Source organism: Callospermophilus lateralis, unplaced genomic scaffold, assembly GCF_048772815.1.
Source record: "Callospermophilus lateralis isolate mCalLat2 unplaced genomic scaffold, mCalLat2.hap1 Scaffold_122, whole genome shotgun sequence".
Taxonomy (NCBI): Eukaryota; Metazoa; Chordata; class Mammalia; order Rodentia; family Sciuridae; genus Callospermophilus; species Callospermophilus lateralis.
This window is the reverse complement of record NW_027512409.1, coordinates 3,837,840-3,894,601: the sequence shown is the minus strand read 5'-3', so window position 1 is coordinate 3,894,601 and position 56,762 is coordinate 3,837,840. Positions and strand designations below refer to the sequence as shown.

Genomic DNA, 56,762 nt, shown 5'->3' with positions numbered 1-56,762 from the left:
AAGCGTTCTGGTCATTGGCCATTACAACAAGCCACCAGAACGCTTCTAGGCCTAGGAGTGGCGACTAATCCCCATAGAAGTGCAAAGGTATTAGATTGGAAGGATCCTGAAGGATGTGAATGAACTGTACAGCCATATGTATTGGATCATCTTCCCATAAATTTATGGGGATGAGAAGTCCTAGATCAATTAGGTTTGACATTAACAAATAACATCAACCAAAATGCATCCACTATTATGACTAGACAAGGTTTTAGGAAAGGAAAAAGATTAGAAAAACAATAACAAGGTATAGCAGCACCAATACAAATAGATCAAGGAACAGACAGACATGGGTTGGATTTTCAGGAAGGGCCACTGAGATAATAAAAATTACTTGGAAATCAGAAAGACCAGTATGGGTTCCTTAATGACCCCTGACTAAAGAAAAGATACAAGCAGCCCATGATCTGGTCAAACAACAATTAGCGGAAAAACATATACAACCTTCTGTATCTCCCCATAATACTCCCATTTTTGTCATCAAAAAGAAATCTGGTAAATGGAGATTATTACAAGATTTAAGAGCCATTAATAAAGAGATGGTTATTATGGGACCTGCTCAATCGGGGATTCCTCAATTTTCTGCTTTGCCAAAAACTTGGTATGTTTTAGTTATAGATATTAAAGATTGCTTTTTTCTTCAATTCCAATTCATCCTGAGGATAGTCCACGTTTTGCATTTACTATTCCTACACTGAATCATGAAGGTCCTGATCAGAGATATGAATGGAAAGTACTCCCTCAAGGGATGGCTAACAGCCCAACTATGTGTCAAATTTATGTTAACAAAGCAATCCAGCCACTTAGAAATCAAAATCCTGAACTACAAATATTTCACTATATGGATGATGTATTATTAGCACACAAATCTAAAAACACATTGCTAGAATGTTATGTCACACTTACAAACTTATTAAAAAATTATAATCTAGAGATAGCAATAGATAAAGTACAATTAAATTTTCCAATTAATTATGTAGGAGTTCTATTATCCTCAACCATGGTCCATCCACTAAAAATTCAAATACGAGTAGATCAACTCAAATCACTTAATGACTTCCAAAAGTTATTAGGAGACATAAATTGGATAAGGCCTTATCTAGGTATACCAATAGGAGAGTTGGGACCTTTATTTGATATCCTAAAAGATCCATCAGATCTAAATTCACCCCGAATGTTAATGCCTGAAGCAAGAAAGGCATTAAAAATCATTGAAACATATATGGAAAATATGCATTTGGATAGAATTGATATAAGTTTGCCTTTATTATTTATTGTACTACCAACAAAAAATATTCCTACAGGAGTATTTTTGCAAGAAGGTCCATTATTATGGATACATTTAACTTATTCTCCTAATACTATTCTTACTAGGTATCCTGAGGCTGTAGGACAATTAATACTCAAATGAATAAAAGCAGCAAAGGGAGTGTTTGGAATTTCTCCCAATAAAATTATTACTCCATATATTATGAATCAAATTGTTGAGTTAGCTAATGAGTTAAATACTTGGGCAATAATCAGGTGCAAATCTAATGTTTCATTTGATAACCACTTACCATCTAATCCTTTGTTGTCTTTTTGGTCATCGCATCCTGTAATTTTTCCAAAAATGACAAGAAAAACACCTATTGGGAATGCTCCAAATATATTCACTGATGGGTCAAATAATGGTACAGCAGCAATAGTTACACCTGACCAAACTTTTACATTTTTATTACCCAAACAATCAGCTCAAAAGGTAGAGCTTAATGCAGTATTACAAGCTTTTGTGATGTTTAAAGATTGTATATTTAATTTATTTTCCGATAGTCAGTATATAGTTAATGCTATAGTATCCCTTGAAGATGCTGGTAGGATTTCCCTTTCCTCTACTGTTTTCTTTTTGCTTTCCACTATACAAAGTCTAATCTGGGACAGAAAAGATCCATTCTTTATAGGACATATCAGGGCACATACAGGATTGCCTGGAGCCCTTAGTTTGGGCAATGATTTAGCAGATAAAACTACACATGACATACATATTTTCTCTATACTAGAAGAAGCTACAAATTTTCATAAAAAGTTCCATGTCAATGCTAATACTTTACAAAAGTGTTTTAAAATAACTAAGGAACAAGCTAGACAAATAATAAAACAATGTCAAAATTGTGTGACCTTTTTACCACAAGTTAATCTTGGAGTCAATCCTTAGAGGACTGATACCTAACCATGTTTGGCAGATGGACGTCACACACTTGCGAAAATTTGGAAAATTGAAATATTTGCATGTTACAGTTGATACTTCTTCTGGATTTTTGATGGGCTCCCTTCAAGCCGGAGAAAAAACTAAAGATGTTATAGCTCATTTTTTACAAAATTTCGCCACTGTGGGTGTTCCAAAACAGTTAAAAACAGATAATGCCCCTGGTTATACTTCTACCTCTTTTAAACAATTTTGCTCATCATTTGGCATTACTCATATAACAGGAATCCCATACAATCCACAGGGACAAGGCATAGTTGAAAGAGCTCATCAAACTATTAAAATGTACTTATTAAAGCAAAAATAAGGAATTGGGAAGGGGTATGAATTCCCCAAAGATAAACTTAAACTAACGCTTTTTACTCTAAACTTTTTAAATTTGGATTCATCAGGGCTTAGTGCTGTGGAAAGGCATATGTGTCCAAAAAATGTACATAAGCCCAAGGTACTTTGGAAGGATATTCTAACAGGACAATGTATTCCCAAAAACTCTGGTAGCTGTTTGAATAAGCCTATCTACAAATTCAGTGTAAGATTCATTAGCTCCTTGTATTATCTTAGATAATTGACCTGACCCAGTAATTGTCTGGAGTCGGGGGTCTGTTTGAGTGTTTCCACAGGGAGAACAGCAGCCGATTTGGATTCCAGAGAGATTAACAAAGGTCCTGACCCAGTGATTGCCTGGAGTTGGGGCTCTGTTTATGTGTTTCCACAGGGAGAACAGCAGCTGATTTGGATTCCAGAGAGATTAACTAAAGCGATTTCTAAAGACCAAATAGAAGATGATTTAGCTCAAATCCATAACAGCTGATATCCAGAATTCCAGTTTGGTTATTCTTACATCTGTGACAGAACCAGAATGCTTTTTTCAATATCTATTTTATTATTGCCCTTTCCCATATCATGAAGTTCTATTTTGTTTTTTGAGCTCATACAGACCTAGGTTAATGTTTTGCTGATCAGTTCTATTTTTTGACTATAGAGTTTTTAAACATTGCAATGGAGATTTCACCTGTAAAAAAGTTATAAGGTCTTTACTATTATGTGATAATGCAGTACCCTCTATGGTGGTCTGAGAACAGCATTCATTAGTCCAATGTCTCCCTCTACGGCATCGTGGGCAAACACCTGGTATTCTATTCCTTTGATACCTAGTTTTGTTAAACCCTCCTCCTATGGGGCAATTCCTTTTAAAATGTCCTGTTTGCTCACAATTGTATCATGTTCTTGGCCTGGCATCTAAAGCCTGTTTTACTGCAGCTGCCACAATTTGCCCTTGTTCATTAATGTCTCTGGCATCTAAAGCCTGTTTTACTGCAGCTGCCATGACTTGCTCTTGTTCATTAATGTCTCTACATAATTTAATATATGTGTTTAAATCTTCATGTTTCCATGGTCTAATGATATCTCTGCACCAACGATTTGCTTGATCATAAGCCAGTTGTTTTATTAATGGCATTGCTTGTTCTGTATTCCCAAAAACTCTGGTAGCTGTTTGAATAAGCCTATCTACAAATTCAGTGTAAGATTCATTAGCTCCTTGTATTATCTTAGATAATTGACCTTGTAAACCTCCATGTCCTTGTAAAGTTTTCCATGCCTTAACTGCATCTACAGCAATTTGCAAATATACACCAGGATCATATGCAATTTGTTGCTGCTGATCCTCATAAGGTCCCTTTCCTAACAACATATCTAGATTTCTCTGAGGATAACCAGCTGCTGCATTTTGCCTAGCCGTCTCCTTGCAAAATTCCTCATTGGCAACCTTTCATAACAGGTATTGTCCTCCATTTAGCACAGCTTTACACATATTAGCCCAATCTGCTGGCATCATGTTTAAGTTGGTAATGGATTTGACCAAGCTTACAGTGAAGGATGCTTGAGGACCATAGGTTGTTACAGCCTCTTTTAGCTGCTTCACTGTTTTGAAATTTAAAGCATGATAAATTCGCTGCCCTCCTACCTCAAATACAGGGCATGTTAATACTTGAGATCCTGTCTCAGGATCCCAACTATCAACTGCGGGGGTTGCGGGCCTCCCAGCATATGGAGGTGGCCTTGTTAGTTGGACACTTACGTCCTCTGATGATAGACAGCTGTTAGTAGCAGTCTCCTGTAAAGGTGGTGCTATTGGTTGGACACTTACACCCTCTGGTGATAGAAAGGTGTTAGTAGCAGTCTCCTGTTGTAACTTTCACCCTGATGGCTTTTTCTGTTTTACACTTCCTTTCTCTGTCTGACTAGCTTGAGAGGCCTTCTCTTTTACTTAAATTTTTTCCTCTGTCTGACTAGTTCGAGAGACTTTCTCTTTTATTTGAATTTTTTCCTCTGTCTGAGTAGCTTGAGAGGCCTTCTCTTTTACATGAATTTTTTCCTATGTCTGACTAGCTCGAGAGACCTTTTTTTCACTTAAAATTTTTTAACTCGAGAGACCTTCTCTTTTACTTGAATTTTTCTACTATAACTATTATACAACCCAAGAAGATAACAAAACTGAACTAGAATGAAACAAAAGTGGAACAACAGAAAATCATTATAATAGCCTTTCTATCCTACTGAAATGTCCATCCATCCTTTCTCCCTATCTGTTCCTCAGATGTGAGCCGTTTTTCTTCCATCTTACTCATCTCCAGGGACAGGAAACTTAAAACAAAAGTGAAGCAAAACAAAAGAAGAATCTTAATATTGCTACCCATCTTCTCACCCTGCACTCAGGGGTGAGCAGTTTACCTTATCACTTACCCTCAGTCGTTCCCCGTGTAGCCCACCAAATGCCACAGTCTGGCTGGGCACAATTCAGGAGCCACTTGTCAAAAGAAACTAACTTTATTTTTAGAACCACACACGCCAAAAAAAACAGCTCCTCCGGAAAAACCCTCAGAGCCCAACTGCCACCACCAGCTTCCCACAAGCCACTCTACCTCTCACAATCCTCCTGCTCTTGAGGCCGATTGGCTGGGTCGCATGGGCGGAGCCAAAAATGTCCCCCAAAGAGCAGCTCCGTGGTCTGTAAGGGCAGGGAAACAGCCCAATGAGCATCACCGCAGAGGAGCCAATAAGCTAGATGTTGTTGGGGCCGCTGTGAGCCAATCATCAGCCGGCAGTCTGGAAGTTTGCTGGCAGCTGGAAGTTTGCTGGGGCCCCTTCGGCTGTGGCTCTCAACACCTCACTACCACATACAAACAAAGATATTGTGTCTGCCAAAAACTAAAAATAAATATTTTTTTTAAAAAGCCAACAAACAAACTACTAATGATACTGTGTCCATCTAAAACAAAAAATATTCAAGAAAAAAAAGACTATGTATTGGACTTGCGCACCCTCACTACAGAACTCATAAACACTTTTTATAAATAATATATACATATATGTCTTCAGACAGTGTATAAAATGCTCCTGTGATGTCTTTTCAAATAACTTATATTACAGGCTTAACAACCCTGAAATTCTCCCCACCTCACTTATTATTATTATTATTATTATTATTATTAGCCTGTTAATTGCATTAAATGCCTCTGTATGGGGTTATTTTAAGGTAAAGTTTTCTTCCAATAACAGTACCTAGCCTTGAGAGAAATGTATTGACACTTATAACTGTCTATAAGGTGAAAGCAATTTGTGAATAAATATGTATATATACTTTTATGAAAATGATATCACAATCACTTTAATATATATTTTTTAATTTTCTATTCTTTGTCTCATTAAAAAAACAGTTTGAGCTTTAAACTCATTAGCAATGTCCTTATATCCCTTTCCCCAAAAAAGTGACTCACGAGTATAATTCAAATTATTGAAAATCATAAATTTTTGATCCTTTATTTTAACTAGTGAAGTCTAAAGATTTTCTTTTTATTTTCACCTTTAAATGAACCCCACTTTTTATTGCTTTCTTGTTGTGTAACTGACCTTTAATATTCTGCAAATTTTATCCCCATTCTGATCACTTTGGACTATTGATGTTTTGATGGAGGGGATCTCAAAGTGGTCATGCACAAGGTAGGAAATGGATATAGTAAGATATAAGACTGGTGATTGCTGAGTATGTAGTTTTTGCTATACAAAATAAGTATTGGTGGATGATATGGGGGTAGGGAGAAAAAGATCAATGAAAAAAAAGAAGAAAAACTTGAACAGTAGAGGGGTTCACATGCTACAAGTCTACAATGATAGGTAATTTTTTGCACAGTTCTCAAGTGAGAGAGCCAGGTGAATGGGATCTGTGTTCAATTCTTTCCACCTGGGAGTTGAATTTATAGTTCATAGGGTATGTCTTACTAAGTAGTAAAATACTATGTCTATGTACCTTTACACTTTTTAATGGCTACAAGCTAACTTTGACAATTCCAGTCACATTACAACTTTGCACTTGTTAGCTATTCATTAATTAATTCATTCATTACATTATTTATTTGTTTTTTATTAATTCACTTTTTCTTTAGTTTTCATTGTTTTTACATTACTGGTGATTACATAATTGCATAAATATTCTGAATGTTGACTTTTGTTTAAATATTGTTTTATGTGTTTATTCATACATTTACTTTTCATTGAAATGCTTTTCCTTTGCCAAGTGTGATTTATATTAGACCTCAATCTTCATTTATGAAGACTAGATAAAATCACATTATTCCAAATTACTCAAGGATTTATCATCTTTGCAGAACCCTAATCACCCACTAAAGTTGACCCAGTGTGGGTCAACTGAAAGCTGTGTCAAAAGTCCTCTTTTTTCTTTTTTCTATATATATATATAGCGTGAATATAGAGGGTGGTGTTCATTTGACTCTTTCTCTTGGGGACTGTGCCAGAGTTACCTTCTTTTTATACTTCTACCTTATTTCTATCTCCAAAGAAACTACTCTTTACCCTCATACTACCATTGATCCACCATTAGACTTTTTAAATCTTAACTCTTGAACTGGTTATTCTTTCCCTCTTTCCTTTACAGCACTTTTTTCTCTTCCCATACCTATTCCACCAATGCTTTTTCATGAATACTCACTACGACATACTCAGTATCCACCAATCTCACATCCTGACCCATCCCTGTTCTACTTTTTCCATGGATCACTTTGAGACTCCCTCCACCCATATATCAATAGTCCAGAGTAAGGTCAGGTAAGGGTATTACATATGCAGGTTTTTTAAAGTCATTTACATAACAATAAGCCTATTAAAATTGGGATGTATTTTGTCTTAGGTTAAAAAAGAAAATCTACAGACTGCACTGATATACTAAATTGTTTAAAATTCATTAATCTCAATAATTTGGAAAAAGAAATTCTATAAAAAGGAGAAAAAAAACCCATAATACATAAAAGTTAAAATTTGAAGACACATCAAGTGTACATATCAAAGAGTGTCATATATCGGTGCTTTCTTTTGAAAAATTAATTTGAAATAAATGCACTTAATGTGAGATGTAGTAATCATTTATTAATTATATATAATGGTAGTATACATGTATATGTACAAAATGCATCTCATATAATTATGAGTATACATTGCAAAAAATGAACTCTACAGTATTTTTTAAAATTTTGCCAAAAACACTATAAATACCTTCATCTAGGTTTATGTATTACCAAATGTTCAAGATACATTTTGTACTTTATAAAGTTTACAACTTACCAACAGACCTTTTTTTCAATTTTTAAAAGAAGTAGTACTTATTTTCAGTTAGAACATAATGCCATCTTTTATCTTTAATTTTTAAATATTTTTTAATTATATATGACAACAGAATGCATTACATTTCTTGTTAAACAAATAGAGCACAATTTTTCAGATTTTCTGGTTTTATACAAATTATATTTACATGAATTCACTTCTTTATACATGTACTTTATATAACAATATACATCATATTTCACCATCATTTCTAACCCCATGATTGCTCTCCTCACCTCACAACCCCCAAAAGTTTATTTTGATACACACTGATTTATGCTATGAAGTTATAGAAAAGACTATATACCTTATAATAATATGAACAGATAAAGTTTTGTAACTAATACATAACATAATCATCATCATCATCATCATCATCATCATCATCTTGCCATTTAGACATTAATAAATTATACATCTAGCACTACTGACATCTTTTCCAAAAGAAATGACATCTTTTCCAAAAAGGGGGGGGTTATTTGTGGGGAAAAAATGGTATTCTATGCTTTCTTAATATCAAGAATAAATTATTTTCAGAAGTAATGTATATTTCAATATAAAAATAAAATAGAACTAGGTTCCATGGCACACACCTCTAATCCCATTGGACTGTGAGGCTAAGGCAAGATAATTCTAAATTTAAAGCCAGCCTCAGAAACTTAGCAAGGCCCTAAGCAACTATGTGTGACCAAGACTTTGTGTGCCCCTGATTTAAATTTTAAGTAAGAAACAACAACAACAAAAAGAATACAGAGTATTGATAAGGGCACAAAACAAATTCTCATGAACTAAAGTTGGAGTAGAAATTGCTGTTATTTCATCATAAAAAACTGTATATATATATAAATACTCCTCACCAAGCTTAGATCTGTAGAAATTATAGTATGTGTGTACCATTTCAGTGTACAAGTATGTCATAGCCTAAGGCTAGAGCTATATTTGTCAATACAGTGGAAATCTGCAGCCTAGGAGGAAATAGGAGGTGATTCAGAAAAATAAAAATAATAAAGTTTGAGAAAAATTGGTTTCTGGAGCCCAGAAAGATTTTTCATTTAATTAGAGTAAAAAATAACACATAAGTATTATACTGAAGTTACTTCTGTTAAATACATGAAATGTATAATGGATTTCATGGAAAATATGTGGAACTTTTCAGAAACTAAATAAAAATTTACAAAAGCACATAAATAGCATGTGTGTAAATAAAACTAATCATTACAAATACAAATATTTTAATTCAATTTAATATATAATATTTTCCTATCAATATTTTAGCATGTTTTTCTATAAATACAAGAAGAGAGCTGGACCTGTTGGTGCACAATTGTAATCCCAGTACCTTGGGAGGCTGAGACAGGTGTATTGTGAGCTCAAAGGCAGCATCAGCAAAAGTGAGGCCCAAAGCAACTCAGAGAGACACCATCTCTAAATGTCATACAAAATAGGTTTGGGGATGTGGCTCAATTCCCCTGAGTTTAATTCCAAGTACCAAATAAAAGAAAAGAAAAGAGGGGACCAAAAAAAATCTTAGAAATAAAATATATATAAAATACCCCAAAATCTTTAATAAAATCAAATAATATAGTTATTGTTATGAGACACATTTAATGTATATTATGAAACTTTATTGCAATAATACAGACCAATATATCATAATGTGAATCAAACCTGAAACAATATGTAGATCAATACTATTCTTAAGAGCAATAGAAAGGCATATGTAAAACCGACCATATGAAAAATAACGTTAGACGTGAATGAATAAATCTATTCTACCTAAAGTTAGATTTGGGACATAGTGGCAAAGTTCACCATTAGAGTGTGTGTGCAGGAAGTGCGAGATAGTCAGTTCCAACCTTAGCAACACTATAAAAAGCAAATATTAAGAGGGAATGATGTTGAAAATAAAGCAGAATATTAAATGAGACACTCTCCCTTCATCTATAGATACATTTAAGGAAAAAACTACTATGAGTGTCTCTTTGGCAAAATCATGAATAAGTACAGAGATTTAGATACACTGGATATTAGTCTGCTTGTAAGAAATATACCAATTTGGGACAAAATCTCCAATTACCATCATCATCTCTAGTGAAGAGAAATGTGAGAGAGGGGCTGAGAATGTAGCTCACTTTTTAGAGTTCTTGCCTTGTATGCACAAGGCCCTGGGTTCAATCTCTAGCACCACAAAAAAAAAGAAAGAACAAAAGAAGGAAATATGAAAGAAATTATACAAAAAATGGTGATATCTAGGAGCATTAAAATCCTTCACAAGTGTTTCATCAGCTGTGACCAAGAAACAAAAATACCCAAATATCAAAGCTGTCAATTTATCTCAAAAAAAAAAAACTGCCAGCATATTTTCCCAATTGCTGTTGCTGACAGATGAAGTTTACTCTAGCTTGAATTATAGGTGAAATAGGGAGGAATCCAGTAAACTACTCTTTGCTTGAGTGAGATTTTAGCACTTTTTGAATCCTTCCCCAACCCTGATTCACTAGTAATAAGGCAATAACTACCAATTCCTCCTAGAAATCATTTTTGGGTTTTTTTCTGGGTGTGTGTATGTGTGTATTGAATGTTTCAAAATTAACATATTTTGTTCATGTTACTATGTCCCTGATACACTAGTAATAATGCCAGAACTACCAATTGGTCCTAGAAGGTTTTGTTGTTGTTGTTGTTTGTTTGTTTGTTTGTTTTTGTGTGTGTGTGGATGTGTGTGTTGATGTGTGTACTGAATATCTCAACTTTAACATATTTTATTTATGTTACTAAGTCCTGAAGTTCCAAACTCTAAAACAAAAGGTGATTGAGCTTATGTAAATTTCTGTAGATTTCAAACAAATGAATTTACATTCTTTTCCCAGCACTTTTATGAACTATGATACCAAACATCAGTTCAGAAAGGTTAAAACAATGATCCCTGTTTATTCCAACAAATCTTTACAGAATAGTCCTACATTGGCTACTTCATATAAACTTTCCACAGGGATAAAATTCATCAGTCAAAGATATTTTCTGTAGCCTGGTCAGTGTTGTTGAATAGGTTATTATAATAATCTGAAAGAGCTAGGTGTGGTGGCAAATATACTAGAGGCTGGAGAGGCAAGTCAGGCAGATTGTGATTTGAAAGACAGCCTTAACAACTTAGCAAGGCTATAAGCAACTTATTGAGATATTAGTGGTATATCACCTGTCTCAAAAAAAAAAAAACTGGGTACATAACTCAGTGGTAAGCACCCTCAGGAGTTCAATTCCTAGCACCAAACCACACCAAACTAAACAAATATCTGAAAGATAGTAGGGACTCCAGAGTATATGTGTATATGTATAGATAAAAATTTTGGTTAGAATATAAAGTTAATAAAGACACTTTTGAAAAAAAATTCAGTTATTTTTTTAAGAGAGAGAGAGAGAGAGAGAATTTTAATATTTATTTATTCATTTTAGTTTTTGGCAGACACAATATTTTTATTTATACGTGGTGCTGAGGATAAAACCCAGCGCCGCACGCATGCCAGGCAAGCGCACTATCACTTGAGCCACATTTCCAGCCCCTATCATGGTTCTTAAGAGCTCAAAATAAAAATGCCATATAATCCACTAATAATAATTTTTTGAAGCAAAGTATTATTGTGAATGTCTGTACTCTCAGTGGCTTGGGAAGATGAAACAGGAGAAACTTAAATGCAAGACCAGACTCAGAAACTTGGCAATGGCTTAAGTGACTCGGTAATATCCTGTCTTATTAAAAAAAAAATAGGGATGTAACACAGCGGTAAAGTGCCTAAATAAATAAAAATAAATAGCAATTATTGGTTTAAAAATGCTCTATAACCCAGTAATTATAATTCTGGATAAATATCTAAAGAAATTGGAAAACTTTTGTGAAAGAAATTTCTTCACTTCCATTTTCATTGTAGGTTTATTCACAGTATCTAATAAAAGGAATCAAATTTAGTGTCTTTTAGATGCAAGGTATTGATGAAAAGGTTCCTTCCAGCTGCAGATCATCCATCTAATTCCTATATGCTGCATACTTATAATTCAAACTGCTCCATAAAAGGCAAGACTCAGATATGGATTTTTCTGAGTACTCCAAGAGATTTTGGTACCTCTGGACAAATTGTGTATAACTTTTCTAAAACTAATGAATAGGTAAATTTTGGTGTTTGGAATGTGGAAAACATACAGTAAATTCCTCAAGGGGAAATCTTAATTCAGACACTGTGATGAGGTGTCTGAGTCTGGGGAAGAAAGAGGAAGTAAAATCAGAGTTTGATATAAAATTAGACTTTGCTTCACTGAATTCTAGTTTATTGATTTAATCCAAACAGATATTGGAAAACAGTTAAAGCTACTAATTAAAATTTATGTAAAACAGGTATTTAAAAAGTACCAGGAAAGAGCTGAAGGTGTTGCTCAGTGGTACAGTTCTTGCCTAGCATATATGAGGCCCTGAGCTTAATTCTAAGCACCAAATATAAATAAATAAAATATAAATAAATATTAAACAAAATACCAGATAAGGGTTTAGGGTTGTTGTTCAGTAATAGAGTGCTTGGCTAGTATGCATGAGGCAACTTGTTTGATCCTGGACCCACATTAATAATAATAATAATAATAATAATAATAATAATAATAATAATAATAAAGATACTTTGTTAATCTACAACTAAGAAAAAAATTATTTTAAAAAAGTACAACAGTGCTAAGGCCTGTAACCTTCTAATTATCTGTGTTCTAATTAAGCCCTTGCAATTGAACTTATTTGTTATTTAAATTAAAGTCCAGTTCCACTTTTATTTCCTGCCACACCAGGACAAAGGAGTTTGCTTGAATATTTGGAATGCTTCTAAATGTAATTTTAATAAAGTTGTTTTACATATTTAAAAACTCAGTTGAAAGCAAACTTGGTGGCACAGTCCATAACCCCTGTGGCTCACAAGAATTATACATGGGTATCATGAGTTCAAAGCTACCCTCAGCAAAAAGAAGGCACTAAGCAACTAAGTGAGACCCTCTCTATGAATAAATACAAAAAATGACTAGGGATGTGTCACAGTTCCCTTGAGTTAAATACTTGGTACAAAAAAAAAGAAAGAAAAAAAAGAAAAAAATTCAATTGAGGACAAATACATTAAAGAAACACACAACAACCACAAAAAACCAACATTAATTTTGGAAAATTAACTGTACTATAGTGAGGATGGCCTTAGGCCTGGGCTAAAAATCTCCATTTTAAAAACTTCAGTTTAAAACAAGCAGTCTCACCAGGCATGCCTAAATAAGCCCTGAAGTATTGCCCTCAGATATAAACAAATCACTTCCCCTCACTTTGATAAACAGAGTGAGGCCTCTGGCAGGTTGTCCTCACCTAATAAGAGGGAAGGGTGAGAAGACCAATGTGCAGACCACCAGACCAGATGTTTCTGACCCTAGAGTAACTGATGTCATGGAAAAATCTGGTAGTAACTAACAAGGATTGATAAAAGGGTAAAAATGCTGCAAAATTTAGTATAAATAGTAGGAGCAAATAAACAGATGTACAGCCAGCTCATTAAAAAATGCACTTGAGCTGGGGAGGCTGATGAGGACTTGGAATGAAATCTCATCACTTCTCATCATTTGTATTATCCTCACCACTTTTAAACTCTACAGCCACACCTTAGTGAGAGGGAGAAAGGTAAAAGATTATGTGATGTTCTTCTCATGTGATGAAAACTTAATTTCAGTGGGGAGAAACCCAATGGGGAAAATATAACCAAGAGGCAAGATTTCCCACACACCCAAAATATATAATTTTATGAATAAAAAAATTATCAAAATTACTTTAAATTTTATTTCACTTTTGTGCTGTCAGGTCTTATGAGAAAGCAAATTTTATTTTAAATTTCTAACCAATGTCCTAAGGCATTAATATTTTCCCAGAGGGCAAAACAATATAATGCACAAGTATAATTTTAAAAATTTCTAGTATTCATAATAAAAGTTAAGAAGGACAGCTTAAATCAATTTAATAACATAAACCACTAAATCAAAAATATTATTATTTTTTAAAATATAAATTGCCTAATAAATAAATGTATTTTTCAAGCTTGATCCTAAAATTTATTCTTGACTTCTCAGGATTATCTATGTTCACCACAGCTATATTCCATGTTTGAGATCTATAAATACCCTGACCTCAGCAAGGTGAAAAAAAAATGGACAACTCAGTTCTGTATCATAGGTTATGGAATAAACATACCAAACAACATTCTCTCAGGGCCAAAGAACAGGAGAGACTTTGCACTTTGAGAGAGCAGCCATCTACATCTCAGAAGTGTGCAAAAGTGGACACTGTTTTTCACAGGATTCTGGGCACAGATCTGTTTTTATTTTAGGTATCATACTTTAACCAAAAGAGATTGGTATCACTGGAGAGAAGACTCTAGGTCATCAGATCATCAGTAACCCAGAAACTAGAGTCTAAACATTTTCTTAAAAAATTTATTTTGCAGTTTTGTCTTTAGCCTAATGCAGGGTTTTGATTTCAATTTTCTTCTTTATTATGGGATACCCTGAGAATATTATCAAACATTAAAGGCATAAAAGTCTACACATATTTCAAAATAATTCAATAAAACCTGTCAAGAGATTAATGTTTAAATTTGAATTAATAAAAATATAACCAGTACCTATAAGGCACAATATGTTTTTCACATAACTTATGTTCCACATGTGATTGAATCCTGGCATTCAGCCTATTTAATGAATTAAATATCTGTCACTGAATTAGAAGAAACTATATAAAATTATTGTCTCGAGTGTGGGCTTATCATCAATTAAGGCTGGGTTCATATGGGATCTGTTTACTGCATTAGGTGATAGTTGTTAAGGTTACTGAACTTGAGAGTGAGATATGGTTGCCACAAAAAGCACCCTTCTTCTCAGAATCAAATAAATTAAGGTGGGCTCATTCTCATGGAGGTGACAGTGTTATGAAACCAAAAACAAAGTATCAAAATGTTTCCTGACTAATACACTTTCATAGTCACAGATTTACATAAGTCACACACTAAAAATAAGAGCTCAGATCCAAAATTTGGGAAATATACTCTGCACTTTGGCTACAAGGGGAGTAAAAACACATTGTCAACTTTATCTGTACATATAGGACTAAATAATTGCTAATATGTTGACACTTGGTATCATTCTGATTTTTGCAATGAATGAGGTTTACATAGCTGTTCAGTGTGAAAAAATATTTGAAATGTCTCATGAATATTAAGCAACTTTACTGAAATTCAGGAACAATTCTATGTGACCCAAGAGCCACAACTCACACCCTTTAGACTACATGAATTACAATTCTTTCATTATTGTCTTAGAAGTTAGATAGTGGCACAAAAAGCAGAATATTTCTTTTTGTACCAAGGACTGGACTCAGAACACTTTATCACAAATCAATCTCTAGCCCATTTGTTTTTAAAGACAAGCCAAGTTCTCACTAAGATGTTTAAGGCCCCACTGAGTTGCTGAGTCTAGCCTTGAACTTAAAATCCTTCTTCCTCAGCCTCTTGAGTCACTGAAATTACAGACATGCATTACAATATTGGCTCTTGTTTTCTGGTTTATGAACAGGCAAAATTGAAATGCTAAGCAGAGAAACCACTGTTATAATCACCCCTTTGTTAATTCTGCCTTATTTCCTAAGGTTTATATATTGAAACCAGTATTTCAATGTATATTGAAGGTAACATTATCTATTATTGTCAACAGTGTGTTGATCTCCATTCTATCCCGACATTTTTTTACTGCCGAAACTTTGATATAATTTGAAAAGTTTACTCAATATATTTGAACTTCTGGTTTTTCTTCTGGCATTATTAGGATACTAGGTTCAAACCATACAGCCTATGGAAAATTAAGGTGTAGTTAAAGCTAAAGAGAAGACTACAAGATAAATAAAATTTTAAACTCACAAGGATGAGGTATTTTCTTTATTGTTTTTATGTATCCTTGGTGAATAAGATAGAGTACACAGTCAAATCTTAAATCATACAAAGCAGGCTCTATCTCTAGTTAATAAAGAAAAATATCAAATACAAAAAGTTGTGTGGAAAATCACATGGTACTTGGTTTGTTAACAGCAGCACAGGAATGGATTTCTGCCATATTCAGTTGTATGTATATTCTGGATCATCAAAATAATACCAGTATTACTTCAAAACATATTACATCTTTAGTTTCAGCCACACAGCAGTTGATCAATGATAAGTTGAAAGAATCATGAACTTGTTGGGATACCATCTGGAGATCGCTTTTAGTAATCCTAAGCAGGGGGATTGTGTTCTAGTCATATCACAATACAGTGTATTTTTTTTTTTTTGTGGCCTGTGGATGCAGAGCTCTTACTTCCTTGCTAATAGATCATTGCCGAAGAATTCAGGTGTGTAGATTTTTTGATAATGAATCCTAAAAGGGTGGATCATTGGAAAGGCCAAACATGCCTATAGCTACTCTGTTGTTGATGCTTCCAACAGGTTGTTGTTGTTGTTGTTATTAGTAGTAGTAGTAGTAGTAGTGTTTATTGAAGTAATAAATATCCTGATTTAGTGTATTCATTCATTGTCATAAACATTTTCTTTTGAGCATGTGTTCATTATGTAAAATATTGACCATTCACCTTTGTTTTCTGTCCTGTATATAAAAAGACCTATGGAATGATGCAGGAATCTAAGGGCTGAAGGCTCTGGTCTATCTGGGAGCTATTGTGCTTTTTTGCATAAGCATGACTACACTGCCAACTCTGCCTCACGTCTCTCAATTGCTAGAGACCCGAATTTTACATCCTGGGTCTCAACATCCACACAGCAACTGGCAAAGTCTTTAGGATGTTTGCAGGTGAGTGATATCTCAGTCCTGATAGATTAATAGAGGTTGTCAGGGGAGTGGTGGCACCTATGGAAATCAAGAAGCATACAATACTTAGTTGCCTCAGTCCTATTACAGTAGACTCCTATGAAGAGTTGTGATATAATGGGATTAGTTCCTTGTAAGCACAAATAAGGATTCTGACTGCACTGTGGGTAAACATGAATCCTGCAAGTTGAAGTGTCAAAGAACTGTTGAAGCCTAAACCCCAGCCCCTGGCCAAAGAAAAAACTGGCAGCAGTGGCATGTATGATTTGGAGAAGTAGTCAAATGAGTCATGTGCAGCTGCTCTGGCCATGGGATGAATGGTTTCTATAGATCTGAGAGCAAAAACTGATGCAAGTATATGAGAGACTACCAGAATGAGGAATTGCAAGATAATCAAGAGGCCTAGGAATCCAAAATACATCCAGTAGAGTAAGATCTCTATTTTGAAAATACCTATCAACCTTCCCCATTGTGATGTTGAGTCTGTAGAGAAGAAGAAGAATAAAGGCCTTCAAGTCCAGTCATTGGATGATGCATAAAATGAAACATCAGCAGCCAATGGCTCCAGTGAACAACTTGCATGGCCAGCCCAGGTATCCAAGTTTAACCTATTTTACCTGTTAAGCAGAACTGATGGACTTAAAAAATAATTTACCCAGGTGTCAAGAGAGCAAGATTATTATTTTTTGTCTGTAAGAATTAGAGATAAACAGCATTCTGTGTTGCACCCTAAAAATGGTGAGGTTAGGATTGCTCCTTACAGTAGAAGTTGTAAAATGCTCAATTCCAAGAGGCATTTAGGGCCAAAAAAACCCCCAAAGGACCAAGTGTGTTAGTACAGTTTCTGAGAAGTTTCTGTTCAAGTCCTTGGCCCATTTGTTGATTGGGTTATTTGCTTTTTTGTTGTTTAACTTCTTCAGTTCCTGTATACTCTAGAGATTAGAGCTTTATCCGATGTTTTAGGGGTAAAAATTTGTTTCCAGGGTGTAGGCTCCCTATTCACCAGATATGAGAAACTCTGGAACTGCCCAGTGAGAGTTCAGGAATAAAGACTTGCTGTTTGAACCTACAAGGCTTTTGTGGCGGCTTGGTTATTTTTGCCCAGACAGACTGTGGCAGTGTGTCACATTAGATTGAGTAAAAAGAAAGGATGGGAGAGGAGGGCAGGAGTAGGGAGGATAGGAAGGGCAGCAGAATAGAATAGACAATATAATTGATGTATGTACATTACATGTATGTATTATATGTCAAAATACATTCTGCTGTTATGTATGACTAAAAAAATATAACAATAAAACATGGTTAAAAAAAGTTTCTCACATCTTCTTTCAATTGCAACCCATTCTTGGCATACCCCTGCCCTCCCACACAGCCAGCCTCACTGTGCCTGGCTCAGGAGGCTCCTGAGATGGGCAGCAGTCCTCTGGTGGGGTGAGAGGATTGACATGAGGAGGGATGCACAATCTGGCATCACCAAGAGGGCTAGCTGTTATCCAGCAGGTGACAGATTAAAAGTTTGTTGTTGTTTCCTGCCCATTATCTCCAGCGCTGCATTTTGAGCATAGATATAGATGAGAGGGAAGGGAGAGTCTGCAGTGGGTTCCCACCAGAAGAAATAACTAACTCTCCTCTGTATGGCTACTCAACTTACAGCTCTCCCTCACTTAAGATTTCTTTCTATCTTTTGAACTATGGCTTGAGCCCAGGGATGCTTAACCACTGAGCCAAATCCCTAGTCCTTTTATTTTTTTATTCCAACACAGGGTCTTTATGAGTTGCTTAGGACCTCAATAAGTTGCTGAGGCTGGCTTTGATCTTGTGATCCTCCTGCTTCAGCCTCCTGAATCACTGGGATTACAGGTCTACACCACCGTACTCCAGGGAGCCATCCTCACACTTCCCCTGGGAGGGAGGAAAATAAACTAAGACTAGCAGTAACACAGCAAGGGTGTATGGGAGCAGGGTTGGGAGCCCAGACACAACTGCTCAGAATTCCCCCACACTCCAGAAGCTTAGGTGTCTCCAGGCTGTCTCCCAAGTGGGTCCTAGCCTGGGTCAGTAACCACAGCAAGCTCCCCCAGGACATCTTGCCCCTCCCCTAGGCATAGTTCTGCCACAAGGTCACTGTATAACCTTGGACACCTGACTTGCATCTCTCTGGGTAAGTCTGACCATCCATTTGAGAATACTCAGCTGAAGATTCTCCAAGATCCGTTGTTGCTCATGAAAAAGAAAGCCTGAGGCCCCCACCTAAGTGTCAATTAGTGCCAATTTTAAATGAGACCCTGCCTGTAAAGAACACAGGCCAGCACCTGTACCCAAGTGTGCTCTTCTGATGTTAGCTGCCCCTGGTGGTCTTATTTCACCCTTCACGGTCCAAACAAAATGCCATTCCCTATGCTTTGCCTGATTTCCGCTATCCAAAAGAATCTCCCCCAACTTCCCCACCCCCAGCCCTAAGCCTGGACCTCAATACTGGACTGCCCTGTCTGGTCTGGGAATTGAGGCCTCATACTCTTCCAGTCTATGGGCTCCCTGAACACATGGCTTCCTCTTGTTTCTCAAGCATCTTCCTGGGGGTCCAGGCTAAACTGGTGTGATATGATGATTTCTTTCATTGACAAATACAACTTTGTTTATTTACTAGATACATCATGGTATTTTATACTGTATATATAAGGTAAAATGAGTAAATGCAATGAATTAACACAATCATTATTTCATATAATCATCAGTTTTTTCTTACAAGTATTGTATTCCTTCTACTAGTATTTATGAAGAACATAATACACTCACCATGTGGTAAAACAAAAATCTTGACCCTCTTATGCTCAATAAAGTAAAAATATGGAGACTTTGACTATAGTATATACCCTACACAAAACACAGTACCTGGAGAGCAGAATTTTACTCACTAAATATCTGACTGTTACATGTGAATCAAATGCTCCTGCAACTTAATTTCTGCCTGCCACATTTCACTTAATGCAAAGTCCTGCATATATTTTTTATAACACTTTAAGAGACAAAATATTTTATAACTAAATAATAATAGTATAATAAGTACAATATTTTTACACATTTGATCATTGATAGGCAAATACATTGAGTCCCTAGGTTTAAAACTGTGAAGTATGTTGCAATAAAAACAAAAGCAGAGGTATCTCTTCAATTTTCTGATTTAATTGTTCATGGAATCATATTTAGTACTGGCATTTATGAATCTTTAGGTCATCCAACTTTTAATTTTTTATGTGTGGTGCTTGAGATTTGTCCTAAAATTCTACACCAAAAAATAACAAACAAGTCTTTTTAGAATTTTTTGAGTCATGCTATTTGTAAATATCTGTGACTTCCCTAAACATGAAGTACTTTTGCATGGTTTCCCAATTAGCAAATATTTAAAGGATGCAGCAATATTCTTGCCTATTTTTATTTATTTAACAGATTTTATACTTTGTCCCCAAAATGGACTACATAATCTACTGTTGGCTCCTTTAATGAACAAATAAAAAATAGTACAGCAAACATAAACAAAGAAGCATGGCTTAATTCAAGTGACAAAAAAAAAAAAGAAAAGAAAAACATTAAGAATTGAACATCAGGATACTGACAGTTACGGATTAATCAAAGAACACTAAATAACTATTTAAAGAATGTTTGAAGAGTGAAATTGAGACAAAAAATATAAATATAAATAAGCACAAATTGTGTATGTGAATAATTCTTTAAGAAAAAAATGAGAGGCGGCATTCCTGAGCAATGATGCTCCAAAGAACATTTACTTTTGAATAATTTTTGAATCTTTACATAAATGCTTGATGTGTTTTTATATGAGCATCATACTTTAATGGAAATTTTAAAAGTTATGTTTATCAAATAATTAGGTATGTCAGAAAACTAGCAACAACTTGTGATTCAGTAAAAATCTCAAATTGGTTCACTTTCTATTTTAATATTTTATTATTCTCATGCATTTAGCCTTGCTCTAACACTGGGACATAAAATTTTATTTATTTATTTATTTAAATTTCAGCAACAATTTGGTAAACATTATTTTTTATTCTTTAATTTGTTTTTTTTTTTTCTTATTTATAGGGGATGGTAGTAAGCATCACCTTACCACTGTCATTATATATATTGAAATGACAAAATGACACATTACTATGTCACCAAGCCTGTCATTAAACTTGCAATCAAGCAGTATAAGATACCTTTATTGCAAAAAATATTGGCATGCAGCACAACACATGACTTAACACATTTATTGCAATATTTTTATGCAATTACATTTTTTGGTAAAATGATGTGGTTAATGACCAAGTCACTTAGAACTGTGTCCTGAGCCTGGTACATTCTCAGTAAATTTTAACTGAGTTTAGTGGGCAAAAATCAGTGTTTTAAATGATATCAATAATACAATACAGGTACTTTGGTTTGGATAACTGCCTCATAATTGTCCATGTATGAAATGTTTGTTCCTAAGGGTTTTTTTATTTAGTGGAAACTTTACAAGAATAAAGCATATTGGGAATTGTTTAGTTCATTGTAGAGCATGTACTTGAAAGGAATTGATGACACCTAGTGCTTTTTTAAGCCATGTTCTCCTGCCATAATATGCTCAGTCATCTCAAACATAAAGCTGTAATACAAGCACTTACCAAGAAGAATCTTCAAGACTTTGATTAAAAATATATTTTTTTTATTTTTTAGTTAATTATCACTGTTATTTTTCATATTTACAAAACAAACTAAAAAAAACTGGCAAATTGGTGGCCAAAGTCATGAGAACATATCTTATGTGTCTTTGCAACTCATTCATCACAAATGTTTTTTTTTAAAGTAGTGGCTTTTAGTTTTGCTCTGGATGATAATTCTTTTCAAATCTTTCAAAAACACTGATGCCTGGTTTCCTCTCCAAGGATATGGATTACATTGTTTAATACATTTTTTTTAAATTAAAGAGCCCTTCAGGTGACGGTACAGTTTAGAAGAACCAGAAACCATTGGTTCACAGCTGAAAATGCATTAGCTCTGTGTGGTTTCTATTGTGCTGTGTGGATTTGTCCACTTCAGCCTTTAATGTGGGGGTTTATAGAGAACAGATTTGCCATGTTGAAAACAATAAAATAATGATCTTCTGATATCTTTAGGTGTTTAGTCAAACTGCTGGTAGAGGAAGTATTATTTCCAGTAGATCTATCTTGTTCACTTGCTTTCATATCAAGAAAGTGTTTCATGAAAAAAAAATGTCTGGGTTTAGTCTAGGTTAAAAACCATGAACACCAAAGGGAAAAAAAATAAATTAAGTTGCAGATATACTCTGTGTTATGCACATTTTTACTATTATTTTGAAGTGGTAAACCATTTCTCCACAGAAAAGCCCTCTTCACCATGGCTGATTTTGGTAGTGTCAGCAGAAGAGTCTCTGTGAAAGAGTTAAATGTAGATAAACTTCCTATTTTTCTGTCACCCTGTTTATTTGGCCACTGTCCAAGAAGATACCAGCACTCCAGGTGCTGAACACCCCCTTATTAGTTTTTCACAAATGTATCCAGTATAGTACTTTGAGGAAATGTGCAAACAGGACTCTGGCCTTGAGCTGGGATTCACAGAAATGTCTACATTTTTTAAGATAAGTTACAAATGGGTTCCATGGTAACAGCTTGCAATGGGAGGAAAGAAAGGGGAGAAGAAGCTCTCCCCCTCTGAGGTGTTGTCCTTGAAGAGTTAACTTGCCCAGAACAGTGAAAGAAAAAGCTGATTTATGTGACCTTCTGCAGACTGTGAACTTCTGAGCCCCTCCCCTTATATGCTGGGTATAAAACTCTGAAACTCCCTGAACTTGGGGTTCAGGGGATTGAATAATTACAGCAAAAGCTGTGCCTTCTGAACCTGGTTGAAGCTAAATAAAACTGTTTCCTGCTATCTTTGGTGCCTTGCCTCATTTGTCCTTACAAAACCATGAGTATAAAAAAATTCTAAAAAGTATAAAAGGAGCAAAATACCCCCACTTCTTTGGCCACCCTTCCGTGGGATCTCTTCTCTCTTAAGAATTCTATCTCTGTTCTATCCTTTAAATAAAACTAGCTTTTTACACATTCCTCAGCATTTCAGGTGTTCAACCTTCAACATCTGAGAAATGGAACTTGGCCCTCAGCCACAGAGCCATATCCCCAGCTCTATAAATTTAGAGACAGGGTCTCACTGAGTTACTTAGTGCTTCACCATCACTGAGGCTGGCTTTGAATTTGAGATCCTCTTGTCTCAGCCTCTTGAGCTGCTGAGATTACAGTATCTCACCACGTTTGACTTCTAAATCCTTCTGTCTAAACTAGAATACTTTTTATTTTATATTTTGCAAAGGTCAACAATCTTTTATTGCACTTTCCCAGAGGCATGCGGCACAGGGGAGCGCCAAGCTCCCCTCCTTACAGAGAAATTGTGAGAACAGCGGTGGGTAGAGGGAGGGGGCCCACTGCGGCCAGCCCATTGGCAATCGGGTGGGAGACGGTAACAATGGCGATGGCCTTTGCCAAGGGCGAGAGCCAATGGGGGTATGCTGGGAGCTGTTTCAAAAATCTCCCAGGAACAACAGCCTCCGCAGTGAATGGGGGAGGGGAGGGGAGGCCACAGTGCTGCAGGGACAGTCCTCCTCAACTTTGGTCGCCAGCAGGCCGGGTGCTCAATTGCAGCCCTTGGGCACCTTGGGGACACTGGGCTTGGCCGCCTTCTTAACCTTCTTTCTCTCCGCCACCGCCGCTGCCCTTGTCCTTGGCAGCAGCCTTCTGGGCGTGTGCTTGTTGGCTGTGGCACTTTTGGCAGGTAGAGGATCCCCACGATGAGGCCCCCCTGGCTTCTTAGGCATATGCTCAGCAGGTGCAGGGGAGCGTGCACCGCTCGCTGGCCTCCAGCTTCTTGGGGTTGAGTTGAAGGAGCTGTTGGCGCCTGTGCCCTTGACCTGCAGCAGCCATGCGTTCTCCATCAGTGCCCACTGAGCACGTGAGGTAGGTGGGCTGTTCTACTGATCAAACCACACCACTTTCCTGGCTTCCGCATAGATGTGGCCAGCATGCTCGCCCAGCCTGCAGACCATCACCACCAGCTGGCTAGACTTGCCAGGCTGGTTCTTCTTGCCACTGCTCCTGTGCTTTGGGTGGACTTGGACCTTGTCGCCACCTGCTACAGCTGCCACTCACACTCGCTGCCCTCTTGGGCCCCTCAGCCCCTGTGGGTAGCAGAGCCTCTTCCAGCTCCACTGACATGGTGGCCAGCAGGTTGGTGGCTGGCAGCCAGGGGGCCAAGCCAGGAAGATGATGGCAAGGTGGTGGTGGGGGGGCGGCTCGGGATGTGCAGTAGCTCTAGGCGGAGCAACATCAGCGGGGCCTGGGGGCTGGCGGGCCAAGCGAGATGGGGGTCCGGGTTGGGGGTCCCAGGCAGCTTGGGTCTCGGAAAATGCTAGGGGGAACTCAGGCTGACGCATGCTGCTGTTGCCTCTGCTCTGAGACTGCTGTGCCATCTGGGCATCAGCACTGTGCTCCACAAAACCAGAATTCTATATTTAGAAGATTCCTATAGAGATCTTTCTCTTCCTATAAAACAAATGGAAGACCAGTGTTCATAAACATGAGGACAATTTTTTTGTAAAGGGGTTGAGGGAAACAAACTTCTTGGTGCTTTTCCATGGACAGCACATGGCGGGCAGTTTATAATGCATTTGAGGTTAAGTTGTTCAGACAACAGAAGCAGAATTTATGGATATGGATTATTTTTGTTTCTTTGCCCTATTTCTGAAAATTTGTAGGTCCACTTATAATTTTTTTCAAGTGAGACATCCTTAAGTTGAATTTCGATGATTCACAGATGTTATTATTTTTATAAAAATGTGTTTGAAAACATTTTCTGTGTACCCAGTTTATGTAGGAAATTAGATCCATGATATTTCTTGGCTAGAAAGCCTGTATAAGGACTTTTTCCATCTGATACTGAGGACAGATTTCATAGAAAACTCATATGAAGGTTACACACCTTTTTCCCCTAGGAGGACTTCAGCTTTGCTTATCCAAGTGTGATCGTAGGTCCTGGAGCTTGTTTGAAATGCAGACTGTGGGAAGCATCAGACAAGATTTGTGAGAATATCACCAGGTTTGCTGGACTAGTACAAATTTACTTATTTAGTAGTCTGGGTGGGAGCCTCAGAATTCTAATTTTAACAAATTATCACATGATGCTGATGCTGCTGGTACAGGGACCATACTTGGAGAACCATTATACGAAAGTGTCTCATTGTACATTTTTTTTTCTCTTTCCAAATTTCTTACTCATTCAAATAGCTTTTTAAAAACAGAGTATCATATCTTTTAACTTGATTGAAGGGGGGGGAAAGCATATTTTTTTGTGATGATTATACCCAGAATGCTTTTCAGCATCTAATTTCAAAGCAAAATATCTCTTTAAAGCTTGGTTTTAAGTCTTATCTACAGGTTTCCTCTTTCTCTTTTTTTCTGTAAGTATTCTTTTTAATGTTTAAAATTATTTTAATGTATGTAACATGTTCTTATGGTTCAAAAGTTAAAATGACACAGGCATGCCTGGGAAAATCCGATTTCCAACTGCGTTAGCCCCCCCTTCACCCCTCTTTCTTAGATAACCTCCTTTAATTTATTTCCCATAGATGTCAATTGTTTCCTTTTATAGTAGGAGAAATGCCAGTGTACTATATTCTTTGTATAAAAAATGTAGCATACTGTGTGAGTAATTCTGTCCCATGGCTTATTCTTTATATGTTCTTAAGATCTTTTCCTATTAGTATTTATTTAGAAAGAATATAATATTTATTTATAGAAAACACTTTATAAAAACAGCTGTGTTTAAGCAGTGTCTATTCAGTGCCTTGTTTATTTAACCAGCCCCCCCCTTTTGGGTATTTGGGTTGTCTCTATGTTTATCACAAACCTTACTGTGGTGAAACAGCTTTTATACATATCATTTTATACATTTGCAGGTCCATCTGTGGGATACATTCCTAGAAGTGGGATCTCTGGGCCACTGGCAGTGCATTTATAATTTTGTTAAATACTTCCTTTCTTAAGTGTTGCATGATTTTAAACTCCCACAAGTACAGTTGCTCCTCGTTATCCATGAAGGATTGGTTTGAGGACATTTGTTTTTTCGGGATTGGCTAGATTCACTTAGCATAATCTGCTCTAATGCTATCCATTTCTCTGCAAATGCCATGATGTTGTTATTTTTTAGTGGTGAGTAATATTCCATTGTGTATAAGTGCCACATTTTTTTTATCCATTCATCTATTGTAGGGCATCTGGGTTGGTTCCACAGTCTAGCTATTGTGAATTGTGCTGCTATGAACATTGATGTCACTGTGTCCCTGTAGTATGCTCTTTTAAGGTCTTTTGGGTATAGTCTGAGAAGGGGAATAGCCGATCAAATGGTGGTTTCATTCCCAGCTTTCCAAGGAATCTCCATACTGCTTTCAAAATTGGCTGCACCAATTTGCAGTCCTACCAGCAATGTAAAAGTACACCCTTTCCCCCACATCCTCACCAGCACTTGTTCTTGTTTGACTTCATAATGGCTGCCATTCTTACTGGAGTGAGATGGTATCTTAGAGTGGTTTTAATTTGCATTTCTCTGATTGCTATAGATGGTGAGCATTTTTTGTGTATTTTTTTATTGATTGCATATCCTCCTCTGAGAAGTGCATTTTCAGATCCTTGTCCCATTTGTTGATTGGGTTATTTGATTTCTTGTTTTTTAATATTTTGTATTCTTTGTTTCTTTGTATATTCTGGAGATTAGAGTTCTATCTGAAGTGTGAGGGATAAATATTTATAGGAGGATGTAGGCTCTCTATTAACCTCTCTTATTGTTTCTCTTCCTGAGAAAAAAACTTTTTAGTTTGAATACATCCCATTTGTTTCTTCTTGATTTAAACTCTTGTATTATGGTTTTCCTATTAAGGAATTTGGAGCCCAATCCCACGAGATGCAGATTAGGACCAACTTTTTCTTCTATTACATGCAGAGTTTCTGGTTTGATTCCTAGCTCCTTGATCCATTTTGAGTTAACTTTTATGCACAGTGAGAGAAAGGGATTCAATTTCATTTTTTTGCATATGGATTTCCAGTTCTCCCAGCACCATTTGTTAAAGATGCTATCCTTCCTGCATTACATGTTTTCAGCAATTTTGTCTAATATAAGGTAGTTCTATTACATCACCCTGATTCCAAAACCAGACAAAGACACTTCAAAAAGAGAAAACTACAGACCAATATCTCTAATGAACATAGATGCAAAAATCCTCAATAAAATTTGGGCAAATTGGATACAAAAACATATCAAAAAGATCTGGCATCATGATCATTGGATTCATCATTGGGATGCAAGTCTGGTTCAATATACAGAAATCAATAAATGTCATTCACCACATGAATACACTTAAAGATGAGAATCATATGATCATCTCAATATATGCAGAAAAAACATTTGACAAAGTACAGCATCACTTTATGTTCAAAATACTAGAAAGACTAGGGATAAAAGGAATATACCTCAACATTGTAAAAACAACTATGATAAGCCTCAGGCTAGTATCATTCTAAGCAGAGAAAAACTGAAGGCATTTTCACTAAAATCTGGAACAAGACAGGAATGCCCTCTCTCACCACTTCTATTCAACATAGTTCTCAAAACTATGGCTAGAGCAATTAGATGATAGAAATTAAAGGCATAGAGATAGGAAAAGAAGAACTTAAATTAGCACTATTTGCGGATGACATGATCCTATGCCTAGAAGACCCAAAAATGTTCTACCAAGAAACTCCTAGAGCTAGTAAATGAATTCAGCAAAGTGGCAGGATATAAAATCAACATGCATAAATCAAAGACATTTCTGTATATCAGTGACAAATTCTCTGAAATGGAAATGAGTACAACCAACGAATTCACAATATTCACACACACACAAAATAAAATACATGGGAATCAATCTAACAAAAGTTGTGAAAAAACTATACAATGAAAACTACAGAACCCTAAAGAGAGAAATAGAAGAAGGCCTTAGGAGATTGAAATATATACCTTGTTCATGGATAGGCAGAACTAATATCATTAAAATGGCCATATTACCAAAAGTACTCTATAGGTTTAATGCGATACCAATCAAAATCCCAATGACATTCCTCGCCGAAAGAGAAAAAGCAATCATGAAATTCATCTGGAAAAATAAAAGACCTAAAATAGCAAAAGCAATTCTAATCAGGAAGAGTGAAACTTGCTTTATAGTGATATCAGATTTTAAACTATACTACAGAGCAATTGTAACAAAAAGAGCATGGTACTGGTACCAAACAAGAGGGTAGACCAATGGTACAGAATAGAGGACACAAAGACATCGCTTTTCACATGTTTATTTTATAACCCATGACTTTGCAGAAGTTGTTTATTAGCTCTAATAGTCTTTTGATTGATATTTTTGAATATTTTAGGTATAAGATAATATTATCTATAAAGAGTATTGATTTGTCTTCTTTTCCTATTTTTATCCCCTGTAATTTTCTTGACTAGTAATTCTGGCTAATATTTCTAGTACTATATTAATTAGAAGTTGTAAGAGTGGACATTTTTTTTTGTAGATGTTAAAGGAAATATTTTGTTTTCCCTCTATTTATGTTTACTTGGGTCTGTGTTTTAAACATATATTAAATTTGATGTTGAGGTAAGTTTATTTTATACCTAGTTTCTTCAGTATTCTTTTATCATGAATTGGTGCTGAATTTTATCAAAGGCTTTCTGTACATCTATGGAGATGACTAATGGTTTTGTGTGTTTAATTGTATTTATGTAATGAATTACATTTTATTGATATCTCTATGGTAAACCATCCATTGCACATCTAGGGTAAATAAACTTAGTCATGATGCATAAGTATTGTTGAATGAAATTTGCTAGTATTTAAGAACTTAATAATAATGTTTAATATCTAAGTTTTCAGTATTGTTGATCTATAGTTTTCTTTCCTTGATGTGCCTTGGTATGACTGTGATATTGGCTTCATAGAATAAATTTGGAAGTGTTCCATGTTTTCTATTTAATTGATAATTGGTATTTCTTCTTGTATAATAGAATTAATTAAATAATCTCTTTGTGTCTGGACTTTTCTTTGTGGAAATGTTTTATTATTACTGCTTCTAACTCATTGCTAGTTATTGTTGGCTATTTTTCTCTTGATTCAATTTTTGCAGGTCACAGTTGTCTATAAATGTGTTTATTTCTTCTAGGTTTTTCAATTTATTTGAATACAAGTTTCAAAAACACACTATAATGATTCTCCAGATTTCAGTGATGTCATGGTGATTTCTCCCTTTTTCTTTCTGATTTTATTAATTTTAGTCTTTTAAAATCTTTTGATTAGTTTGTCCAATAACTTTCCCAGGTTGTTTATCATTTTAAAGAATCAACTGTTCATTTATTTTTTTCTTTTCAATATATTTGATTTTGGCTGTAATCTTAATTATTTTCTTTTTTCTACTGGTTTGGGGATAAGTTTGTTCCTTTCCAAAGACCTTGAGTTGTATGATTAGGGAAGTAGAAAGAAAGGACATCCTGTTATGTGGTCTCTCTGTGTTGTGTTGGGCAGGCCAACCATGAATTATTTGGCTCAAGTGATCTTTCTACCTCAGCCTCTGAAGTATCTGGGACCTCAGGGATATGGAATTATGAGGGAGATTTCAAGTTGATGGTATATAGAAGGTCACTTTCCTCACTGCTTCATTACATGAAATCATATGGGAAGTTTCTCAACCATGTGGGTGCCCAAAAATGGTGTGTGTGGGGGGGGAATTTTACCAGATTTTTATAGTGATCATTCAAAGTGATTGGGAACTCAGAAAGTTGAATATAATAAACAAGGAAAAATCCCCATATCTACATCAGCTGCCATGCGTGGCATAAGTCACAACCATCCCTTTGTGAGCACAGTGGAGTGATAAAAGAATTAAAGAAACCCACATTTTAGGATGTCTGATATGTATCTGGGTATGGAGAGTTTATGGGCTAAAATGAAAAATGTGCTTCACACTATCCTTGTATTGGAAAGAAGCCAATTCTCTCCCAGTTGCATGTGGAGGACAACAAATACAAAATTTTGCAGCCATGGTGCTTATGCCAGAAGCTGGGGGAGCTGATTTTTTTTTGAAAATCTGAGTTTGGCCCTGAATACAGACGTGGCTAACACATCTGCATGAGATAGAGTGTGCCTAAGTCACCAGAAGAAAATCAAACATGGAGAGGGGTTTACATAGGGGACTACTAGTTGTGAAAACCTACCCAGCTTTTCCACTCCTCATTCAATCTGGCTGCTTGAAGGACCAGATGGGAGATATGCAACTGGCCAGGAATTTGAAAGGACAGAGACAGGAGAGATAGAGTTTGGAGACTGACCCCAAACCAGGAACATGTCCTTTACCACATGAGTAGAATGCAGAGGAGATCCCTGGGGTGCAGTGTTCCAGTGTGGACCAGCAATTGCTGGGCTCTGGTGGAGCACAATTTAAAACTTTCAAACAAATTGGAATTTGGTGGAGAGCATGGAGCCCACCTAATTCTTAACTTACCTCCAAGAGATTTATTTATGTGATTACCTTTCTAACTCTAGCAAAGCCACCTTAGAACATGCAAATCATTAGGCTATTACCTGTACCACATCCTCCCTGGCCTCATCCATCAGGATAAGTGCCTCTGCATTCTTAGATTCAGAAGTAGTGTGCAGTTGGGTCATGGAAAGGCTGTGGAAGGAGGGAATTTTAGCATACTGGTGAGGTTTCTTGTAGCTGCAGAAGAGAGACTTCAGCTCCAACAGTTCTACTTAGCCGACAGAACTGTGTTCCATATGGTATATTGAGGATATTTTCTTCTGACAATGTTTGCTTCTTTAATTTATATCCTCTTAAAATGAGTCGTTTTTTAAATAGGGAATGATGATTAATTTTAGTTTCCCATTTGTACTAAGTTTAATGAGTTCTACTGATACAACTTACATATGGAATGTCATCTAGAGATTTTAAACATTACTTATTTGTATACATATTATAAAAGAAGACATGAGTTTTAACTTGATATTTTATAAGCCTTTATTTTATTTTATTTTATTTTCATGTGATGTTAAGGATCAAACTCAGGACCTCACACATGCTAGGCCAGTGATCCACCACTGAGCCATATCCCCATATATAATTTAGCATTTTTTATTTATAAACTTGCTTCTGTAATATTAATAAAATAGAACTACTATTGATGTGAATTCTATACTTTGAGTAATTATAAGTTTCTAAACTTTTAGAAGGAAATAAGATTCTGTGTTCAAAACTTCATTTCATAGAGGGCAATATCACAATGCCATAAACTACTTATATATCTCATGAAGTCTTTGGATCCAATTTAACTCAAAAACTTAAAAATATACTGACCCTGGACTCTGTCAGTTAGGAGATGACTAATAAGAGGATCATGATATAAGGGTTTGGAAGCACACTGAATATTTTTGAAACTCAAATGAACATGCTAGTAATTTCCCATTCCTGAATTAAAAATACACAGGAATATAATTTAGAAGTTTAGAGGAGGAATATTTTTTTTCATTAGTACTTTATTTAATATGTATATTATATATTATGTATGTATATATATACATAATATATAATACATGTATATATATATATATATATATATATATATATATATATATATATATATATATATACCCTTTCCAATTTGTGTCACAATGAAAATGTCTGAATCTAATTTTTCTTAAAGGAACATTTAGGTCAGTGGAATGTCATCCTACCCTGATCACTGTACTTAAATTTCTGATGTTTTCACAAACTCAGTTGATTTTTAGTTTTTTTGTTTTGTTTTCATAAATAATAAAATAATAAAATTCTAAAAAGCAATTTTCTATGCCTCATTACAAAGAGAGTTACTCAATATAGAAGAAAAATAAAACAAAGGGAGTAGAATTTGTGGACAGAAATAGTGGCTCTAACTACAGTGCTCAAGAAAGTTATGCTGATTCTGCAGTAGACCTTGAAAATAGTTTTGTTAGCATACCTCAGTACTACCTTTAAAATGATGCTTTAAGCTAGTAAGTAGTCAAGTGATTGAATGTAGCAAAAGTTAGAAGATTCTAGTGACCTATTTTTTTCACCACACAAAAAAAATGAATATTAGAAAATACAGGAAAAACAAAGTGATGAAAAAGAAAGTAAAAACACACTAAACACAAATAAAGGAACGTCAAGTTCTGAATATGAAAGACAGTAAAATGTGCACTTTTTGTAACATTTAACGGGATAGAAGAAAGTAGTATTGATTGTTCTTGATGGTAAGAACATCCCTCCATGAGCAGCATTCATGTCCTGATATTGGATGTCAGAAACGCTAATAAATTAGAGAAAGAAATCACTCTTACTTCTGGTGTGTGTTTTGTGATGAAAACTATTTTAAAGTAAAATTTGTGAAAATGCTTACTGGTTTTTAAATTTTAAATTTTCTGTAGACAAAGAATGCAACACATAATTATTTTTAAAAGAGAATATCTAACTGAGGAAGCATGAACACAGGGACTTGTAAGTATAAAAAAATAGAGTAGGGTGTGGTGGCCTGCACAGATGCTGATACTCAGAAATAATAAAGTGTGCAATGTAGATTAAGCAAGAAATCACAGAACACGTACCATTATGATTATGTAAATAATAATCAATAAACACTAAAGCCTTTTAATATTTGACTCATTAGGCCTGAAAAGAAAAAAGTGGGCCCATGATCTAAATTGGTTTTCCTCCTTCTTTCATTGCCATTGGAAAAATATTGTGAACACCTAAAACATTGTGAAGGGTCTTCTATGTATATATTTCAAAATTATGGTCAATATCATGCAACTAGTAGTAGATATGGCTAAATTTAGTTTCCTTTTAGAACTTAACATAGTTGCAGATAGAGTGGAGGCTGCTGATTTAGGTATAAATTTTGGAAATACTGTTTTATAGAGTCCTGGTGATTGAACCCAAAGGTGCATTTTCATTCATATACATTCACAATTCTTTGATATTTTACTTTGATACCTGGTCTCAGTTACCAAGGCTGGCCTTGAAGTTGTGATTATTCTGCCTCAGACTCTATGATATTTGAGAATACAGGTATGTACCACCACATCAGGCCTGGACACTACCTTTTAATTTTTACATGCATCTAATAATCAAAACTTTTTAAAACATTACTTCCTTTTCTTTTATATAAAATATTCAATACTAACTTTCCAAATTGGTCTTCACCCTCACATTATTTTTTTTTCAAAAGGCCAAGCTTCATGTTGAGTAGTTATACTTTTTTTTTAAACCATAACATGATATGCTCTTTAGGTTCTATTCTGAGTTAGCAAGTCAATTTTATATATGTTTTAGAAAAATAAATTGCCACAAATTGTTCTGGTCATGCTCTTAATAGAAGTACCTTTCCCTTAGTCATCATCAAAAGAAAGATAGAAGGAAATTTGTTGAAGTCAAAAACTAAGATCCAACAGTTGGCCAGTTCTTGTTTCTTGTTTATGATTTGGTTGCTTTAAAAAAATCCTTCTTCAGATTGCTCTGATGGCCTTTCCTATGATATTTAATAGTCAGCTCCATTTAAAAGCACTAGTTTAGGTGAAAAGTGGATACTAAGGGAAATAAATATCTGGAACAAATTAATAGTACTAAATGTTTCTCATGATTATATACAGCTTCCACTGACCATTCTGGGATTGCAAATCATAGAGCTTTCAATGACTTTCATTCCTCACTACATTTCACTAATCAGCTAATGCAGAATTAATTTCTCAACAAATTTGTATTAAATAAGTAGCAATTTAGAGAAAACCAAATATAATTTACACCTGTGAAATTAAAACAATATATGTGGCAGTTTGCCAAATACTTGGTATATTCAAATAATAAAATGAAGAAGTTTACTATAATTGTGGCTTTCCTTTATGTGATAGGGGAAAGTTTATTGTCATGTTGTTTCAAAAAGACCTTGACCACTTCCTTATGAAAAAAAAAAGTTGTTATTCTTTAACATGGATTTTCTTGATTTTTTTTAGTTTTTCCCTTTTTTCTTGCACACTGAGAAGGTATTTGCTGGGGTCAAACACAGTGACATAATGATCAATCAATTGAATTTTCAAATAATGTTGTAAAATGCACCTCTGACACATTTGCAATTGTTTTCATGTTATATAGTAGTCTCATGCACATTCAGCATAAGGTTGCTCATTAATTTTGGTATCAATACAGGGTTAGTTATATTGAAAAGATGTTGAGAAAATTCCATTATTACATCTATAATAATGAAATCTACCAATTCACTTTATCGTTAAATCTCCCTGCCCTCACTCAGGACAGTTTCTCTGTAGTATACACACACACACACACACACACACACACACACACACACACACACACATATATATATATATATCTCAGGAGAAATATTGGTAAAAAGTGTATCTTTTACCTGTAGTATAAAAATAAGTGGTCATGTCCTTCATCTTTCTGAACTCAGGACAAGCATAACTCTGAAATATGGTACTGTGAACTGAGATTTTCTGGAGTTAGTCTTGATATAGTTTTGAGGGTGCTGTTCCAAAAATTTCATAATTTCTCTTACACCATTGGTATTGAATTACTAGAGATCTCGCTACATACTCAGAACAGTACATAAGTGAACAAATTCTCTGTTAAGCAAAAATGCCCTGTGAAGCCAGGGATGGCAGAAATACTGATTATACTGAGACTCTGGAAATCTCAGTTCTTTTTTTTTTTTTTACCTCTAACTAGTAAATTTATCTAGCTCAATAAATCACTCTCCATTCCTTTTCTTGCTTTTAAAACCTGAGTAGCAATATTTGTTGTTTTTAAATTTCTGTATTTTTTCCCAATTTGACTGAAATAAAACATGTAGAGATCTGTTGGAATATGTTACAAAGCATACAAATGAAAGTGAATAATCATTGTTAACTTTGTAGGGACTCTTTTTCTTTCAAATGCTGTCCTAGCTCAAAGTTGGTAGCTTATCTTTGTTCAATTACCTTTAACTGATTATATATCCATTTTCCCTCTAGCATTTGGAAGCCACACTTAATACACTATTGGTCTTTTGCTTTCATCTATACAAGATTTTATTTGTATGCTGTTGTGTGTTGACCCCATTGATTTTCCTCTAATTTAGTGTAGTTTCATGTATAATTAAATTGTTATAAATGTCTATATTAGAGAGTGTACAATGTCCCCAGACCTTATTTTTTACCATATGTTGTTGTAAACTAACTTCTTCATGAATTATATTAATATTAATAAATTTTTAAATGATATTCAATATGATTTTTTATGGATTCCATGTATAAGAAGCCTTTATCTTACTGTAACTGGTAAGACAACATTTTAAGATAAGAAACTTAATCTTTACATACAACCTTCTCAGTTTACCTTACTAATTGGTCCATAAAAAATAAGGCTATAAAACATATTTCATTGATTATTCCTGCCTTGATACAATACTACTCATAGAATAACAGTGATGTTAGAATTTACTAATGTACATGAAAACACTGATCATAGAAAAACATTCATTCACAGAAAAATAAAATATCACCAATGATGCTGAAGTCTAGAAGGCCATTATGCACACACAAGAAATATAAAGCTCTTCTCTCCACAAGAGCTACCTTTACATTTGTGGAAATTCAGTCTCTTCAAATTAGTAGGAATTGTTAAAATTTGTAATTCAAGATATGAAAATATGGGGCTTATGTTTTATATCTATGTCCTTCTTATAACACTTAATTTCACTGTAAATACAATCAGAGAAAATTATAAAGATCTGATTTATGCAATTATATTCCATATTAAGTTTTATTTAAATGTGTAAAAGTATTGAGAGATGCTAGAGTATTATTTACTCAATAGCATGTTTTACTGTTGAATAAAATATTTAGTCAAGTGGAACACTGTGATGTCTGTCATTTAATGACATGATGCAATACATGAGTGTTAACATATAAACAAATATTCAGTTATAAAGACATATTGCATACATAAGGTAAATAGAGGTAAAAAATGCACTGTAAACTGATCATGATGGTCCTTGCTTGTAAACCAAGCAAATTGGAAAGCTGAGTAGTTTCAGAAGTTTAAATTGAGCCTCAGAAACTTAGTGTGTTTTCAAGCAACTTGGAAAGACCAGTCTCAGAATTTGAAATAGTGGGGAGAGGGCTTAGGAATGTGGCTCAGTGTTTAAAAATTCTTAAATTTAAACTGCAATACAAAAAAAGTGTAAAATATTACAATTCAGTGTTGAACATCAAAAAATAGATCTCTTATAACTGTTTTCTCTAGTATTCAAAAGTGAAAATAGTAATATTTATTCAGAAAAAAATTATATGCTTTCAAAGATAAGGTTTCTGCACCATGTATGTATGATATTTATGACTGATATTTCTACCAAATAACTTGATAATGCTTAATAAATTAAAACAAAAGTTAAAGACAACTACTTATATTCTACATTTAAATGAGTTGTGTCTTTTACTGATCCTCATACATATCAAGGTTTAATGTATAGATAATGACTTACTCTCATATTTGTCAGGGTGTTTATTATAAAGGTTTAATTGTTCTATAAGGCATATATTTTGTAGAAAATATTTTCAATATTCACTACTTCTATGAGTTTTCAGATGTTCAATGAATTTAAAATTTGAGGAAGTTTTAGAAATATTATTTTACTTTTTAGAGTTTCTGGGGACAATGAATTCTCCACCAATCAGTAGTGTTTAAGAAACATGTGGCAATGAAATGTTTTATCCTCCATTTGTTTTCTCTCTAACCAGTGTGTATCCACAGGTGCTGAGTATTGGTGAATATATTTTGGAGTCATTGTCACATTGTCAGTTTTCACATTTCAAAACTTTCTCTCTGCTATGATTATTGTGGTGAGGATTAAATTTTTACCCTTTCTTAAAGGAATGGTTCAATGGTCTCATTTATAAAGCTTCTCACCAACATATTTTCTCTGATGTCTAGTAATGTAAGATATATAATTTAAAATATTTCTACTTTCTCTATATTTGTATGTTTTCATTTCAGAATAAATAGCCTAGTGGTAAAAAAGAATTGATTTCTTATTAAAAGTTTTGATACATTGTTTTCATTCGTAGAGGTTCTTTCCTATATAAATTCTGTTGTTAATGAGGTTTAGTTTTTCTTTAAAAGTATTATCACTTTATTTACATTTCATATTCACCAGGGTGTCTTCTGCTGTGGTGAATAAAGTTTTATTTTTTATTAAAAGTTTTGCCACTTTATTCACATTTTTAGGGCTATTTTCCAGTGTGAGTTCTTCTATGGTGAATAATTCCTGTTTTATTCTAAATGCTTTGCCACATTCCTTAGATATGTAGGGCTTCTTTTGAGTGTGAATTCTGTGTGGCAAATAAGGTGTGATTTTCGACTGAAAGCTTTGCCACATTCTTTACATTTGTAGGGCTTCTCTCCAGTGTGAGTTCTGCTATGGCGAATAAGGTGTGATTTTTGACTGAAAGCTTTGCCACATTCTGTACATTTGTAGGACTTCTCTCCAGTGTGAGTTCTGCTGTGGTAAGTAAGTCCTACTTTTCGACTGAAAGTTTTCCCACATTCTTTACATTTGTAGGGCTTCTCTCCAGTGTGAGTTCTCTTGTGGCAAATAAGGTGTGATTTTTGACTGAAAGCTTTGCCACATTCTGTATATTTTTAGGGCTTCTCTCCAGTGTGAGTTCTGCTGTGGTAAATAAGTCCTACTTTTCGACTGAAAGCTTTGCCACAATCTTTGCATTTGTAGGGCTTCTCTCCACTGTGAGTTCTTCTGTGTTGAAAAAGGTCTGTATTTTGACTAAAAGCTTTGCCACATTCTGTACATTTGTAGGGTTTCTCTCCAGTGTGAGTTCTTCTGTGGCAAATAAGGTATGATTTTTGACTGAAAGCTTTGCCACATTCTTTACATTTGTAGGGCTTCTCTCCAGTGTGAGTTCTGCTGTGGTAAGTAAGTCCTACATTTCGACTGAAAGCTTTGCCACAATCTTTACATTTGTAGGACTTCTCTCCTCTGTGAGTTCTGCTGTGGTGAATAAGGTCTGTTTTTTGACTAAAAGCTTTGCCACATTCTCTACATTTGTAGAGCTTTTCTCCAGTGTAAATTCTTCTTTGGTAAATAATGTTTAATTTTTGACTAAAACGTTTACCATATTCTTCACATTTGTAGTGCTTCTCTTCAGTGTGAATTCTTCTTTGCTTAATAAAAATTGAGTTTTCTTAAAAAACTTTATCACATTCTGCCCATTGGTAAGGCATCTCTCTGGTGTGGTTTCTCATGTGGTAAATAAGACCTTTTTTTTTTTTTTTTTTTTTTTTTACTAAAAGCTTTGCCACATTGCTTATATTTGTAGGACTTTTCTCCAGTATAAATTCTCTGGTGGTGAACAAGACCTGATTTTTTATATGATTTCTGGTGTTCACTCTCACTTGTAGTTTTCCTTATTTTCTTTTGTTGTAAATAGTCAAGATCACAACTTCTGTATTTCCCACTTATCACTTTGTGAAATATATGTTTTATGCCCTTTTCTGGTGAATATTCTTGGATATCCTGAGGAGTCATGGCTGAAATAAACAAAAATAAAAAATAAACAATACCTACAAGACAGGGATAAATATATTTTGCATACATAACATGAAATTAAGATAGAATAAATACACCAGGAGTGTAGCAGATTAGTAAGTCCAAGTCATCATAAATCAAAAAATAAATCAGTTCAATAAAAATGCACAAACAAAATAACCTTCAGAATTATTTACTCAAATTTTTGTAGAGACCACAGCATCCAACAGGAGTACATCATTAAGAAAAGAAATATAATAAAAAGAAGGTAAGTATGTTACTTTTATCATCCTCAGCCTTTTGTTCTCTATAAGATAACATTGTGTACTTGGGAAATATCTACCAGCTACCTTCACTCTCAGTAGAACAAGAGAAATGTAAAACATACAAAATTTTTGGATTTTTCAAAGAGTGTCTAAAAACTGGCTTTGATCTACCATGACATACAGACATGAAAATAACTAGACCCGCATGTGGTGCACGCAAGGACCCTGAAAATAAACAGCTGCTGCCTGGCGAGCTGCCTTCTCCGGGCCTGCGACCCGAGTCTCCGCTGCCCGCGGGCCCGCTCCCATGCCGAGAGATCTACCTGCAGCCATGAGCAGCAATGAGTGTTTCAAGTGTGGACGATCTGGCCACTGGGCCCGGGGGTGCCCAACCGGGGGAGGCCGTGGTCGTGCAATGAGAAGCCGAGGCAGAGGTGGTTTTACCTTGGATAGAGGTTTCCAGTTTGTTTCCTCATCTCTTCCAGACATCTGTTACCACTGTGGTGAGTCTGGTCACCTGGCCAAGGATTGTGACCTTCAGGAGGATGCCTGCTATAACTGCGGCAGAGGTGGCCACATCGCCAAGGACTGCAAGGAGCCCAAGAGAGAGCGAGGGCAGTGTTGTTACAACTGTAGCAAGCCGGGCCACCTGGCTCATGACTGTGACCACACAGACGAGCAGAAGTGCTATTCTTGTGGAGAGTTCGGACACATTCAGAAAGACTGCACCAAAGTGAAGTGCTATGGGTGTGGTGAGACTGGCCATGTGGCCATCAACTGCAGCAAGACAAGTGAAGTCAATTGCTACCGCTGTGGCGAGTCAGGGCATCTTGCTCAGGAATGCACAATTGAGGCCACAGCCTAATTATTTTCCTTTGTCACCCCTTCTTTTTCTGATTGATGGTTGTATTATTTTCTCTGAATCCTCTTCACTGGCCAAAGGTTGGCAGATAGAGGCTACTACCAGGCCAGTGAGCTTTACTTGCCATGTAAAAGAAGAAAAGGGGTGGAAAAAAAAAAAAAAAAACGACTTTCTGCATTTAACTACAAAAAAAAAAGTTTATGTTTAGTTTGGTAGAGGTGTTATGTATAATGCTTTGTTAAAGAACCCCCTTTCTGCACCACTGGTGAATAGGGATTGATGAATGGGAAGAGTTGAGTCAGACCAGTAAGCCCGCTCTGGGCTTCTTGGATAAGTTCCCATGTAGGAGGTATACCAATTCTGGAAGTGTCTTGGAACTTCCATAAATAACTCCAATTTTAGCATAATGATGGCCGTGGATTGCCTGACCTCAGTAGCTATTAAATAACATCAAGTAACATCTGTATCAGGCCCTCACGCAACATACATTTAAGTGGGAGTAAACAAAATAAGACGAAAGGGTGTGTCGGTGGCTAAGGCGAGAGAACCTGGGGTAAAAGCCTAAAACCAGGAAACAGCATCTCTGCAGCAGCTGCTGCTGCTGGACCTACAGATGGTGACGGCAAAGGTTTAGAACACATTGGGTTTTTTTGTTTGTTTTTCATAGACGAAATCTCAAAAAACCCAGAGTCAACATCGATGCTCGAGAGTTAGCATAAATTTGGACTTATTCAGAAATTGCAGAGAAATGCATTTTCAAAGAAATCAAGATGTTATTTTTGTATACTATATCACTTAGACAACTGTGTTTCATTTGCTGTAATCAGTTTTTAAAAGTAAGATGGAAAAAGCAACTGAAGTCCTAGAAAAAAAAAATAGAAAAATGTAATTTTAAACTCTTCCAATAAAGCTGGAGGAGGAAAGGGGAAAAAAAAGAAAAATGAACAAAAAATTTACTAAGAAGTATACACATATATGTCTATAAAATTTTCCATTAAAACATTTTAAAAGACTATAAAAACCTTGCATAGCCTATGGCCATAATACATGGATGAAGTCAATGCATAACGATCGAGTATAATAAATTGATTTTTATATTTTTAAATTCATGAGATATGATGATTTCTTTCATTGACAAATACACCTTTGTTTATTTCCTAAATATATCATGGTATTTTATACTATATATACAAGGTAAAATGACTAAATAGAATGAATTAACACAAAAAAGAATGAAATAACAAAATTATTATTTTAGATAATTATCAGTTTTGTTCTTGCAAGGTATTGTATTTCTTCTATTACTATTAATGAAGAATATAATACACTCACCATGTGGTAAAACAAAACTCTTGACCCTCTCATGCTGAATAAAATAGAAATATGTAACTCTGAGTATAATATCAACCCTACACAAAACACAGTACCTGGTGAGCAAAATTTTACCGAATAAATTTCTGAATTCCACATGTGAATCAAATGTACCAGCAACTTAATATCTGCATGCCACATTTCTCTTAATGCAAAGTCCTGCATATATTTCTTATAAAACTTTAAGAGACAAAATATTTTATAATTAACTAATAATAGTATATAAGTACAATATTTTTACACATTTGGTTATTGACAGGCACATACATTGAGCCCATAGCTTTAATACTGAGAACAAAGTGTGCACTAAACACAAAAGCAGAGGTATCTCTTCAGTTTTCTGATTTAATTATTCATTGGTACATATTTAGTACTGGCATTTTTGGATCTTTAGGTCATCCAACTTTTAATTTTTCATGTGTGGTGCTTGAGATTAACCCCCCAAATTCTATATCACTGAACTACAACACAAGTCTTTTTAAAATTTTTTGACTCATGCTGTTTCTAAATTTCTATGACTCCCCTCAACATGAAGTAATTTTGCATGGCCTCCCAATTAGCAAATATTACAAGGATGCAGCACTGCTCTTGCCTATTTTTATTTATTTAAGTTTTTTTATACTTTTTTTAAAAAATGAACTATATAATCTACAGTTGGCTCCTTTAATGAACAAATAAAAATAATATAGCAAATATAAACAAAGAGAAGCGTGGCTTAATCCAAGTGACAAGAAAGATAAAAAAAACATTAAAAACTGGAAATTAGGATACTGGCAGTTATGAATTACTCAAAGAACACTAAATAATAATTTAAAGAAAGTTTAGAGAGTGAAATTGAGACAAAAAATATAAATATAAATAAGCACAAATTATGTATGTGAATTAATTCTTTCAAAAAAATGAGAGGGGCATTCCTAGTGTGCAAACCTGAAATTCTACCAATATGTGAGAGGCTTATCAGGCAGGACCAAGTTTAAGACAAATCTAAGCAACCTGTGAAATACTGTAAAAATTGAAAACCTATAGGATATATAAAGATAAGTGGGACACACACACACACACACACACACACACACACACACATTACACTTGAGGGGATATAAATATATATATTTGTAAAAAATCCAATCATGTCACAATAAAAAACAATGATCTAGAAATTAAATCATTAATCAAAATAGAAAAATAAGAAATATAGAAAATAACTTACAAAGTGGAAGTATAATGAGTTATTCACTTCAAAATATTTATGATTATTAATGCATTATTACAAAACACATTAAAAAAGAAAAAAATTACTAACAGATTTGAATCTAAAATAAGAAACTTCCAAGTCAGTACCAGCAGAGAGCATGAAAAGAAACCAAGCATTATCTTTTCCTAGAGGGCCTATTTGTTTAAAGATGGATAATGCCTCTGCCTTTACATCTCATCCTTTTGCACAATTTTTAATGAATGAGATTTAGTTTTAAAAAATGAAATTTTTCATAATCGTTTTGGACAAGCTTTTGTTGAGTGAGTAAATTATATACTGATCCTTGCCTTTTTAAACAGAAACAAAGATCTAGCCTCTCTCATATTAATAAACATTAAATAATGTTTTATTTACACTTAATGTGCTCAATATACAACATAAAATTAATAGTCAAAATTGGTCATCTGCATTGAATAGGCATTTTATTCTCAAACAGCCATTATTTTTCTATCTATCTATCTATCTATCTATTTATATCTATCTATCTATATATAGATAGATAGATAGATAGATAGATATAGATATATAAGATTCCACTTTATCACCATGGCAAGGTACTATGCCTTTGATCACGTGGGGAAAAGCATGGACTGTTAAACTTATGCCAACATGTTCTTTTTGATGCATGAAATATAGCAATTTTAAATGTATATCAGGGACTTGACAAGCTGATTCATAAAATTCATTTAACCCTGGAAGAGAAGAGTCCCTTCAAACAAGAGAATAATCATTCTCCTCAAAAGAGGAGAAACATTAAAAGAGGAACCCAGAATACTATAATTACAGATACTTGGGGGGATATAAAACTATTAATAACCTCAGCTCAAAAGGAGTTGGCTCAAATAGGTTAGAATGCACTATGGATAACTTAGTTACTGCTTTGGTTGCTAAACTCACACAAAACTCTGTTAATGATTTGCTCTGTTATTGTACACCACTTGTGGGAAACTCAGTACTGTTAGATCCTGGACTTCTACAACCCATTACAATATCTTGACTCACTTGGATGAAATCGTTATATAACTGAAAAAATGTCTCATGGTATTCATTGTTGTGTTAGCAGAATAACTGTGTCCTTACCATCCACATAGTATTTAATAGGTCACAATCCTGCACAATATATTCATAAAAGGTCTATTCTTCTTGATAAAAACTGTGATAATTCAGTGAACCTTCTCTCTAAGGCAGAATTTGATGCTCTAATATTTTCCTTAGTGGGTTTCCCTGACTAGCTCTTTGGGCTTACAAAACTACAATGAAACTCACCTATGCTATCATAAAAAGTATTAGTCATGCCTCCAAGGTTGTTAATATGCTTAATGAACAACAAAAACAACATTGTCACGTCATACTTAAAATTCATGATTGCAATTGATTGTCTGGTATTGTTATATCATAATGGATATCAGAAGTTTATTAACATGTGTTCCTTCAATTTAAGTGAAAATAGTAATTTTATTTTAAAAGAGTTAGATTTCCTTAAAGATATCATTAATAAGGTACAACAAGATGATTGATGATTCACTTGTTGGATTGGCTAACTTAATGTTTACTCAATTTCATCTGTGTCAAAAAATATTCATAGGTGGATGTTTACTGATGTTGGCACTTGCTGTTGTCTATGGCTGCCCTTTTTTTTTGCCCCCACCAGCATTAAGGAGATAAGGAATATTATTTACTCAAAAGGCCTTAAAAAAGGAGGGTGGGCTTTAGGTATTCTGACCTTGGAAATTGAAAAGGTGCCAGGAAACTGGCACCCTGAGTCCCACAATTGTAAGTCCCAGCAGTTTCTCTCTGAAGCTATTAAGACAACTTTACAGGTGCACTATATAGTTTCTGTGGTAATTTCCTTTGGGAGAAGAGACCCTATGTTTGTATTAACTGTATGTTACATTGGTTAGCTAACACTTGAGGTTAAAATAATACTAGGTTAAAATGCAGTCATTGCAACAGAAGCTATGAAATTTTGGGGTATACTATGTACAGCCATGAAGAGGAGTGGCTAGTTTTTTTTTTCTTTTCACTGAGATTGAGTCTCTCTCTTCTCTTTGCTCCTTTTCAGGTTTCCTCACAAGAAGATTTGTAACACATCATGCTGGCCCTCACAATAAAACAAAGTTTTGATAGTTAATCTAAATAAACTGGGACATCATTATAGAAGAAAATGGAGGATCACAAAGAATTTAAAAATGTGATAAACGTAGGGCAGTATGTGTTCAATATTTAAAATCAAAAGAAATAAACCTAACCTTCTGAAATGTTTTTTCTGCTAAATAACTACTCTACCAACATTTTTTTAGATTGGTTTTCTCCATTTGAATGTCTTGCTGAGTCCCCTGCTCTGTGTAGGCTACAAGAGTTTACATCACTAAAGTGTGCTAGGAACTCCTTATCTAAAGTGGAGAATGTATAACATACCAAGAAAGAGAGAGATTAAAGAGTAACAATATATATTAAAGAGTAAATTATCTGTACTAAAAATGCCCTTTTTCTTTGAAACACAAACCTGAAACTCATTCTTACAGAGAAGTTCCCAGAAGATACAACAGAAGTACATTAAATAATAACTATTAATTAAAAATTTTAAATGGAAATTAAACTTACCAAGGAAGGCAAAGTTTCTATAGTTCTCTAACATCACATCTTTATATAAGTTTTTCTGAGCAGGCTGAAGGCATTCCCATTCCTCTTCAGTAAAATCAATGTCTATATCCTTGAATGACAACAGTAACTGTAAAAAGAATAGATAAATAAAAAAACACATTGACCATAAGAACATTTGCACAGTCTGTAAGGTAAATAAAGTTAAAATGCGAGTTAGTAGACTATCATGTAGGTGGTGTTTTGGAACAAAATGATACTATTATCTATTTCTGCAGAAAAAGTGATTTAAGTTCAAAAAAGTATATATATATTCCACATTTGTGAAACACAATATAAAACTCAGGCATTACCACAAAAATATATTTTTTTTGATTTTTTTTATATCATGATCTAAATTATGTATATTGTTCACATGAGAAAATTTTTGTAATTATAAAAGGGAATCCTCAAATTTTAATTGTACAACCACTAATCAGAGATTTACTAAAGTGTAGAATCTAATTTTTTATTTCTCTGATAGAGCTGGCTTTTCTGAATATGTAGTGAGATCCCTAGTAATCCCAATACCAATGGTAAAAGAGAAATTTTGAAATGTAACAAGGTAGACAGACCACCTAATAGAAATATTTAATAGTGAATTTAAGTTCAAACATTATATGGTATTTATGAATGTTATTAAAATAAAATAACAAAAACAATCCTGTTTGTATTTTCTGTTTTATAATTTTAACAATTTTTAACATAAAAAATAATATATGCATATATATATAATATATATATTATATTTTTATAATTTGATTGATGCATATGTTTTGTGATGTTTATAATAGAATATACATATAGCTTTTCAAAAAATATAATTTTTAAAAAAATTTTTTGGTTCTTTCTAGTTCTACCTGAGAGTAGAATCAATTTTTATGATATTATGTAAGCATGGGATATATCTTATCCTAATTAGAATCCTGTTCTTGTTGTTGACTATGATGGTAGGATTTATATATATCTTTAATATTTCTATCTCTTTCCCTTTTATTTATTTATTTTTACCACTGTGCAGTCTACTGTTCTTGTTTTCTTACCCTTCCCCACTTTATGAACTTTAGATTTTACATATCAGCAAAAAAATTTAAACATTCAGTTTCAAAAAAATGGTTTGTTTTACTAAGCATAACATCTCCAGATCCATTCATTTACTGGCAAATATCAAAAAGTTATTCCTCTTTATGGCTCATTAATAGTTTATTGTGTACATAAGCAACCTTTTTTTTCTTGTCATCATTGAATGGACACATTCCTCATTGAATGTTTGGTTTTGTAGCTTAGCTATTGTGAATTGTGCTGCTATAAACATTAGTGTGGCTGAGTCAATGTAGCATTCTGATTTTATGTCCTTCAGGTATATACAGTACAGTAAAAAACCTGGGTTAAATTGTCTTTCCATTTCTTTAAACAATATCCAAATAAGTTATTGTTTCACTTAGACCTCTATACAGCTGCAAAAATTAAAATTCAACTAAACCTGAGGTTGAAAATAAAACATACAGAAAAAATTAGTAAGTCATAAAATGTCTAAGAATTTATTATCAAATCCTCGATCCCAATGAAAAGTAAATTTTATAAACTAAAAGTAAAGAAAATCTTAAGCAAAAGAGCAAAATTAGAAGCTATTGGGCTGGGGATGTGGCTCAAGTGGTAGCGCGCTCGCCTAGCATGCATGCATCCCGGGTTCGATCCTCAGCACCACATACAAACAAAGATGTTGTGTCCGCCGAGAACTAAAAAAAATTAAATATTAAAAAAATTCTCTCACACTCTCTCTCTCTCATTCTCTCTCTCTCACTCTTTCTTAAAAAAAGAAGGTATTAAAGATGAACATAACACAGAGAGAGTTACCAATATCAATGTTGGTGCTTTTAAAAAGCAAATGAGCAAGGTCTAGTGATGGACAACTGTAGTTGCAGTGACTGAGAAGGATGAGGAAAAAGGATCATAAATTCGAAGACAATACTATATATAATATTGTCATATATATATATTGTATTGAGCAACTTAGTGAGGCACTTAGCAACTCAGCAAGACTGATAAAATAAAATACAGAAAGGACTGAGGATGTGGCTTCATGGATAAGCACACCTGGGTTCAATTTCCAGTACAAATATAAAAAAGCAGATACAATTAAAAAAGCAGTAGCAAATTTGAAAATACAACAAAAAATAATTATTTTAATTATATAGTATATAATTTCAAATATATGCATATATAATGATTTCTCACTTGATGGAAATACACTCTGATGGAAATTTTATCCTAAGAATATTCTGCAATTTTTCATTTCTCTGAGTATAATGACAAGAATCTAGATGTTTGGCTAAGATAGTTGCTATATCCACTGTTGTACATAAAGTATACTCCTGATGAAAATATCATGATGCCACATGATTGATGCTATGAATTTAAATCAATCAGGGTAAACCTCATAATAAAATAAATGGTGGAACTACAGAAAACAACAACAGAAACAAAACTCTTAATAAGCCTCTTGTTATTAAGGCAGTGATGCATAATGAAGATAGCAGTGCAGGGAAGAGAAAAAATGGCATTCAATCCAAAGAAAGATGCTAGGATATTGGGAAAACAGTGTGATAATAAAATGCTATTTTATCCCTTTACTCATAAAACATAACATATTGACACATTAAATGCTGAATATAAGTTATTAATAAATAATACTGAAATGTATAAAAAGTACAAAGCTTAAAAATTTACATACAAAAGATAGGGTACATATGGTGGTGAAGAAAACTACTACATTTACAATAACCTCAAAAAAAATACTTGGGAATCAACTTAATGAAAGAGGGGAAAGATCTATACAAGAAAAACTACAGAATCTTAAAGAAAAAAAAATTAGAAAAGACCTTAGAAGATGGAAAGATCTACCTTGCTCATGAATAGGCAGAATTAATATTATCAAAATGACCATGCTATCAAAAGCACTATACAGATTTTCTGCAATTCTAATCAAAATCCCAATGGCATTCCCCATAGAATTAGAAATGAAACCATAAAATTTATCTGAAAAATAAGAGACCCTGAATAGCTAAAGCAATTCTTAGCAGGAAGAGTGAATCAGATGGCATCACTATACCAGACCTTAAACTATACTACAGAGGAATGTTAACAAAAACAGCATGGCACTGGCAACAAAACAAACTGATAGACAAATTGTACAGAATAGAAGTCACAGAGACTAACCAACAAAATCACAATTATATTAGACAAAGTTGCCAAAAACATGCACTGGAGAAAATATAGCTTTTCCAACAAACCCTATCTCTCACCATGCACAAAACTCAACTCAAAGTGTATCAAGAACCTAGGAATTAAATCAGAGACTCTGCATCTAATAGAATAAAATGCAGGCTCCAATCTTTATTATGTAGGATTAGGCCCCAATTTCCTTTACAAAACACCTATAGCACAAGAATTAAAACAAATAATCAATAAATGGGATGAAGTCAAACTAAAAGTTTATTCTCAGCAAAAGAAACAATCTGTGAGGTGAAGAGAGAGCCTACATCCTAGGAGGAATTTTTTACCTCTCACACATCAGACAGAGTACTAATCTCTAGGGTACATAAAGAACTCAAAAATCTAAGCAAATAATAATAATAATAATAATAACAACAACAACTCAGTCAACAAATGGGCCAAGGATCTGAACAGACAATTCTTAGAAGAGAATATAAAATCAAACAACATTTTTTCCTATATATTTGATAGGTTATGCTGCTCCCTTTTCAGGACCAAGCATAATTCTTGTTCAGTTTCTAAGGAAGAAAGACATGAACCAGAAGTATTATCAACTCTCCTTTATAAATTATCAAATACAATTTTCTATGTCATTTTCTAAACATAGGTGGTCATGGAAAATAGAGACTTGGAGCAGAGAACATTTTTATTAGAAACACAGTGTAAAAGAAAGACAAAAACCCATAGTTATTTGTGCCACTTTGAAGCACAAAAGAAATGGATGCTGGAATTCAGAAAAAAAGGATTCAAACTTTTATACTCAGGAATGTGGATGACATGGATGCCTAAAGTGAAAAGGTTATTACAAGCTTTTGACATAAATTTTATGTGAGTGGCAGATAATCGTTAACCAATTAGTATCTGCACAGTGTCTTCCAGGGGCTTTGTCAGCTGTGCACTACAGAACATACAGATATTCATAGCCTCCATGAAGAGCATTATTCATCTGTGTCCTCTAAAATTATTCCCACAGTACAGATAAAAACATGGGTATTTGTATACTAAATGGCAATTCAGCAGCTCACATAAAACTACCCAGAGACAGAGCTGTATGAAATTTCTTCAAAGACCATCAATGTATTGTTAGCTCCTGACACAGGGATGTCAGTCTGGGGAAATATTATTTCTTTCCATTTTGAAGAGAGTGCATTGAGAATACATTTCAGGGGCAACACAAATACTTTTTTTCATGCTAACAAACTCTTCAGAAACAGAGCTCCCAAGACAGATTTCTTAGAAGGGTAAATGCCTGGAGATTAAAAAATGAAAAAAAAAAAAAAACAAAACAAACAAACAAACAAAAAAACATACACATCAGTGGCCCTGAGAGACTCAGTAAGGAAATAAATCTAAAAGGCTTTTAGAAACTGAAAAGCAAAAAAGTAACTATTTCTAAAAATAAATATGCTCATTAGTTGCTATCTCCTCAGCATGTCATTAAGTAAGCAACACATTATGTATGAATATTTCTAGAATTGGCCAAATTTTATTCCATATGATTTTATATTAAACACCAAAATCCAGATAATAGAATTCATGATTCACTGCCATAAATATTTAAGAAAAAAATTCCTTAAGGAGTGGATGTTTAGCAAATATGTCATTTAACAATTTAATTACCATGTGATTTTGAGGAAATTTACTCATTTTCCTGCAGCCATAGTGTTGAGAGATTTCTTATTTATTTTTCCTGTAGTAAGTTCCAAAGATAAGCCCTAGAATCCACTTTAAATAACCTACACTTACAGTCACACAAGAAACCTATAGTAAATAATGAGGATAAAAAAGGCAATTTTAAAAAATAATTTAAACCTTTTTCTTTTTGTTGAAATCAAACTCTAGCTGCATTTTTGGATTTATTTTCTCATCTTTTAAGCCAGAAATCATAAAAAAATATAAAGGCCAAAAATTTGAACTGCAAATTTATACGTGAGTTATGTTTATTAGATTTAAAACTTCAAAATTTTTAGAAATTAAAATATGCAAAATAAAAACCCATTTTGGGAAAAATTAATAATATTGATGAACATATAGAACAAATGAATAATAATTAACTCAAAAGGAGTTTAAATTAGTATCTCTTTGTGGAAAATATTTTGCTATTGAATATACATGATACTCCCCATCATAGAGACTTAGTGAAATTAGAGCATATGTGACCATGATAACATATAAGTACGCAATGGTACTCATATAAACACTTTAAGTCCAAGGGCGTGGCTCAATACAATACACATCTTGGAAGAGATAAATAATAATCTGTTGGAAAAAAGGTCACTAGGCCAGTCACATTTTGTAACATATCCAGTTTAAAAAAGAGCATAAAACACTATGTATAAAATTTACATAGGTGCCTCATGAAAGTGGTATTTTACATGTGTAAATTTTTAGAAACAAAATATGTAGAACTTATAAGAAAATAAAAATTATGAGAAGCACATAAAAAACTGAATTATACATCCCATGTATAGATGATAAAACTCATTATTATAAAGGTGATAATTTTCCCCCAAATTAATCCCCAATACATGTCACCAAAATTGCTATGTACAAATATAAATATAGCACAGTGAAGTCTACTTTTATGTGTATTCTATAATGCAATAATTTTAAAAAAACTATAAATAAATATACAATAAAATAGGGAGAGGGGGAGAATAGGGAAAGGGGAACTACTGGATACTGATGGGTAGCAAATTATATTCCATGTTTTATGATTATGTCAATCCTGACTATTAAATACAACAATAATGCAATAATAAAAAATCAAAAACATTTACTTTAAATGAAATAAGTAACCAAATCATAAATTTTTTAAATTAATCTACAAAATTATATGTAACTTTAACCAAAAAACTTTTCAATTATAAGAGGAAAAAAAAGAACTTACCATGGCCTAGTATTCATATATATTGAGAAATCATAATATTACAATAATCATCAAAGTATCACAATATAAATAAAATCCCCATATGAATACATTTGTATGTAAAACCTGTATGCGTTATTGTGATAGCAAAGTCTAGATAAATCAACCACAACAAAAATAATCTCAGCAATTTATCTATGACCTTTCTTAAAATAAATTTAAACCGGGGCTGTGGATGTGGCTCAAGCAGTATCGTGCTCGCCTGGCATGAGTGCAGCCTGGGTTGGATCCTCAGCACAACATAATAAACAAAGATGTTGTGTCCGTCGAAAACTAAAAAATAAATAAATAAATAAATAAACACTAAAATTCTAAAAATAAATAAATAAATGAATAAATGAATAAATAAATAAATAAATTTAAACCTACTATTAGTGCTGTTTACCGGTGACAAGTCCTTGCCTCCACAATGCTGAATATCAGAGAAGCATGCCAAGGCAAGTTTAGAGTGGAATGTTGAAGCTTTATTAAGGGACAGTAGAAAAGACTTCTCTCCAGAGGAAGAAGGGGACCCAAGAGGAGGAATCCATGAAAGGGCAAGATCTTCTCTTTTTTATAACTAAGTTCTTCCTTCAGCTTTCCTGCATTCCTGTCGAATTTCTGTCCTATCATCTGTTATCTTGCAGTGATGGAATGTACATGGGAAGGCGTAAAGGCTGGGGGACAGGTGGGCTGAAGCAGTAATCTGGGAAGGAAGGGCTTTTGGATTAGCATCTCTCTGTTTGCTGGGAGCTGCTTCATTAACATTTCCTTGGAATGGACTCTGGACCAATTCCCCTTTTTCCTGGACTCCATTCTCAATATAATGTTCATTCTTCATTTTTACTTGATATTAGACCTGATTTACTTAATGACACTAACTATCTAAATAATAATAATAATAATAATAATAATAATAATAATAATAATAATAAAAAGTAGAAAAAAAAGTCAAAATAAAAATTAGCTGGCTCAAGAGGAAATTAGGTGCCCCAAAACAACAGCTCCTTTCCTTCAATAAAATGGCCTCTGGAGATTTGATTTTGATAATTATTCCACCTGTCAATCTTCAGCATCTGGTAAGATACTGGGCTGCAGGAACACACCTGACTCATAGTATTTTAGGTAGACTGAGGATGCCTTTTAAGCTAAGGAAGACAGCAAAGAGTCTCTTCCACTGACATGTTCCCCACCTGGTTGGCCAGTAGGACTGAGGTCATAGTGACCCAGTGGAGGACTTAAGCCTAAAGAGACTGCCCAGAGTCGCAATCTGCTAGCTCCTGTTTTCACCACAGCCAGTCTTGTGGTTCCAAAAAATAGTCTTTCTCCCCCAGCCTCCCTCACTGGACCAATGCACACTCAACATTTCCTGGTTCTCTGGAGTTGGGCCTGCTTGGGATCCTCGGTTTCTGCACAGTAGAGCAACCTGTGACTCTGACGTGTGAGATTCAAGTTGAAAAAAATGTCAAAAAAAGAGGACTTAGGAGATAAGAAGTAACAGTGAAGGCTCACCCTCCTCCTCCCTAACAACAAACAGGATTAGACAGTTCCCACAAAATGCTCTTGATTGGAAAGGGCTTCAGATCATGTATTTTGAATCTGAGACCAAAGAGCCCTTTATGAATCATCACTGAAGTTTCAGGGAGGGTTGTTATCAGGGAAAACAAGCCTGATTTTTACAAGCATAATACAAAAGCAGGTAGAAAGTGAGTGGTTTAAAATTGTTCATCACTTAGGGAGTAAGTTTAGATCACAACATCAGAATTCATGAGGCACCACTAAGGTTTCAGAGAGGGTCGTCATTTGGTCAGTGAAAGCCAGAATTTATGAGTCATCACTAAATTATCAGGGAGGGTTGTTATCTCATCAGGGAAAACCAGACATGGGTGAATTTAAGGCATTGGCAGGCATTTCAAGCATGTTTAGAAATCATAGTAATTTATAATGAAGCAGAAAGTAACTTTTCATGCCTGTGTGAAGAGATGGCTCCCAATCTTAAGAAGAATTTAGGCTTGATTTTTCACTTGTGATAGCCATAGCTTTTAAAGTATATATTTCATACTTTAACAAGTATGAACATTAAATTATTAATATAAATTACTACTATTTTTTTCTTAAAAAACAATTAAAATATAAAGTAAGATATTTGTTATTAAGTGGGTAAAAATTTTGATTAATATATTCATGATATAAACATGGAAAATTGTGACAATGATAAAAAGACATTTAATATAATGGCTTCAATATTATAAGTCCCTATGATTAATGTTCAGTGGGTCAGTTCTTCAATTTTTTTTTATACTGTAGGTAATTTTGAATTACAGTTTTGTAAATGTTTGTTACATATACAAATTTCATATTTTGTAACTTGGAAAGTAGAAAAATGGCACATTTGAGCCCCTGTGAGGATTTTAAAACTTATAAGCCATGTGGGGCATCTTAGCACATTTTTTTTCATATTTGCACACAGTACAATTCTAGAGAGGAATGAGTCAGAGATATAGTCTATTCTTCTGAGCAAAAGAGAAAATTGTCTAAGGTTATTTCTAAGGCTTTTAACTTTTCTAACTTTTCAGAATTTTTGGTAATTTGAAAAAAAAATATTTTAAAAATGAATTGTTTGAAATTAATTATTTATCTTTCCTGCATTTTTTTCACTTTCCTTTAATTTTTTAGAAGAACTAACAAAACAGAATTCCAAAAATGTTCCATGTGAATATAAAGGTATGTTTCTAGTGATCAAGATAGAAAGCAGAAGCAAAACATCATCTAGTTTGATGGGTCTGCCTCAAACTAGAGAATTACATATCTATTTCTGCCATTCTGAAAGAGACTCCTGAGGTTGAAAAAATCACCAGCCAACAAAGAGAAATGTCTTTTTAGTTTGTTTGTTTCTCACAAATAATTCAAGCTAAAATATACTAGTATCACTGTAGTTTCAGAACAAAGTGTGATTTTAAATAATAAAAATAATATGTATACATAAATACATAAATAAGTATAAAGTAAAATATAATGTTAGATAGATATTTTTTGCCTGGATAATCATCTTGTACCTATTTCCCTTTAGACAGAGTTCTGGGAACAAAGTGTCACAAATAACACATGGATCCTACATTGCTACACAGAGTAATTAAGGCATATACAAAGAGCTTGAATAAACCTTGATTTAAACATGAGCAATTAATATTTTTCTGCATTCAGTATCTTTTTTAGAAGATATATAAATTGTAATTAATTCCAACCAGTAAAATGGAGAAATAGTATAAAGATTATTTTCTCTGAGTAAAACTACTTAAAAATAGTACCAAAACTTCCATTCATGTCCAAATGTTTATTCCTGAAAAAAAACTGCTTCTTTTAAACCATTTCTGTAGATATGATTTTTTATAATAAATATTTTTGTGATTTTTTTGCACATTACTTGATATAGTTATGCTTCACATTTTCTCTTCTGTGCAAAATATAGACCTGAGAAAGACTCAAATCTCTGCTGCCTCCTCTGCAAAGACTTTTGATTTCTCCCAGCACATGTTCCATCTACCTATTTTACCACCTATATTCTGAAAGAAAAAAATTCTAACTTCTAAACTCCCTTGATATTTGAGCTATCTTTTTATTTTTAAGCTTATATTATTTATATAATGAATACAGTGCTTTTAATAAAGAATGGTTATTATTATGCATCTGGTTCATTTACAGAAGTTTTGTTTTGTTCTTTGGTTTTAGTTAAAAAGATGTTTAAAAAGTAGGTTAATGTTGAATCAGAACACAAAGAAAAGACCACCAACTCCAATTTGAAATTAAATTAAATTAATATTGTATTGTGTACACAAAAGCTGGCCAGAACTGTCTCTTACAAAACTCCATGCTAGAGATCACCCCCTAATCTTCAGGAAAAAGTCTTTTCAGCACAAAATGTTACAAAGAAGGTGGGTGTCTCAGGTACTATACATCTAACAAGATTTTGATAAGCATAAAACAAAGGCAGATAGCAGGTTAAGGATCTAAATGTCTCAACATTTCAAGGTAGGGAATAAATTCAATTCCAGACATTAGAATTTATGAGCTGTCACTGAGATTTAGAGAGAGTTGTTATTTGGTCAGTGTGAGCCAAGATTTATGAGACACCAGTAAGGTTTTAGAGAGGGTTGTTATCTGGTCAGGGATAGCCAGGCATATTTGAATTCATAGAACAGGTAGAAATTCCAAATATGTTTAAAACATCAAAATATTGTCAGGCCAAAAAGAATTTTTAGTTTTCTTACAGAAAATAAAAATAAACTTTTTATAGCTTTTTGACAAGATGTCTCCCACTCTTATACTGGAATTAGGCTGGGTTCATGATTAATACTGTTCAGAGTCAAAAGATTGGTTTAAAATCCCAGGCCTTTTAAATATTTTTTTATATTATGTCATTGAAATATTCATACCAATGGTGACCACACCAGGTGAAAAAATTAATAACTGGAAAATAATTTTCAATACAATAGTAAATATAAAATTGTTTTTATTTCTCTTTAAAAGTTCTTTGGCACAGTTTATGTTTCCAACATTTGTTGTAGATTTTTTATCTAGTTTTAACATTAAGGCTTACATTTACTTTGATAGGGAAACTAGTTAAATTTGATTTCTTCAAATGGTCAATGTCAAGATTCAATTAGATATTCCAGCAGAGGATGGCATGAAGCATTTGTGATATGTTTAAGGCAGACCTCTATAAGACTACAGCTGCTTGTTCATGTGATTGCTTTTGTTTTCCTAAAATAAGTGAAGTTTTGTATGGTAAAACAATAAAATTATTAAAAAAGTAAGATACAAATTGAATTTTAAGTGGAAATATATAGCTCACAGTCATACTTTGTTTGACTCACCTACAGACAATATGTTACAAAACAAATATTTTGCAAAGTTCCAGTATATGATATATAAAAAACATTTTTAAAACTCAATGATAAAGAGGCATAACCCATTTCTTAGAGGTGCACAAAAGATTAGAAAATGGTTCATAAAAGAAATGTACAAAATATCAGTAAGAACAACAACAACAAAAAACCAGTCTTCAGATAAATGCAAATTAAAATCTGAATGGCATATTGTACATATTTATTTGACTGGTTAAAATACAAAAGACTAATAGCCCCTCATGTGGGCAAGATTTCAGAGCAACTGGAAATTCTCTGTGATATTTCTGAGTATATATAATGGATCCAACATTTTGAAAAACAAACTTGTATTTTCCATTTTTGTTTCTGAAATTCAACATAGACACCAAATGTGAGTCCCAAAACTTCCACTCTGAAGTTTTACCCAAGAAAAGTGAAGACATACATCACAAAAGTAGCATTTAGTAATATTTTATTCATAATACCTAATATTTGTAGTTTGGAGTCTACAAATAGAAAATTAAATACACTCTGGCCAATTTACCTATGCATTAAATAGCATTTAGTAAAGTCCTTCAATACCTTATTGTTAGATGTACTATGAATTAATAATAAAACAAGATAACTAAAGTTTATTTAAATAAAATGTGTTTTATATAAAATTCCAGCACAGACTATTAT

General features: G+C 34.0%; 2 pseudogenes; one reads left to right on the top strand and one right to left on the bottom strand.

Moving 5' to 3' along the window:
- Window positions 1-37,304: 37,304 nt before the first annotated feature.
- On the bottom strand, window positions 37,305-39,192 carry LOC143410752 (uncharacterized; annotated as a pseudogene).
- On the top strand, window positions 39,119-39,748 carry LOC143640112 (CCHC-type zinc finger nucleic acid binding protein pseudogene; annotated as a pseudogene).
- The last annotated feature ends 17,014 nt before the right edge of the window (window positions 39,749-56,762 follow it).